Here is a 72,089-nt window from a genome sequence, read left to right as displayed (position 1 = left end):
ATTCCAGGGAAGATTAAATAAGATGAACATATATAAAAAGCTTAACACAGTGCTGAGCCCATCGTAATCACTCCAAACTAGCAGATTTTAAAGTCTCTATCTAACATGAACATGAGGCTGGCTGCAGAAAGCTTGTCCCTTTAAAAGGAAATAAGGGGCCCAGAATGTGTGTCACTCCCTGGAGTGTGATGACTCAGCTTCTAGAATTCTGGAGGCCACCCCTTGGGAAAATGACAAGGATGCATCTTTGTCTCTCTCTATGTTATTAGTTCCTTAGCTTTAAGACTCTTCCCTCAGATCACTTCCTATTCCCTTTATTACAACAGTAACAAAGGCTGGTAAAGACCCCCAAATAGGTGGGCTGCAAAGTAGTGGTCTGGCAGATGCCTTTGCTTCCTAAGGGAACAGAGGATGTAGGGAATAAAGCATCATAAGGGGTGTGGGGTGTGTGTGCGTGTGTGTGCATGTGTGTGTGTGTGTGTGTGTGTGTGTGTGTGTGTGTGTGTGAGACCAGGCTCCTGTGAATGTACTTAAAGACCAAGTGGAGAGAGCACACAGCATCTCAGCTGACATTTGCAAACACAGCTAAATTGAGAGGTGTCATCCTCTCTAGCAAGGTCAGAAGACTCATGCCTGCTAACCCGGAGAGGTGGGAATTGCAAGCAGCAAACAAAATCACACTGCCACTTGGAAACCTGCCAACTGCTGCAATCAGGGTAAAAATAATTGGAAAAGTAAAGCCAAGTGTGAATCAGATGCCGCGGCACCGAGTAGAGGTACGGGGCTCTGTTGTCTACCCACCTCTCCCTGCTGAGCCCCCTCCTGTGCTGACTTCTAGGACTTGGTTTCTGCCCAGTACTCTTCTGGTTGCCGGCCATCCCTGTCCCCTTCCCTGGCTGCTCGTTCCCTTCCCATGCCCTCGGGCTTGGCGCTTGGCATCCTGCTTCTCCCCGCTAATGTATTCCCTGGAGGAGTCATCCTTTCTTGTGATTCATCCTCACCCCACCACAACCTCACTGCAGCTAACCACCAAGCTAGAACCTCTAGCCTAGAGCCCTCACTGCCCCAAGCATGGCTCACAGGCCACTTTCTCTTGGATATTCCTGAGTAAGCCACTGACTCACTGGTTTAATCCATCGACGAATAATTAGTGAGTACGTGCTACATGCCAGGCACTGAAGTAGGTGATAGGGATAGAGAAGTGAAACTCACACTCTATTGGATGTAAAGAAAGAAAAATTTAAAGATATTTTTAACAATTAGAAATTGTGAAAAGATGTTATAAAAAATATAACATGGTCTGGGACTTCCCTGGTGGTCCAGTGATAAAGAATCTGCCTTCCAACGCAGGGGGCACTGTTTCAATCCCTGGTCAGGGAACTAAGATCCCACATGCCGCCGGGCAACTAAGCCCGCACGCCACAACTACTGAGCCCGCACGCCACAACTACTGAGCCCACGCACCACAGCTAGAGAGAAGCCTGTGCTCCACAACAAAGAGCCCTCACACCGCAACGAATATTCCGCGTATCACAACAAAGATTCCGCGTGTCGCAACTAAGACCCAACACAGCCAAAAATAAATAAATAAAATTAACATTAGAAAGAATACTATAACATGGCCTAACATGGACAAAATTGAGGTTTGAGGGAGGGGAAAAAAATCTACTTTTTATAAAGTAAGACCACTCTGAGCTGATAGTGTTGAAGCTAACACCTAAGGCAGATGCCTTTGCTTCCTAAGGGAACAGAGGATGTGGGGAATAAAGCAGGAGCTGGCTGTGCAAAGAGTGGGGAGGGATCATTTCAGAAAGATGAAATAGCCTGAGAAAGGCTCTCAACAATTTCTTTACAAAATAATGGAATTTGTGTGGGACATGAAATGGAGGGTTTCCAATCTGCTGACTACCAAGCAGAAGTTAAAGGCTGACAGACAGTAGCACCATGATAAAAGATATGCGTCAGCCGGACATCCAAATAATTACCTAAATTGTCCCAACCCTGACATTTATCACCAGCCCTCCCCTTGGAGGTATGTAAGTAGGAAAATAATGAGAAGAAAGTTATTTTGTAATTACCCAGCATGAATTATGACTCCGAGAGGCTATTTCCCGGGGGTGCTTTGGTGTAATTTAGTTCAGCATTATCAGAGTTCAATTTAGTATGACATCATTGGTGCAGAGAAGCTCTGGAACCAGACTCAAAAGAACAGGAGTTTCATCCTGACATTCCTAGTCGAGTGACTATACATCCTAACCCTGTTAAGACTCGATTGCCTTCTCTGTGATATGGGAATAATCATTCCTGTTTTACCTACCTCCCAGGAGAGGTGGAAGAATCAAATAAGACAATGGATATAGAAACGCTTTGCAAACTGTAGAGCACTGTTCATGGGAGGGGTCATTCTTCATGTCCTTCACTGAGGTTGAAAGACCCCTTTTGGTTGCATCTGACCAAAGAAAACCTAACTTAAACTGGTTTAAGGAAGAAAAAATTTACTGGCCACAATAATGAAAAAATCTAGGATTAACTAACTTTAGGTATAGTTTGATCCAGGGGCTCAAATGATACCATCTATACCCAGCTCTCTCTCCATCTCAACTCATCTCTTCTTCATACTGGCTATCTTCTTAGCTCTTCATGGTGGCTGACAATTGCTCTAGACGTATACCCTCCCAGGTTCAAATCCAGTAGGAAAGAGAGAATGTCTCTCTCTCTCTCTCTCAACAATTCAAGGAAAGTTATGAACCTCACTGGCCCTAATGGGATTATAGGACCATCCTGGCACTGACCACTGTGTCCCAGGAGTTAGGGCCTCCATGAACCATGTCTGAGTCACATGCTCAGCTCTCAAGCAAGAAGCATGTGGACCAAAAGTGGAGAAAGGAAGGATTCCTAGAAAAACCAAGAAAAGATGAGAGGAAGTTGAATAGCAAAACAGCAGCAGAGAACATCTCTCTACCCCCTGAATCCTAAATCCCTCCACACGATGCTCCCAGGTCAGTCTTCGGTGTCTCAGGACCAGCGGTAACTAAAGACTCAGGTGATTACAGAACTTGAGCATGGAACTCAACCCTGCTTAAGAATCAAGTTCTGCAGTGTAGCCATTATTTTCATTCAGCTGCCTTCTTTTCATTCAATCCAAAGTCACAATCATTCCTTCTACGAATGGTTACGTTATGCTATAATTTGATTTTTTTTTTTTTTTTTTTTTTGCCTCTCCTAATTTCTTGATTCCCTCCTCCGGAAATCCTATCAGCTTGTTGATGTTACTTCCTGCATCTCTCCTCTGCCTCTTCAATTTACTTTCTATTTCTTTGTAATTTTTGCTCAACGCTCTGGAATATGTTTTTAACTTTGTTTGTTGAAGTGTGGTTGATTTTACAGTGTTGTGTTGATTTCTGTGTGGGAGGGTAATTCAGTTGTACATGTATACACATTTCTTTTCATGGTCTGGAATATTGACTCAGTTTTATCCTATGGATCATACATCTGTTCTTTAACTGTCTTCTTTCTGTAATGACACTTTACGAACGATCTAGTAACTAGCATTCACTGTTCCATTGTTTGAACAACAATATGTCACTTTTCTCTGGAACACCCTTGCGAGTCTCCCTGAAGATACTAACTAGATTTTTAGAGGATTTTCTTTATTTCTTCTCTTTTACCTGTTTCATATGTTTTTAGTTGTTCTTTGCCATCTTGAGAATGACTTGGGTATATTTGTATTCTGCTTACTTGTTTTCCTACTAGCTGGTTTTCTTTGTTCAACAGTTTCTATTACTGAATAAAAGACTGGGTTCCTTTAAAAAAAAAAAGAATCAAGTCCTACAGAAACTCAGAGCGCACAGCTTTCTCTCAAGTCCCCAGAGTCCAGCCTGCTCTGGAGCGTCTCGTGTTTCCTTTCAGAGCCAGTCTGCTACCTTCCACTCCAGGCTGTCCTTCCAGGCAGCAGCTGACACCTGCAAGGACCTGCGTTGTCAGTTTCATCCACTTCTCCTACAAGTACGGATTCCATCCGTTAATCAACAATATCGATTCCATGTCTTTTTTGGCCCTGGCTTCTTCTCTCCTGCCCCACACTTTTTTTTTTTTCTTTTTTTTTTTTTTTGCAGGCATCTGGGCATATAAAAGATGTAATGGAGCACAAACACATGATAACTGCTTGGGGGTTTGGAGGGGGGTGATTGTTGGGTGTGTGGCAGGGGAGGGCAGGTCATGGGGAAAGTTTCACAGGGGAGAATGGAGCTGAGGCTTAAGCAATGATTAAGAATTTGCTAGAACAAGAGGAGAGAAGATCATTCCAAGCATGAATCTTGGGATCCAAAGCTATTTTGCTCTCTCTTTACAAAAAAAGAAAACTCTTTTCTCAACCCAGAAGTTGCAAACCAGTGGCCCGCAGATAGATCAGGCTGACAGATGTGTTCAGTTTGGCCCATACAGCATTTTGTAGAATTTAGATTAGTTGCCAACATTTAAAAATGGTGACATTTTACATAAGGATCTGGGTTTCCAGCTGCTCTTGAAAACTCAGCAGTTCTGGCAGCCCCAGAGCTGAGTCCCCATTGGGGCAGCAGGTGACTAAGTTGAGTGGCACCTGTCCTCTCGAGACAGAGCAGGGGCCACGTGACCTGCTACCCTCCTAGCCCTCCTGTGTCCTTCCTGGCCCTGTTGCCATTTGGGTTTGTGAGCCTGTCTCAACCCAAACAACTAACCATTGACTCTTCAGACCATCTCCCATTATTATTATCATTATATTATATTATATCATATCATATTCAACCATCTAATCTGTTTACATTACTCCCCTACTTAAAAGTCTCCATGGATTCTCCAAATCAACAGAACAAAGTCTAAATACCCAATGCAGACTGGGCTGACCTCGACCACCCGCCTCTACCTTGTCCACCAATTTCCAAGCCCCAAACCGTCCACTCTGAGTTTTTACCATTTCCTAACCCCATCCTTTCCCATGACTGCATACTCTTCACACATGCAGTCCCTCCACTGGCCAGACTCCCCTCTGCCTTCAGTGTCCAGCCGAGGGGTCCCCTTCTCTCTGTAGACCACCCTGACTTTTCTAGGTAAGACTATCTCTCCCTCCTTGGGGATTCCTTGACGGCACCGTGTTCCTACGTCGGTTCCAGCACCTGCCATGTTTCTAATTATCTGTTTACAAGGCTGCCTCCTCCACACCCACCCAGACTGAGATCCTTGAAAGCAGAGACCATGTCTGATTCATCTCTGTAGATTCAGCGCCTTTCTGTAGACCTTGGCAGATATCAGATACTCAATAAATTCTTGTTAAATGAATGAACAAAGGAACAAACACACCGGGGACAAATTGGCATGTGTTCATGGAATGTCACACCTCGGCAATTGTAATGAAAGGAACCCTTTCCATTGAAGCTTTTCTGTCTACCCTCTCACAAGGAACTCCCTTCTCTGGATCCCAGTAGAAACAGTAGTTTATGATAGATCTTAGGTAAGTTATTAGAGGAAGCTAGGAGGAAGGTCGGATCCCTCGGGTGTTGACAGACATAGAATTACAGAGCCAGAGAAGGCCTCGGCACTTGTCTCTGACTCTCTAGCCCCTGGCAGCTACATGCACCAGAGCTCTTGGAGTAGTGGCTCAGGCCCCAACACCAACTCTCATCCTGGCAGACAGTAACTCCACAGCTGAGACACCCCAGAGAAAAGGTCTAGGATAAGTTATTACTTTCTCATTCAGTTCCAGCCGCGCTTGGTCTACTTGCTCTTCCTTGAATACACCAAGCACCCTCCTGCCTCAGGACCTTTGCACTTTCTATTCCTTCTGCCTGGGATTCTCTTCTCCAGCGTGTTTACAGGGCCTACTCCCTTACTGTTTTCAGATATAAGAGCACGTTTAATCTTATTACAAAAGCCTTCCCTGATCAAAAGTGTAAAACCGTAAAGCTGGCCCCCATGCCTTGTCACTCCCGACCCTCTACTCTGCTTTAAGGGAGAACTGTAGGAACCAGGGCACTAGGGACTAGAGAGAGCCAGGACCTAATGTCATCAAGACCCTCTCCTCTCTCCTCTTCATCTCTTATGTTTGTTTGTTCTGCTCGGCTCCATTCTTTTCTTTCTCTGCAGGAAGCAGCAGTCATGAGTCACATCCTTCAAGCTCATAACTGAAAAGAGAAGGGATCTTTCCCACTCATCCTGGTGAGAATAATCTCCAAGAAATACCCTGATTGGCCTGGTTTGGGTCACATACCCATCCCTAAGCCATTACCACTGCAAAAGGATGTGGGTTTTTGTGGGTCGGGTGTGGGTCTTGACCCAGGATTGGCTCTGGTTTGGTTCATCCCCCAACCTGTCACTATGACCAGAGGAAGAAAAGCTCAGGCCTGGGTCACACGCAGACTTGGAGCCAGGAGTGGAGTGAATGCCAACTGAACCATGTGGTTAAGGATGGGTGAGTGGAAAATCAAGGTGTAATCACTCCAAAGACAGAGGAGACAGACGGACACTGGACAGACGGGTGTACCAAACACGGGATTATGGCTGCATGGTCCCCAAAGCACTTGCTCTCATCCTTTATTTACTCCTCTAAACCTTCACACCAGTTCTGTGCAAACAAACACCCAGGTATTATTACCCCTGAAGTAATATTCAAAACACTGAACAACCAATGATGTGGGGACTGGCCAAGCAGAAGGGATCTGTCTTGGTCATTTGGAGAGAGGGCGGGGGTCTCCGCACTACCCTGGGGAAGTGGGGACTGATACCATAGACCACGTGACTTAGAAACAACAGGAATTATTTCTCACAGCTCTGGAGGCTGCAAGTCCAAGACCAGGGTGCCAGCATGATCAGCTACAGGTGAGAGCCCTCTTCTGGGTTGTGGACTGCTGACTTTTCATTGTATCCTCCCAAGGCAGAAAGAAAGCTAGCCGGCTCTCGGACCTCTTCTTATAAGGACACAAATACCATTCCTGAGCGTTCCACCTTCATGAGCAATTACCTCCCAAAGCCCCACCTCCAAATACCATCACATTGGGGGTTAGGATTTCAACATGTTAGTTAGGGGGGCTTAGACACAGACATGCAGTCCATAACAGGACCCCAGCTATGCACCACTAGGATGGCCACCCTGGTGAACAGCTGTGAAACAATAGCCTGATTTTACCCTCATACTGAAAGCAAGAGAGATGTTTAGGTTTGTGCCCAGACACATGGCAAATTGGTGGCAAGAAGACAAGACCCCTGGAACCGACTCTAGGCCTCTTTCCACCGTCCTAAACTACCCCTCTGTCCTCAACCATCAGGAGGTGAAATGAGGCAGGACGGAGGGAACCAGAAAAGAGTTGCTATTATGATCCCAGCCACTTGGAGGAAGCCAGCATGCCACAGCGCACAGGGAGGGCTGTTTAGTGGGTGCCACGAAAGCCTGGAAAGCAGCGCCTGCCAGACAGCAAGGGTGGGGAGAAGCCGATGGGATGGGAGCTGGCAGCCAGGATGGCAGATGCCAGGAGGGCTGCAGCTATTCTGGGACTCAAGCTGTAGCTGCTCCTTCACCCAGGCCCTGCCAGCCCCCCTGTCCCCAGGGGAGTGGGGAGACCCCCACGCTCTCTCCAGCTCCTTATAGATATAGGGTCTGAGGCCTGAGACTTCAGAGCCAGGAAGCCGAACCAAAAGGAATCAACCCCTCACGAAACAAGCATGACTCAGCGTCACCTCACATCATGGCAAATGCTTAGTCATGGTCCTTATTAGAACTCTAAATTAACCCAGTCTACTCAGAACTCATCTGATCCAAACGCCCCATGTTGTTAGGAGAAGAAACTGAAGCCCAGGGAGAGAATATGATTTGCCCCAAATTTGCAGAAAAGCTGGCCGTTGCCCGATGTCTCAACTTAGGACTCCTTCACCTGGGTTGCCCGAGATCGGGAGATCATCCAATTCTCATTCTTGGGGTCAAACTCCTTCCACTTCATGGGGCCAGTTGAGCTTGACCTTAATGCTCCCTCATTCCTCCAGTAAGGGCCGCACCATAGCTGCAGGCGTGAATTCCTGCTACATCCCTCTTCCACGTCCTCAGGTGCTGTATTGAGGACCACGTGATGCAGACTTGGGCCCCCCTCCTCTCTTCTGGACTCAGAGCCTGAGCCAGTCCTCAACATCTAGCCCCAGATCTTCACAGCGATGTGGTCCCTCTCAGCTCTCCGAACCAAAGGCACCACCGGGCAGAAACACCTTAGCCCCAAATATCTCTCCTGGAAAGAGAAAAACGGAAGAGCAGGTAAGAAGGCAATTCCTACTTTTCTGCTCCTAACAGATCCCCAGCCTTCTTTCCACTGTCTCCACCTTCTCAGCCTGGGTGGGCAGCCAAGTGTGTGTCGCACAGCTCCGTCATGCCCTCTGTGTACAGATTCGTGGTCAGGGGCACAGGTTCTGGATATACTAGATACACCAGAGTTAGAATCCAGCTCTGCCATCGACTAGATATGTGACCTGGGCAGTTTACTTCACCTGCCTGTTTTCTCATCTGAAAAATGGGGCTATGGTGATATCAACCTTTAAGGGTTGGGAGGTTTTAATGACTTAAAGGATTTGGCTCTGTGCCTGAGATAAAGTCAGCTGTCAGTGTTTTTTAGCGGTGGGATGACATCAATGTCTGCACAACCTGGGGTGAAGGGGGACTGTCACTGCGGCCACCACTGCTTTCCCTGCTCCTCTAAGCCCATCTCCAAGCCCTGCTTCTGCCAGGAGGCTTTCTCTGATTACTCTCATCTCTCCATCAATTTCTCTTCAAAACCATCCAGCTTAGTGATGAATTAAATGTCATGTCTAATTATTCTGGGTTGGTGTTAGTCTTGTCTCTTCAGCTAAAACCCTAAATTCCCATCAGGCAAGACCAATGGTTTTTCTTCTCTCCCTGCCAGTGCAAAGCCCAGGACCAGGCACGTAGGAGTGCTGGAAAAGTTAGCAATTAGGTGAGTAAACAGCTGCTTGGTTGCTTTCATGGGAATGGAGTAAAGCCATCTGTATGGGTTCATCTCTTGCTCCTGTGATCTGTAAGGGTTTAACACCCCAGGCACATTCCCGAGGTCCTGGGGCAAGACCTAGAAATCTGTCAAGCAGGAGATCCAGCATGTCTCATCCATGACCGGAAGAAGGGGAAATTAACATCACATGCATAAAGCGCTCAGTAGCTTATGAAATGCTCTTAGCAACTCATTGAGTGAAGAAACGCCCTTCTCCATTTCTACAGAGGGGCACCAAGGCTCCCAGGGGTTGGGAGACCAACCCTCCCTCACTACTGCTAAGGAGCAGTCCGGGGATTTTGGCCCAGTTCTTCTGGCCCTAGATCTTGAACTTTGCCCTCTCTACCATCTGCCACAGGGAGAAGTCACACAGCATCACGTCTACTTGACCACAAGTGGACTCCACGATCCCTTCCCCTTAACCAAGCAGGAGCCGCCAATGGCTACTTTGTTCCGTGTGCGTTTCTCTAAGGCCAGCTCCACTGGTATATTTAAGAAAACCCAACATGGTATGAAAACCACATCCCTGTGACAGGCCCGGGGACACTGTTACTGCCCAATCTCTCCCAGTCCCAGGCTTCTCATCTCCTCCAGGAACAGGCCTGGAGCAGACCCAGGAGAGAGGAGATATGCCTGGAAGGCTGTTCCCCCTCACAGCTACTCACCAAAAAAATGAGCCTCTGTTCCACTTCATAGATGTTACCCCGTGTGGTAACCAGGACAGTCATCATCGCCTGCTCACAGAGAGGGAGGTTCAAAAAGTCAGAGTGGGGCTTCCCTGGTGGCACAGTGGTTGAGAGTCCGCCTGCCGATGCAGGGGACACGGGTTCGGGCCCCGGTCCGGGAAGATCCCACATGCCGCGGAGCGGCTGGGCCCGTGAGCCATGGCCGCTGAGCCTGTGCATCTGGAGCCCGTGCTCTGCAACGGGAGAGGCCACAGCAGTGAGAGGCCCGCGTACCGCAAAAAAAAAAAAAAAAAAAAGTCAGTGTGGGCTTGGGCTTTGGAAAGAGAATGACCAGGCCAAGTTCTTTCTCTGCCATTTACAAGCTCTGGGACTTCGGGCAGTTCCTTCATTTCTTTGCTCCTTAACTCCCCTCTGTGTAGAAGAGGGGGCTGTCATACTTCTGTTTCAGGTTATCTCGGGGATTTTAAAAGGTAGCATTTGGAAAGCACTGAACACGAAATGAGTGTTTAATGAGTGATGGGCATCAGCTCTTCCACACCAACCATGTTACCTTCAGCAAGTTACCTAATGTATCTGGACATCAGGGTTTTTTAATCTGTAAAACTGTGATTTGAAAAAAAAAAAGAAAGTAAAGAAAGAAAAGGAAAGGAAACACCTCCCTCATAAGACTTCCAGAAGAACAAGGTAAGACCATGCATGTAAAGCTCTTAACCAAGTGCCTGGGACAAAGTAAGTGGTCAATAAATTTCAGTTATGCATTGCCGTACCCTGGGGCAGAGAACTGGAGAGTAACAAAGCTACGACCAAGGTTTCCTGGCTGTCGCCCAGCATCCCCTGGGCTGGGGTGAAAATGGTGATGAAAAAAAGGAATCAGCAATGGTGGCTTCACTGACGTGGGCAAGAATAAATTTTTCCAAATATGGCAGCTTTTTCTATGCCTGAAACAAGAGATAGATGGTGCACCTTTACCCAGGCGGACAGGTAAGACAGAACGAGAAGGCATAGGTCACAAAGGTGGGCATGACCTCACTGCAGTGCCAGGGTGTTTCCAGGCGAAACTTCTCTTGGCAAGACTTACCGAGAATCATCCTATAACTAGGTCTTACTTCCCAGAGCCTGGGAAGAACACCAGCAGCTTTTCCCAATCCCTGCCTATCATCTCTTTTTCCTTCAACACTGCGGCTCTCCTTTTCCAGAGAATCCAGGGCAGGATCTGGGCTCCCTCCCACCATCCTCTTCCCAGAATTCTCAAGGGTGCCTGGGAGAAGGCATCTGCCCTGAATGAATGGATCAGAGAGATAATTCAGAGTCAGCAGCTGGTTAATAGGAGCTGCTCCATTGTCTGGCTGTAGAGTCCAGCCCGCTAAGCGCATCTGGACAATATCAGAATCACAAAGGCAAGAGTTCTTGGAAGGGCTCAGCCCCAGCAGACACTCACAAAGGAAGGAATATGTAGGGAACCAGACAGGCAGGGGTGATGCTCTTCAAAGTCAATGAGTTTATATTAACCATGTTTTTTTTTTTACGTTTCTCTACACAGCTAGAGAAGAGAGATGGGTAGGCTATCAACCCAGAATCAAAGGAAATGTCTAAGTAGAACATTTTCTATAGGTAATGACCAGAATAGTGCCATCACGTGCTATATCAAGTAAGTCGCAAATGACTAGATGCTTTGATCAGTTATTACTGCAGAGTTGTTTTCACATGCCCACTGTTACATCTCACTGCCCTCCTGACTCATTCAGAGGACTCAGGAGAAATAATGGCTTTCTTATTGTTGCCTCTCAGTTCATTAAAATCTGTATTTCATAGCATGAAGCTAGTTATCTCACCTGAGAGACGCAAAGACTATAAAAGCATCTAAGGAATAAAACGACACCAAATGTTAACACTAAATAGCTTGCAGGAGCACAAAAAGATTATCTAATAAAGCCGATGTCTATCACTCAAAACCAAATAACCGGCGTCAATGAGCTTATAAAGAATGCCACCTCCCAGGGCACAGAAGGGGAGCCTGAACAAATCTGCTAGCTAATGCATAGGGGTCTCCCCCACCACCCACATTAGGATAAAGCCCTGCTTTTACCTCCATGGACCATCCTGTATCCTCCCTTTGAAGCACTTTGCATCTTTACAGTTATTTAAGATCCTTTTTTCCCTACATCTCCCCACCTCCCCAAACAGGGACCTCACCCGTTTTCCTGACTGCTGTCTTCCAGTGCTTAGCATGGTGCCTGGTGCATAGGAGGGGCTCCGTAAATATTTGATGGCCAACTTATGAGAAGATCTCTCTTCCTGAATCCCCTTAGAGAGGACTATAGGTTCATGGCCACCTGCTTCCACAATCTCTTCCTCAGAGGCTACGTAGATAGAGAGGCCAAACCGTCACCCTTCCCACCCATCAAGCCCAGGTTCTACCTCTTTTTAGGTCTGAATCTTACGCAAATTACCAACCGCTACCCCAGTACTCTGATTTGTTTTCTTTCACAGCACTTATCATCACCTGCCCTATTTTGTTTGGGTGTGTGTTCATTGTCTCCTCCAACCAGAAAGTGAACACCAAGGGATCAAGGACTTTGCTTCATTCACTGCTAAACAGGGACAGTCAATATATGTACAGTGAACATATGTACCAACACCATGGTCACTGACCAGTCAGAATGGATGTTGGCCCCATGGGCTGTACAGGTGCACATCGCCTGTGTATCAAACCTGGCTGTACTCTAGTTCCTAGAACAGGGTCTGGAATGTAGTAGGTGCTCAATAAATATGTGTTAAATAAATTAATGGATTGCAGTCACCCTGTCTGTAAAATTGGATATTTTAGCTACCCGACATATATGGGTTCCTTTCTGCCCCCGTGCCAGTCAGCTCTGGCCAACTAAGGAAGAAGCCAGTCCCTTTCCTCTGGTCCCCAGCCTCTCTCCCACCATAGCACATGTGACCTCTCTCAACAAGATCTCAGAGTGACAATGTCTGCTGTTTCCTCCTCCTACTCTGCTGGAAATTGTGTGTAAAGTCCAATCTGTTATTTCCACCCTATACATCCATTTCTCTCTCTTCTATCAGCCTCCCTTGGCATTACTGCCAGTGGTGAAGAGTCGTATTCGTAGATAGACATTCACGCTCCAAGGATTCATGAGGTTATTATGTACTAGACACTAGAGGAAAAAATATAAACAAAGCTCTGCCCCTGCCCACAGGTTGCTTATAGTCTAACAATGGAGACAGAGAGGTAAAAGTACAATTACATTGAGAACTCCTGAGAGAAGAGAGTTTAACAAGGCAGAGATTGCGATTCCTAACAAACTTTAATAAAATTAACTTTTCAGAGAAACACACTTGATAAGCACTTAGAGGCTTATGTTTTGTATCAGCGGGAGCAATTCTGAGCCTCATAGCTGCTTGGGACTTGCAGGACAGTGGCAATGACTCCAGGAAGGATCTGGCCAACAGAATACTGGATGATAAAAAGGAACTGCCCTCCACCCACCCCTCATTCCCCATCTGTCCTTGCCTCTTCTCTGCCTTTCCCTCCCCTCAAGGTGGGGGCAGGGGAAGGGAGGCGGGGCAGAGAACAGGAGCCAACTGCCGATCATACTATATATGAACGCACCGTATCCTGAGGCATGCAGGTGTGAGATTTTGCGACTTATGTTTCCATAGTATGCATATCCACCCTCTCTGTCCCCTGTGCCCCCCCCCCACACGCATCCATGCACACATCTGAGCACACGCACACACACACACACCTACCTCTGAAATAGCCAGGAACAATGCAGGATGTTAACATCCAACTCCAAAGGGATGGCATGGAGGATCACCAAGGCAGGGGCAGGAGGCAAACATCAAAAGAGCTCAAGCACTGGTCCAGAGGTCCAGAAACCAAGAAACAGAAAGTGTGAGCAGTTCACAAGTTAAAAGGATGGGCTGGGGTTGTTGCCTAAGAACCAGTGCTATGGTTTGAGGTGTGGTTCCATGGTCACCTCCACCACCCCATCCCCAAATAACAATAGTAGTAATAATAATAATAGTAGTTAAGGTTTGTTGATAGCTGACTGTGTGTCAGGTACTGTGAACCATTTTATGTAGGTCATTTAGTTCTTATAATAATACTGAGTCTGGTTTATTATTATTATTACTCCACAGCCCTTGCTGTAACCACTAGGTTACATAGACTCCCGCCATGTAATATTGCCTCCCAGGTTGAATAAAGAGATTTGAAAGAGTGAGGAAGGCATTCAATCCACTTTTATATAATGGTGCTAATAGTAGCGGTAATGGCTAATTCATGGAGCTTTTAGAAAGGAGCAGGAACTGTGCCAGGTTCTACACGTATTGCCTCTTTCAAATCTCCTGGTGGCCTCTTTCAAATCTTTAGGTACAAACTAAACTCATACCCATTTTAGAGATGAGGAAACTGAGTACTAGGAGGATGAGTAACCAGCCTAAGGACACACAGCTAATGAATGGTGGAGTCACTATGAGTTAACTGTTGCTCTGCTCTATTCAGTTAACATGATTCTACTTGCTTTCCAGGTAGCAGTATTACCCATCAGCGTACTACAATTGGTGATGTTCTCCGTGGGTTTTCTTTTACATTAATATGGTGTTCGCTTAGCACCCTCTGTTGCTGGGCATTCCTATTATTTCCATTTTCTCCTTATCATAAATATTCCTGCTATGAATATTTTTGCATGAACTAATTTCTTACTATTTGTCAGATCAAAGAGACCAGCAATTTTCTAAGCAGGCCCGAGCCAATGCCCAGTGCCTGTAGGAAGTGTTCACATATCTGGCTCCCCCATACTCAGCTCATGGAATTTTGCAAATGCATTTATTGTTACTCATGGAACGTATTATCACAAAATGGGGATTATTTTCATGCATTTAACTGCTAGTGAAACGGTGCCTTTTTCCACATAATGTTTGTATTAGTCTTCTGTGCTGCAGAACAGATTACCACAATCTTAGTGGCTTGAAAGGACACTCATGTATCAGAAGTCCTGGCACAGTGTCAATGCTCTCTCTACCCGGGGTATTTCACGAGGCTGAAGTCAAGATGTTGGCCAGCTGAGTCGTCATCTGAAGCTGCAGGTCATCTTCTAAACTCATTGGCAGAATTCAGGTCCTTGCCGTTGTAGAACTGAGGTTCCCATTTTCTTGCTGGCTGTTGGCCAGGGGTCGATCTCAGCAACCGGAGGGCTCTTAGGTCCTTGCCGTGAGCCCCCTCCCCCATTTTTAGAGCTAGCAATGGCGAATATCCCTCAAATACCCACTCAGGAAGGGCCCGAGCCCTTTCAAGGGTTCATCTGATTAGGAAACACCAATCTGGATAATTTCCCTTTTGATTAACACAAAACCAACTGACTATCCCATCATAGTCACAGATTCTGCTGAAACTCAAGGGAAGGGGGTGACATGAGGTTATATACCTGAGGGGTGGGAGTCTTGAGGGCTGTATTACTTACCTATGGCTGCTGTAACAAATTACCATTATGCTTAGTAGCTTAAAACAACATACATTTATACTATCTTTCTGGTCTGGAGGTCACAAGCCTAAAACGGGTCACCAGGACCATCATCTTTTTTTTTTTTTTTTTTTTTTTTCCGCGGTACGCGGGCCTCTCACTGTGGCCTCTCCCGTTGCGGAGCACAAGCTCCGGACGCGCAGGCTCAGCGGCCATGGCTCACGGTCCTAGCTACTCCACGGCATGTGGGATCTTCCCAGACCGGGGCACGAACCCGCGTTCCCTGCATCGGCAGGCGGACTCTCAACCACTGCGCCACCAGGGAAGCCCCATCATCTTCTTTATTAATATCATCTGTGCTTTCCTGCCCATTTTTTTTTTTTTCTCCCAGATAGCTTTCACTACCAGTTCATCAGATTCTGCTAACTACTTCATTAAATTATTATAATGTAGAAAGCAGAAGAGTCACCTTTATTATCGTTAAGCTTTCTCAGCAACTGGAGAGATTAGCTTTCTATTTCTTCCTGTAACTTCATTCTACTAAGGTTTCATAATTTTCCCTGAACAAATTTCTAATGTGGTAGATTAAATTTATTCTCAAGTATTTAAAGGTTTTCTATCATTATTACAACGAATTTAACATGTATGTCAAGAAATCATAACAGGAATGAAAATAATTGTTCAGTTCACTTGTATCTACAACTGTTAGATTAATTTCTGTGTGTTTTCCCAGTAGAGTAAATCCTTGACATTCATGATTGAACAGTCATGGTTTCAATAACTTGCAAGAGACCCTGAGAGGCCATGATGTGTAATAATTTATCATTTTACTGGGGTTCAAAATGGAATCACTCCTGCTGCAAGGTTGCTGTGTAGGAGAAAGTCATTTTGCTAAGGGGAGTAGCCAGCCACCCAGCATAAGAGCAACACTGGGTATTATACACCCTCCGCCCTCCCCCAGCCCTTTCCCTTGATGAGTCACCACGAATGTTTGCACATTAAAGCCTCTGAGAAATTGTGCAATAAATGAATTTGTCTCATTTTGTTTAATTAGTGTTTCTCAAACTTATTTGAGAACAAACATTTTTCTCATGGTGCACAGTGTACCATGAGACACCAGTTTAGGAAATAATGGTTTAATACTTAACCTAGAGAATGATTATGGGTAAACAATCATTTAAAAGATAATTACCCCCGTTTGACTTCACTTTGACACAAGACATATGCTATGATGTTTTTGACTTGGAGTTTTCCCAATGGTTTTGAGACTTACCTTGCAGAAGAATACCTTCAAATCATTGGCAGATGTGATACTTTCCTTTCTTCATTTCCCATTTTTGTGCCATTTGTTTTCCTTGCTGCGTAACCATTTTAGCAATTTTATAGTCTGCCGTTTTATTTTACTTTATTTGTTCATTAAACAAACACATCTGTAGTGCTTGCTGTATACTGTTCTAAGTGCTCTATTAATAACAATTCATGTAACCTAAAACAACCCCATGAATCAGGTGCCATTCTAATTATTCCCATTTTACAGCTCAGAAAACTGGTTTCAAACGGTGACAAGGCATTCTTGCCTAGATCCTAGTTTTTAAGGAAACCATCACAAATATTTTCCTTCAGTCATAGTATTGGCTCTAATTATAAACATATTATGTAAAAGAAGAAAACATTCTTTTTTATTTGTTTTTAATGTGCCTTTAATCAACATTAAATATTGAAAGGTACCGATTACCTTTCTTAGCTTCCATTGAGATAATTACGTTTCCTACCATTTTTCTGTCAATGATAATAAGGTATTATGCTACCTTTGTTTTACTTGTTTATAACAGGTCATTTGTTTCAATGTGTTGCTGTGTTTTGCGGGTTAAGATTAAGATTTTATTTCTAAGCTCAGAAATGAATTGAATGACAATTCCCTTCTTTAGGGATGGAGGGTGATGCAAATCGTATTTTCCTCAGAGAACTCAATGTGTCAATATCAATGCAGTGGCTACCCTGCTACTCTGCACTGGACACTGTAGAACGTGGAAGATTCCAGATGGGCTTAATATGAGTAAGAGCAGTGGAAAGGGATGTGGACCTTCTACGGCCACACAGGAAAAAGGATCATGTTCGAGAAGACAGTGATTTTGAGAACTTTGTAAATGCCCCAAATCTGTACAACTGGACACGTGTTTTCTATTATTCCATTGCGGTTTCCCCCAAAGACCTAAGATATTACTGAAATAGAAGTGGCCCCAGATCAACTGAGTGAACACGTTAGCTCTGTATTTATTTATTTATGAGTTCGCCCTTATAAGGGCAGACCCTACATCCATCTTATGGGTGGCTATCTGCCCACCATGTACCCAAGTGCCTGGCATATGGTGAGTGCTCAATAATTAATGATTAAAAGAAGAAATGATGGGGCTTCCCTGGTGGCGCAGTGGTTGAGAATCCGCCTGCCAGTGCAGGGGACACGGGTTCGAGCCCTGGTCCGGGAGGATCCCACATGCTGCGGAGCAGCTGGGCCTGTGTGCCACAACTACTGAGCCCGCGCACCACAACTACCGAAGCCCACACGCTCCGGGGCCCGTGCTCCGCAACAAGAGAGGTCGCCGCAATGAGAGGCCCACGCACCACAACGAAGAGTGGCCCCCACTCGAAGAGTGGCCCCAGCTCGCTGCAACTAGAGAGAGCCTATGCGCAGCAACGAAGACCCAAAGCAGCCAAAAATAAAAAAAAATAATAATAATAAATAAATAAAAGAAGAAATGAACCAGCTCTGTGACCAAACCAACTAGTCAAGCTGGTTTTTGAAATGCAGGGCAGCTAGAGACTGGTTCCATGGGTCACCAAGAAAAGAGGTTTTGCAAAGACTTCACCCTCATCTGAAGTCAGTCTGGGGCGGGAGGGAGCAGGAAGCCTGGAGAGTTGGAAACAGGGCAGCAGAGTCCCTGGGCCTGGAGAAAGAGTCAGAACCACAAGGTTTTTCTGGCAACTTTCACTCCCTGAGAGACACATCTGTCTCTACAGCCCCAGGTACCCCACCTGGAACGGGCAGTCAGCACTTTGCATCCCAAAAGCTCTCAGAGCTCATGGGGTCAGGACTTAAGGACAGTTAAGGAACCCAGAAAAGTTCTCACCTCCTATAATTATCCCTGACAAGCCCTGAGCCAGTCTCGTCACCTGGTACCTAGTGACCAAAATACATTCAGACCCAGGGAAACAGATGCTGTATATGGACTGAATAGACAGACCCCATCAAGTGAGCAAACTTGTCTCATGCACTTCTCTCTTTTCTTTCCATCTTCATTCATATCTTTATTGCCTCCCCACTCGGTTCCTTTCTCCATTCCAAGCCCTCCCTCCTATCCCATTTGGGTCTGATGCCCTTAAGTCTCCCTTCCTCCATCTCAGAGGCCAGATTCATGCTTCTGCCCCTGTTCCAGTCTCTCCCTCTGGGCCCTGTTGCCCTCTCTCCCTGCCTGCTCCTCTGCCCCTGCCCCTGTCCTGGCCTGTCTACCCGCCTCGCCCCTTCTTCCCCTTTGTCCCATCACTAGGATCCTGTGGGTGTGGATTCTGTGACTGCTTCGTTCTCTTCTCTGTCATCTTGGTGGGGTCCATAGCCAGCTCTCCTGTTGCTCAGAGATGTGGAGGCAGTTGCTAAGAGACAGTGAAACGTCAGTACCTGGCCCTCGAGGAAAGAAAGGGAGCGAAAAAGGGAGAGAGGAGGGGAGAGAGGGAGGGAAGGGGGAGGGAGGGGAGGACCTGGCAGAAGCCACATACCCCAGCAGCCTCAGCACTAGCTGAGTTTCGGGAAGAAGCATTCGGATTCTGTGAACTTTCTTCTAAGCATCCTCTCTCTGATTCCCCTTTTGAGTAAAAGAAAGGAAACGGCACGGGGACCACAGGACGGGAAACCACAGAGGATGCTGCCCAGGGATCCCGGAGCCATGGAGGAGAGGCCGGGGGAGGGGACAAGCCTGTGAGGCAATCTCTTCTCCTGGAGCAGCGAGCGAGCGGGGATTCCAGGATGAGGGAGGGAGCCCCGTGTCTGCCGCAGATTGATGGCTGTGTCCTTGGAACAGAGTAAGTGGGCTCCTGTGGGAGTGCAGGGGGAGACCTTGGGGCTGAGAAAAAGGAGTCTGGTTAAGGGGAGCTGGGGTGATTTCCCAGTGGGGGGGATTGAGGCTGGAAGCGGTGAGAAGAGAGGCAGTGCCGGACGAGGGGGTGAGGGGAGGACAAGTGAGGACAGCAAGTGGGTGCGAGAGAAATGAGGGGCCACGGCGGATGCGGGGTGGGTAGTGAGCTGAGACACTGGGTGTGTCATCACGCTCAACCTCTCTGCCTGACCCAGTGTGGGTGTGGGCTCCCACTGCGGGGCAGAGGGGAGAGTGGAGTGTTTGTGGAAAAGGATGCTGGGATTAGGGGTACGCACCGGGGGTGAAAGATGGTGGGGGCAGACTGGGAAGGAGGCTCTGCAGGTATGCGTATGCAGAAGGAAGCGGGAGAGAAAACTGGGGAGGTGTGATGGCCGGGCAAAATATGGGGGAGTCACAGGAGAAGAACAATGCTCGTGTGTGTGTGTGTGTGTGTGTGTGTGTGTGTGTGTGTGTGTGTGTGTGGCGGGGGGGGGAGATGGGAGTGCTGAGTGTGGAAAGGGGGTGTGCAAACGGCCAGTGTGTGTATGCATTTTTTCTTAGAGAGTTATTCGAAGGTGGGGTGTTGGGTGCTGATGTGGGTGGGGCTAGGAGAAGAAGCCGATGCACCTAGCCCAGGACAGACACCTAGGAGAAGGATGGCTGCAGGTCGGGGGACGGAAGGTTAGTGGGTGACAACAATATGAGAGTGGGGTCTGTCCCCACACTTGAGAGACAGTAAGCAGAGAACTTTGTGGTTGGTGGCCAAGAAGGCAGCCAGGGAAGGCAGCCAGGAACCTAGGAGGACAGCAGGGAGGACACGCACTGGTTCGCTCTGCCTGAGTGCTTTCTTGTTGACAGAGGGAATTCGGCTTCCGCCCACTGAACACGGAGCCCGGCTTGGGAAGTCCATCCCCTGAGCTCTCCTAGCCGACCCTCATCCTGCACCTCCGGGACACATGGCTCTTTCCAGCCGCAGTGGCCGACCGTGGGGCTCCTCCCTTCCCTGGGGATTTCAGTAGACACTGAGGCTGAGTACCGAGGCTTTCAGAGGCCCATGGAGACCCCCTCCCCTCCGGGTTCCCTTCCCCAAACGCCCACTCCAGGACCCTCTTGGACTCGAGCCCACTGGGCCATCAGTAGAAATGGCCTCTGAGACCTTGAATGCGGGAGGTTCAAAAGCAGCCCTGGCCTCCTAATGGGTCCCAGACTTGGGACAGGGCTTGGGGGTTTGCAGACATGCCAGGACCTTTAAAAGGCACCTTCCCTGTCCTCCAGTCCCCCTCCCACCTCTCAGACATAGTCCAGAGAGGAGCACCCAGAAGTCATGGGTGAGAGGGACATAAAAGACCTGCAGGGACCCTTCCCCGACCTGCTGGCAGCTGGTCCAGCCCCATCCTTGGGTCATTCCTTTCTCAAGCTTTGATCATCTTTTCAGACCCTGGGGGACTTCAGCTGGGTGTACGGCCCCCTAGGCTCCAAAGGGGACTTCCTGTGGCGCTCACGCAGGGAGCCCTCTGGTGCTTAGAGGCTCCTGGGAAAGGCTGGAGCCATGATACCACGTGCCGCCAAGCCCACCTGCCAGGGCTCTGGCCCCTGATGCAGCTGCCTTTCTGAGCCACTGACTCTTGATTCCATGGACACAGCCCCAGCCCCGATGGGCTCCCTTCAGCACTGCTCTTGCCAGCAGCCTAAGATGGGTGACACCTGGTCCCAGCTGCCCTGGCCTGGGCCCCCCCGCCCGGCCATGCTGCTGGTCTCCCTCATCTTGGCCGCAGGGGTGATGCCCTCGGATGCCGGCACCAGCTGCCCGGTCCTTTGCACGTGCCATAACCAGGTGGTGGATTGCAGCAGCCAGCGGCTCTTCTCCGTGCCCCCGGACCTGCCGAGGGACACTCGCAACCTCAGCCTGGCCCACAACCGCATCGCCGCCGTGCCGTCCGGCTACCTCACGTGCTACATAGAGCTCCGGGTGCTGGATCTGCGCAACAACTCCTTGGTCGAACTGCCCGCGGGCCTCTTCCTGCACGCCAAGCGCCTGGCACACCTAGACCTGAGCTACAACAACCTCAGCCACGTGCCGGCCGACATGTTCCAGGCCGCCCACGGCCTCGTGCACATCGACCTGAGCCACAACCCGGGGCTGCGGAGGGTGCACCCGCGGGCCTTCCAGGGCCTGGCGCAGCTCCGGGACCTGGACCTCAGCTACGGGGGCCTGGCCTTCCTCAGCCTCGAGGCTCTCGAGGGCCTGCCGGGGCTGGTGACCCTGCAGATCGGCGGCAACCCCTGGGTATGCGGCTGCACCATGGAGCCCCTGCTGAAGTGGCTGCGGAACCGCATCCAGCGCTGCACGGCGGGTAAGGGAGGGAGCCCGGCCCCGCGGACAGCAAAGGCTCCGCGGGAGAGGGAGGGACTTAGAGACCCTGCGCACCTGCTGAGGGCCGACCCGGGCTCGCCTCCTCGTGCACCGGTCTTGCACTGCCCAAGTCTTTGCCGAGTTCTTGCTGTGCGTGCCCGGTGCAGGGGACCCGGCATTAATGAAACTGACGCCACCCTCGCCCCTGTGGCCCTGATGACCTAATGAGGCAGACAGAGAGCAAACAAGTAAGAACAGCTCATTAATAATAGACAGTGTTTATTGAGCGTCCACCGTGACCTTCCAACTTGGCAGGTGTTATCTCATTGGACCCCACTCTTATTATCCCCATTTTACAGGTGAAGACACTGAGGTTTAGAACAATGAAAAGACTTGGCCAGAGTCACTCATTTAGAAAGTGGCAGAGCTGTGGATAAAACCCAGGTTTATTTGACTTCTAAGCTCTGTTCTGCTCTACCAGATTGCTTTTTAAGTGTGCTAAGTACTAGAAGAAATAGAAATGGTTCACCCCATTTATTGTAGTACTTACTATCTGCCAGGCCCTATTCTAAATATATTACATGTTTTAGCTCATCTCATCCTCACAAGAACCCTGGTGAGACACCACACACACACACACACACACACACAGAGGAGGAAATCAAGGCACAGAGAGGCTCAGTAACTTGCCCAACGTCCTACAGCCGTTAAGGGTTGGAGTCAGGATTCGAACCCTGGCAGCCTGGCTGCCCTCTGGCTGTATCCCGATGAGTCAGGTTCTAGGCTACCAGGATTGGGCAGGGCTTGAGTTCTGGGCTGGCCAAAGGGCCTTGGCAGAATTCTGCAAGGTTTGGGCATGGAGTGTGGATCTGAGAAGAGAAACTCTTATGTGGCTATTTAACGAGCCAGCCTCTACTGGGAATGGACTGGGGACTGAAGGAGCCTGAACCCCACAGGCTCAATGGGCCTGCAGGCAGGCAGTGTCGAGCTGTGGTCCCCAGCCACCAGCTCTCCTGTGTGGCAGCACCGAACCTCTGCAGTAGGGCTGGCCGGGGGGGCGCCACCCGGGGGCTTTCCCAGAGCCTGAGCTCAGAGCGAGTTCAGAAGCAGCGGTGCTGGATGAGGTGGGAGGGAGAGGAGGACTGAGTGGGGAGCCCAGGATCAAAATAGTTTGCGGGGGGCTGTGGGTCACGATTCCAGTGTTCCCACAGAACTGCGGGAGGAAGATCTCTGGGACCAAAATAGCTGGGGACCGAGATGGGCTGAGGGGAGGGCACACGAGGGGAAGCCTGGCTGCCTGGATCGATCTCCCCACTAGCCTAACCTCTGCAGGCTGCACCTCGTCCCCTCTCTCTTGTGCACTAAGGACAGAAAGGGCCCGCAGGGTTCCTCCACACACAGGGGCTTCTCCTCTTCTGGGATCTCGGAGGTCCCTGCTGCCCTTCGGAAGAAGCCCAGGCTCCCAGTGAGCAGGAGAGGGGTCCAAGATCCCATCAGCGAAGTCTCATGTCCGTACAGATGAGGGACCCAAGTTCCAGAGAGGGAAAGTGACTGGCCACAGGCCACAGCCAGAGATGCAGCTTCTCTGTTCCTCCATAGAACACACTTTGCACGATGACACACTCTCCAGGATATTTCATCTTGGAGGCAAAGAACTTGCCAGTCTAGGTAGGACTAGGTGACACTCTTCCCTTTGTCTTTTTCTGCTTCTTCCTCCCTTTTTCTTCATGGGATTCCCATTACTATCCCTATCTTTTGGACAAATCCCAACACAGAGAAACATAGGGAGATCTTGGGATATAAATCAACTTCGAGACTGGTCCCTTGACTTACCAGAGGGCTTCGTCAGCCCCCGGGCTCCCATCCTGCCCTCCTGCAGGCTCTGTCAATTGCCCTCAGGGTCCCCACATCCCCCAGCCTCGCAATGCATCACCACCACCTCATTCATTCACTCAATAGACTTTGGGATTCAGCATCTTCTGGTTCTGGATGTTCAACTCCAGGTGCCATCTCGTCCTGGCTGGAGTCTGGGGTCCTATGCATACAGCCTACAGAGACCCTTCAGCCTGGGCTTTGGGGAAGGTTGCAGCCTTCCTCTGAACCTGACTGTCCATTTCTAAGGAGAATCAGGCTCATCCGTTTCTCAAAAGAGTCAATCCAAGTCCATCATTTTATTCTTCTCCCTCAAAGACGGCAGAATGAAGAAACACCATTTATGCACCACATAATTTAAAAAGCTCCTTCACATTGACTTTCTTAGACGATTGAGACTAAATTATCCCCTTCTTACATTTCCCATTTCTTCATAAGAACCAGAAAAGCAAGAAAGACTTGCCCAAGGAGAGAGTTGGATTAATATTTACCCACTGAACGAAGGAGTGGCCGGCTGTTGGAAAGCCAGTGCTGGCACTGCGAGGCAGAACTGCTCTCTGCCTGCCGCTCTCCCTTCCAAGGCAGAGAAAGATGCAGCCATTGACGGCCACCACGCATTTGTACCAGTGACCCTGGAAGGGTGAGCTGGGGCCATCAGTGATGGAGAGAACAGCAATCCCACGGAAGGAGAAGCCCCTCCTATAGAAGTCTGTGTGCAGAATATGACCCCACTGACCTGTCCAGAAAGACCAACCTAGGACGACAATAAAAACATGCACCTATGTAGTACTTACTGTGTACCAAGAATATATCATTTCTGTAAGTTAATTCGTAGAATCCTCACTACAATCCCATGACATAGTTACTTTTATTATCCTTATTTTATAGATAAAGAAACCACAACACAGAGATGTTAAATAACTTAGGCATAATCATACAGCTAGGGAGGGATAGAGAGGGGATTTGAACCCAGGCCAATAGCTCCAGAGCCCAAACTCTTAACCCTACACACTCTGTGTATCTGGAAAAGCCATATGGGGTAGTAGAAAGACCCAATGCTTTGGAGTTGGACAGAGTCATTCATTCACATATTCAATTAACAGAGGTTAATTGAGCATTTAATGGGCAGGCCTCTGTTCTAATGCTAAGGATACTACAGGAAGAACTTATATTCAAAAGGAGAAAACAGATAATAAACAAACTGTGAGACAGTGATAATTACAATGGGGAAAAAAATAAGCAAAGTACGTAAGAGAGAGAAGGCCCAGAGAAAAGTGAAGTGGGGTTGCTGTTTTATATAGAATCCGAAAGGAAGGCCTCACTGAGAAGTTGATATTCAAGCAAAGTCCCAGAGGCGGTGAGGGCCTGAGCTGTGCAGAGATCCAGGGGAGAAGCACCCTCACGAGGGGACAAATGCAAAGGCTCCCCCTCCCCACACTGAAAGGGGACATGCTCGGGGTGATGGAAGAATGACCAGGAGGTGTGCGTGGATGGATCCGAGCAAACCAGGAAGAGAGTGGAAGGGATGGGGAGGTTCTTCTGGGAAGGAGAAGAAGCCTGGGGAAGGTTTCAAGCACAGAGTGACATGGCAGGACCTCAGGTTTAAAAGGATCACTCAGCCAGCTGTGTCGAGGTGGATTAAGGGCAGAAGCCTAGAAACCAGTTGGGAGGCTATTGTAAGAGATTACAATGATGATGAAATCCCACAGAAGTCCCAGATCTGCCGTTAGCAGGGGCTACGGGACTTTAGGCAAGTTACTAAAGTCTCCGAGCAGTGATCTCCACCTCTATAAAAACATATATAGGGCTTCCCTGGTGGCGCAGCGGTTGAGAGTCCGCCTGCCGATGCAGGGGACACGGGTTCGTGCCCCGGTCCGGGAAGATCCCACGTGCCGCGGAGCGGCTGGGCCCGTGAGCCATGGCCGCTGAGCCTGCGCGTCCGGAGCCTGTGCTCCTCAACGAGAGAGGCCACAACAGTGAGAGGCCGGTGTATCACAAAAAAAAAAAAAAAAAAAAAACCATATATAAGGCTCAAGAGGGAGGGGATAAGAGGACATATGTACGCATATGGCTAATTTGCTTTGTTGTGCAACAGAAACTAACACACTATTGTGAAGCAATTATACTCCAATAAAGATCTATTAAAAAAATTAAATAAAAAAAAAAACTTGCTGTGAGGGTTGTTGAGGGCACTAAAGAAGGTGAGTGAAACTTTTGGCACATGGAAGAAACTTCATAAAAACCCAGCTTCTCCTGGGAGGGGCAGGGGCTCCCTCTTCCTGCTCTCCCCTAAGCCACTCACCCTCCCTGGCTTCTGTGTTGCAGATTCTCAGCTGGCTGAGTGCCGGGGCCCCCCAGAAGTCGAGGGCGCCCCACTCTTCTCCCTGACCGAGGAGAGCTTCAAGGCCTGCCACTTGACCCTGACCCTGGATGATTACCTCTTCATCGCCTTCGTGGGTTTCGTGGTCTCCATCGCATCCGTGGCCACCAACTTCCTCCTGGGCATCACGGCCAACTGCTGCCACCGCTGGAGCAAGGCCAGCGACGAGGAGGAGATTTGACCCGGGTACCTCCACGCCGCTGACCACCGGGCACCCTCCCTGGCTGCCCACTCTGGCTCTGCCCCGGCCAGAGTGGGCAGCCAGGTCATGGCTCAAGCAAGGTCAGGAAACTACCTTCGTGTGAGCTTCTACGGTGGGCCAGACACTGTGCTAGGAACTGGGACCGACCTACACCTTGCCCCTCAAGGCACTTACCTCTGATAGAGGAGAGAGAGTCGAAAACTCTTCCCTTTAAGACCTTTTATCAGCACACTGAGTACATAGTTATGGAAGCCCAGAGGAGGGGTCATCAACTGTGTCTAGAAAAGTCCAAGAGAATTATAAGAATGGAGGTGATTTTTCATGACCCAGGTGAACTGGGTCATCAAAAAATTGTCTGCTCTGTCCATAGACAAAGAAGGACAGACAGAAGCCAATGACAGAGGCCAGAGTATGCCTGGTGTGTTGAGAACAGTGAACGATACCTGTGACTTCAATGTACAGAGCGGAAGTGACACAGGACCAAAACTTTCCCCCTGACACCCAATCTGTCAGCTCTCGGCGTTGCCCATCACTGCCTCTGAGGGCGAGAACACCTCCATGCCAGCCCCCTGAGCCTCCTCCTACCAGCAGCTGCCAGGTGAGACCACCTCCTGTTGACTGCCCTCCCCCCATCCTATGCGGCCAATTGTAGCATGCTGGCGAGGTCCAGGTAGCAAACTGAGGATGGACACCTTCAGTGCTCTTCTCCTACCCCTGTCTCTTGGCTCTCACTCGAGCGTGGGCTTCAGAAGAGGGAAGCAGGAGTCCTGGCACCCTGGGACTCCTAATCTTGTGACTGTTCTTGCCACGGTGCTCATGCCAAGGGACCTCGACAGGGCAGCGCACCATGGGCTGCAGCCCTGTAGCATGATACCCAGGACGGAAGGAGGAGAAGGCCGCCACAGTCATAACCATCAGAGGATTTGCTCCCCCTTCTAAGCAACTCACCCACTTCAGCATAAGGGTGAGAGAGCTGTTAATTACCCAGCACTTGCTGGTGTCAGGCACTGTGATAAGCTCTCTCCAGAGACAATTCCCTTTAATGCACACAACAACCTCTTGAGGTGAGCATTGCTGTCCCCATTTTACAGATGAAGAAATTAAGGCTCAGAGAGGTTAAGTCACATGCTACTTAACGAGTAAAATAAAATCTGTGCTCTTCCTACTACCCCATTCAAGTTGGGGAACATCACAGTTCCCTCTAAAGCTATCTAAGTTCAAATTCCAACTTGATGAAGCTCCCAAAAAGGACCAGGCATTCTCCTGGGCACTGTTAAATCTGCTGAGTCATTGATTTCAATTCTCCCAGCAACACTGCCTAGCGAGTTTTATGATTCCCATTTTACAGATGAATTCATTGTAGAGAGCTGAGTATCTTACCCAACATTATCTGGATAAACTCTAGAAGGAAGGTGATAGGCAGCTCCATTCAGGGAACCATGTCTAAGCAGTCAAAAATCAAGTAATTTCATGTGCGAAGCACAATTATCGTCATCGTCATTGTCATCATCTTCATTGTCAGTTTCATCATCTTCATCATTATCTTCCCTGTATTTGTTCAGTGCTGGACAGTTTGTGCAGGTACTTTGGCGTCATTCTCCTTGACTTTGCACGACCCTGTGTGGGAGACAAGCCCGACATCATTACTCTTATTCTACAGATGGAGCAATAGACATTCAAAACTGGGTGTGACCTGCTTACACAGCAGGGTTGTGACTCAACTCCATCTCGTTTCTCTTTCCAGTGCTTTCCCAGGTGCTTGAGGAAGAAACTGCCTGGGAGGGCTGGGTAGTGGGTCCCTAGGATTCACAGCCATGAAGGTCCTAGTAGATCAGCTAAATAAAGGGCAGTAAAATCAGGTGCCCTGCAGATTTAGATGTGCTCAGGGCACATCAGCCCCTGAAACAGAGAAGCAGCACAGATAACATCTGAATAGGAGACACCTGCCTTGCAACGTGTAAATAACACATCAAGACCGGTGGCCACGGTGGTAGTCATGCAAGAAATAAGACCTCTGGAAAACAGGAGAGGAAGCTGCATTCCTACTTGAGCCCTGCTGTGCAGTTTTGCAAGAGATACAAAGGAAGCAGGAAAGCAGTGGGATGAGAGCCTCTGCAGGATAGGGGAAGACTTTAAGACCCAGTCCGATATGTTGGCAAGGCTGTGGCCAAAATGAGAATTAAAACGAGGACGTTCTACCTTGCCTTCAGCTCCAGCAAGCTTGCATCACCCATCCTCCTGGCACATCATCTTCCAAGAAGTCTTCCCCTATTCATGCTTCCCTGAGCTAGTCAACCAAAAGAGTGCCCGAAACTTTGCCAGACCTGGGGTACTTGAATCTTGTCTCCTCTGCATCTCACTTACAACACCTGGGTCAGAACCCCGCTCCCGTGAGAATGGGAGCAGAACTGTGCCCACTGTCTTCTTCAACTGTGTCCAAGGACGAGCGGACCAGGGCCGCTCTCTCCACAAGTCAAGCTGACAGCCTAAAGTATTTGAGGAAGAACTTTTAGAAATAATAGTCCTGACACAAACAGTTAAACCTCTCACAGAGGGACACCATATACATCTATCATAATCTCTTAGAGACTCTGGTTTGCTGAAATATAGTTAACATATTTTAAGACATGTGATTTTTTTTGCATAGAACTAGACCAAACAAGCTAGCCCTTGAGATCAAATGTCCATTCTAATAATACTGTTTAGTTCCCATTAATGGCAAACCTTTCTGAGTAGGATACAGGCTTTTAAAGAACAGATGCTTCTCCAGCTACTAGAAGGTCCCCAGTTAACTAACCCACAATGTAGAAAGCATTTAACTTCCCTACCGCCAAGGAATTTGTGCTTCTTCCCTGCCTGCCACCACCACCATCTCGTGCAGGCTATCAGAAGCAAACTTCTAGTGGTATGCTTCTAGGGATAATCTAGCAGTCCTGGTTGGAACTCTTCCCACAACCCTACTGACTGAGAACCCATGATGTTGCCCCTACAAGGCTTCATTAGGTTTTCTCCAGACTGGTTAACACGTAAGCCTGGAGGTATCTCTGAGTCCATGTGTCTGTTCATGAGGTTCTGTGGATGTTGGGTATCTACTGATATGAGGCCAATCTCTCTGGAGCCTGAGTTCAGTTCTCTGACATGGTCTACCCAGCTGTCTGTTTACTGTATCGCTTACTACACTAAAATGGAATCCCATTAGGGTTGGGGTAGGAATAGCTGCTCAGAAAATATATGAGAGACAAGTATGTAGCTGAGGCAGCCAAATGACAGCCTGATTGCTTCTCTACCCCTCAGAGATCTGTCCTCATCACAGAAGATTTTTTCATGCCGGGCCTGAGGATAGCAAAGTTTAGGTAACCAACAGGGCTATGATGGTCAAGGTCTGGACCAAGAAAATTGTTCTTTAGAAAAGACCCCACATCTGTACACACCACTCTGGACAAGTTGCCTCTGGTCACCCTATGACAAACCCTCATCTGTATCTCCATTCCTGCAGGGATTCCCAGGAAACCCCGCAGAAATAGATCCCCTGAGTTGCTATAGAGTTTACTGGCTCCTTTCAAGGAACTTGGTGTACGGAATTTGAACAGAACAAGACAGCTACTTCTCCATCAGGGAAGACCTAGAACCCCCATGTTCCCTAGAGATGTCTTTGTTTGTATCACTCTGACATCCTTTCCAGCTCCAGAAGAGTAAAAAGAGACACCTTTGTCCATGCCTCAAAAGAACATCTTCCCAAAGCTAGAGAAATTCATCTGCTCTCCCCACTCCAGAAGCAGGCAAAAGGGAAGTGAAGGAGGAAGTTGCAAGGTCCTTTGCAAATCCCCGTCGTGTTTGCCACAGCACTGGGTGGAGAGTTCTGGATGCAGAGAGCTCTCGACTGTGGAGTGCTGTTGTCTGGGGGCGGGAGGGTTAGGGCAGGGAGGGGAAAGGGAAGATGCCAACCTTTGTATGGAGATGATTTTATAACCATGCACTTTTGTAACTGTGAAGAATTTTTCATAAATGTACATTAATAAAAAAGAGTGTACAGTTTAACAAATCTTCTAAAGAGTTGTGAAGAGGAGGAAGGGGGAGGGAGGCAGAAAAAGAAAGAGAGAGAGAAAGGAGCTAGGCGGAATCAAGAGAATGTGCGCCAAAATATACACACAAAGGGCCTATGGGGAGGGTGTAGATGGGAATAATTAGGAGGTGTGCCAGCCATGGAAGGGCATGTGTGGGAGTAGAAGGAACATCACAGAAGCCTATTTCTACCAGGCAAAAAAGAATACACTTGCGTCTGTAGGCACACACCCCTCTGTGTAGGCATATTTTGGTGTCTGAAATTACACAAAGAGGAGAGCATATGTCTTATACATGTTGGTGTTTGCAGCTTGGGTCATCTGTAAAACATGCCAAGGCAAGTGGGTGTGCCTGTCTAGTTAGCATCACTAAGGAGTGTGTGCTAGGGAGATGGTCCATGCCAGCCGCGTGGGCATAAGGACACTAGATCAGGCATACAGGTAAACCAGGCATCTAAATGCATGGTGTAGGATGGATGAGGTCATCACTGGTGTAGGTTCAGTCTCTGTTCTCATAGGTTAATTTTTAAAAAGGAAGGGATTCTAAACTTCCTGAGTCTTGCAAGGGTTGCCTACACATCATTAGAAATGAGATGGTTGGACAGTGTACCTTGGGAACAGAGGCAGAAAAAGAAGGAGCAAAATCTACTTCTATGTGTATGTTGGCAGCCATGGTTATCCTGGTACTCTAAAGAGGAAGTGGCTCTAAGCAGGAAGTGGTCCCTTCCACCAATGCATATTTTAACCTCCCTCTATTCCTCCTGCTCCAACTGCCACAGAGTACAAATACTGCACTCACAGAGTAAAGCCACTAAAGGGAATGCACACACTGACTCAGAACACTCAGATAGAAAGACAAAGAATGTGCACAACCATAACCAGGGTTTTCTGGAGTCGTTTGGAGAGGGGCAAAAACTTTCTCTTAAAATTAAGGACTTAAGAGAGCCTATACTGAACAAGTGAAACATCAAAAATAAGGGTCATGAAATGAGCAGATATCTCACGGAAGTCCAGACCTTGTCTGTCTCATTCAGTGCTATCTATCCCTAGTGCCATGCCTATACCTAGCAACTTATGATGATGATGATAGTGAGAAGCATTTATGGAGCAGGTCATATGACCAGATACTGTGCTGAGCACAACGCATGAATTAATTTACTTAATTCTCACGACAACCCAAGACAGGTACTCATTAGACCCATTTCCAGATGAGGGAACAGAGGCTCAGACAGGTCACACAGCCAGTAAGTAGTAGTTCTGGATTTAGACACTCAATAATACCTGGGGACTACCTGACTTCAGGGGACAAGAACAATATGAGACATTAAGAAAATCCAGTCTCAATCGGAAGTCAGCCTTGAGTCACAAAGACCCTCTATAATTACTTGGTGAAAAAAAAAATTGGAAGGGGATAGGTAAAAACAATACATATCCTGTGTGTTTCATTCTGTATAACTTTGATTACTACATTAATCAAGGTAGGCTAATTGTGATAACAGGTGATACCCAAATCTCAATGGAATAAAGCCATGTTTACTGGGTTATTTAACACAATAAAGGCTTATTTCCTGCTCATGTCACATGCCAATGCATGTCAAAGGCTCTGCCCCACATGGTTATTCAGGGACCCTTGATGCCTGCCATCCATGAGGCCACAGAGCCCTCCACTGCATTCTCTGCAGTGTGGAGAATCTCAAGGGAGCTTTGGTGGGGGGCAAAGCTGGAGGTATTGTACATAAATTCCAGCCATATTTCACTGGCCAGAACTCAGTGCCTTGGCTCCATTTAATTTCAAGGGACTAGACTACTATGTACCTTGAAAGCAAAGGAAACAGGGTTTCGTAAACCCCACCAAGTCTCTAACACCATCTACTCCACTCATCAGCAAATATCATTTCAGTCTTCCTCCCGCATTTATCTTATCCTGTCACCACATCCAACTCAAAGCTCAAGATCGCCAATGATGCAGTATTTTCTCCATTAGGTCTCCTTGTGGTCCAGTGACCTATGAACTAAAAAGGAAATTCATCATTCATCCACTGTACACATACCCAGTACACAGTAGTGGCACAGGGACAGAGTAACAGCAAATTAAAACCCTTGTTTGGAAAGAAAGGGTGAAAATGAAAACACAGCAGTCGTGGTCCATAGCAATTCTGAAATCCTGATGGAAGAGCATTATGAAGGCGTCAGATCAAGTTCCTTTATTAGACCCTGACTCTGCTTTCTGGTAAGAACTCTTTTGTGGGTCGTTCTCTACTCTGACTCTTCCTTCTTGGAGGATCTCCCTTTTCCATTATTCATCCTGGCCATATCTAAAGTGGGTATTGGGGACCATGTACCCTTTGGAGGTTGTCCATCTTCTACAATCAGCCTCCTGCTGGTGCAAGTATGCTGACCTGAAATTTGTTTTGGGTCTCAATAGTCAATAGCTTTTCGAATCCAGGTTCATGGTTTCTTAGCAATTCACCTCCCTTAAAAACTTGATAAGACTTTTGTTCTATTTGTTTCCACTAAGTTCCATGTTTCAGTACAAACACAAAGTTCTTTCCTAAAAAGTGTTTTCAAGCCTACCTTGATTCCTTGCTTTCTCTTCCCAGGTGCCTTCTTTCTCAATGGCAACCTTGCAATTATCTGAAACAATAGATGGGAAGTCACATTCTTATTCTTATTTGTTTCCACTTGGCTAAGTTGCTTTCACTGAACATTTTTAATGGGCCTTTTTGCTCAAAGCCCTTTTCTGTTTTATCTCTTGTGATGTAGGTCTAAAAACAGTCTGATTTTCCAATTTTTAATGCTCAAAATTTTTTTTTACTTCCTCTCTGCTCCTTTTTGTTTCTACTTTCAATCTGCTCTAAAACTATTTAAAATATTAGAAAATGAATTTGGATCAATTTGGGCTGAGACCAAAAATGTTTGAAGCACATAAACAGTAATCAACATGAACTTTGTAAAGGAAATGAACCTCCTTGTGGAAAATGATCTTTGGGATGAAAGGTAAAGAAACAGAAAAAAAAATACTACCAAGTTAAGAGTTAGTGCATGGCATTCAGATTTCACCATTCAGATGCAGCTTAAACCTACTGCAGGGATAGGTTTTCCATTGGAGGGATAAGAGAGATTGATGGGGAAGAGTCAGTGCCCATAGGTGGTGACTGAGAGGCTATTTGAGGAGAAAATTTTGGCTCTATTGTGTCACTGGTCCTTATCCCCAGCTCACTCACCACGGAGAGCAGAGATGATAGAAGGAGAAAAACACCACTAAGAGAGGGTTATGATAAAAAGAATACTATAGTGTTCCCCCCAGCTTTACACTTAGCTCATGTAATCATTTGGGAGTACATTGCATGAAGCTCTAGAAAATATATAATAATGTAGCTGATTGTTCACAAAACTGAGGATGCTCCTCCTATAGCTGAGCCAGTATTCAAAAGAGATCTCTATGCAAGTAAGTTAAAAGCTAAAGCTATGGGAATGGCTCATACGGGAAGTTAGAGTCCCATATAAAGGAGCAGTTTATGGCTTCACTCATTCAAAATTCCATGTGGTAGGCATGTTTCAGATGCTGGGTTATGACAGTGAGAAGATAAAGTCTCTGCCCCTCGGTGCCTATTTTCTATTTAGGAGTGGGAATTGGTGGGGGTGGGGGATGGAGGTTAGATCAGATAATAAACAGTAGAAAAATTCCAGATAGTGATAAGTGCTGCAAAGAAAACACAGCAGGAAGAGGGCTGGGGGGATGAGGTTGAAGAAGTATGCCCACATCCAGCAGGTCCTTGTGGGCCCTGGTTGGACTTCACATTAAGTTCAAGTGCCCTGGGAGACCACTGGAGGGTTTTGAGCAGGGGAATGACATAATTTGATGACATTTTTCAAAGCTCAGGTCAAACGCTGTATGGAACCTGTTCCAAAGGTGGGAAAGGGTGCAGGCTGGGACACCAGCGAGGGGTCTTCTGCATAATCCAGTTGGAAGATGTGTGAAAAGGCTACCAGTGTTGGTGGTGGGTAAGGAGACAAACTGAGGTTATATTTTAGAGGCAGAGCCAATGGGACTTGCTGATGTATTAGATACGGTGAGAGAGAACAAAAGAGGCATCAAGGATAACTCTTTTCTTTTTTAACTTCAGCTGTATGTATGCTCAACCAGACCCAAGTAGCAGAAAGGCTATCTTCATTCTATGAAAAAAAAAAAATCCCAACAGACAGCCAACAATCCGTAAGTGACAAGAGGGAGAGAGGAAGCAGATCTACAAACAGATGCATAATGTCAGGAAACAGCTCAAACCTGAAGACCAAGAGACAGGGGTAGAGAACTCTGGACATACGGTGCTGGTTTAAATATGCTGTATCACTCTGAGCGTCAGGTACTGAAGCCTAAATAACCAGCAGCACCTTCAGAGTACAGATTTGTAGGTTTGTATCCACTGACATGCTAGAGGCAGAGCATCGATCCAAAATGATTTTCTAGAAGGAAAGTATGACTCCCTCAGCTGTAGACAAAGAAGCAAATCCAGGAAACAAATTATATTTGAGATGAGCCCAAATATATTCGAAATGGGACTATTACATGAAGTCATATTTTTTTTTAAATGGGAACGAACAGCTTGTACTGATTTTAACCAAAGAGTGAAAGACGATGGTGACAAGCTGGGCCTCTCAGGATGATGTTACACTGTGAACGTTCACAACCACTGCCGACTTTGTACGTTTATATTGTACCACACGCTGCACCAAGTGCTTTACCTGCCCTATTTCGTTGGCATCTGCCTGAAAGACGCTACTCTCGAGAAATGCAGAGCATAACGAAGAGCATGGACCTGCGGACCTGGGTTCAAATCCCAGTGCTGCCGCTTACCAGCCATGTGAACTTGGGCAGGTGACAGCCTCTCTTTGTGTCTGAATTTCCCTGTTGATTTGAAAGGACAATGGTAGACACTTGATAGGGTCTCTGAGAAGATTAAAGGAGATCGAGTATGTAAAGTGCTGAGAACGGTGCCTGGCACACAGTGATATGCAGTTCGTGATAATGACAATGAACCACTAGCTTCCCGCTCTTACAGGGAAAGACCTAGACGCCAAGAGATGTTTAAGTCACTTATCTAACATCACACAGTCGAAATGGGACAAAGCCAGGGTTTTAATCCACATCTGTCCTCCAGACTCAGTGTGCTACACTGCTATCCTATACCAGATAGGTCACGTTGGCCAGCTGCGACAGTCTGTCTCCAAACACGGGACCCAGTGAATCATGCCTTGGTGTGGTCCGCCCCACCCTGAATCTGTGCTGGCCCTGCAACTCAATTTAACCAGAGGAAGGTAGTGGAACTGAGCTGTGCCGGTTCCGGACCTAATCCTTACGAGGGCCTGGCAGCTTCTGCTTTTGTGGTCTTGGGAGCCTTGAGCTCCCACGGATTGTCTGATCCATGGAGACAGACGAAGAGTTCACGTGGAGAGACCACGTGGAGAGAAAGAGGCTCCGCCATTCCAGTGTGCCAGCGGAGCCCAGCTTTCCAGCCAACCGCTCCAGGCACCAGGCACATTAGGGCATCTCTCTGAACATTCCAGCTGCAGCCACCCTCTGACCACAGCCCCACGGGAGATCCCAAGCAGGACCAGCAAGAGAACTGTCCAATGAAGCCACAGTGGGGACAACCGTTAAATTAATTAAACAAGAAGGCCGTTACACTGAGCTGGCCAAGTAATTTTTTAAGCCTCTATGTTTGAGGCTATTTGTTATACAACAATACACAATTGAAACACTAGCCTATGAGGAAAAGACTTATTGAGGACAAAAATGTGTCAGCAATATAAGGCTGAAGCCGGAGCGATCATACCGTCCCAGGAGCAAGGTGCAGAGAAGGTAAGAGCCCATGCTCCGGGGTCTAACCAACCAAGTTCAAGTCCTGCTGTTGTCACTGCTAACCAGATAAGTTACTCAATATTGCCCCGACTCATTCCCTTCTCTGTATAGTGGGAATACTACCTATCTCATAGAGTTGTAGTGGTGATTCAATGATATAATCCCTACTAATGACACTAGAATAGTGTCTGACTTATAGTAAGAAATCAACAAACAATTAGCAACTGCTATTTTTATTAATAAAAATAGTATTCTAGATGCAATTAAATTGACCAATGCAAGGAACAGATGAATTCTCCAGTTATTGTTTCTAACTTCTCCAGGCATAACGCCACTGGAAATTTGCATCACTTTGCTTTGAGAAACGCCAGTGCACAATATTTTCAGAGTTTGACAAGGACAACAAAAATTAATAATGAAGAGAAGATTACCAGCCATCTCAAACTGGTCTTGAAGAGTATTGACATCCCAAGCAATTACTGCAAAATAAGATTTTTACAGAGAAACGTATAATGGCAACATGCTTTCCCCCAAAAGAAAAGTCATTTTACAATCCGGACACGAGGTAGTGTGTGACTCCTCCAAGCAAAGTTAAGAACCCCACCCCCTCCACAGTAGTGGAAGAATATTGAGCTTTTGGAAAGAATGCAGCAGCCTAAGGGGCACAGATGCAGCCATGGAGCCTATGACGTACCAGGAGGAGGGCGGCTGCGCTGCACAGTTGCTATTTGGATGAATAAGAAAAGGGAGAAACAAAGCCGTCCTCAGAAATAAAGGTGGCTTCTAAGGATTACTTTAAGCAAAATGTTTAATCAATAATTAAGCCCCTAGGGCTTCCCTGGCGGCGCAGTGGTTGAAAGTCCGCCTGCCGATGCAGGGGACGCGGGTTCGTGCCGGGGTCCGGGAAGATCCCACATGCCGCGGAGAGGCTGGGCCCGTGAGCCATGGCCGCTGAGCCTGCGCGTCCGGAGCCTGTGCTCCGCAACAGGAGACGCCATGGCGGTGAGAGGCCCGCGTACCGCAAAAAAAAAAAAAAAAAAAAAAAAAATAATAATAATAATAATAATAATAATAATAATAAAGCCCCTAAAGGAAGAACTAGACATTCCAACAGAGATCGGATTTCAGGGGACAAGAGCCACATGGAACACCCAGCAGACATCCAGGCTGCACAGGACAGACTCACCGGCCACAGACGTGAGAACTATTACCAGACCTTGGGTGAAGTGGAGTCAGGCACTGATACTTGAACCTGTTCTATGTCCTACGTCGCTTCGTCAGAGATGTTTAGTTGATAAGAAGTCGCTCCTTGTTTTGGTTTAGACCCTTTCCCTCTATCACTCGTGAGGTGTGGACTTATGGATCGCATGAACATTTTCTCACGACTAGAGTCTTGAGATTCTGCTGCCCGGAGCTGGTAAAACCAAGGATGCAGCCGCTCTCTGAACTCCTCCTTAAAGAATTGATTTATTTCCGGCTTCCCTGGTGGCGCAGTGGTTGAGAGTCCGCCTGCCGAAGCAGGGGGCATGGGTTCGTGCCCCGGTCCGGGAGGATCCCACATGCCGCGGAGCAGCTGGGCCCGTGGGCCATGGCCGCTGAGCCTGCGCGTCCGGAGCCTGTGCTCCGCAGTGGGAGAGGCCACAGCAGTGAGAGGCCCGCGTACCGCAAAAAAAAAAAGAAAAAAGAAAAAGAATTTATTTATTTCTGTCTGAAAGGGCTACGAGTTACTCAAGGAGGCTGGTAATTATAGAAGGCAGCTGTAGTGAAGTGGAGGAAACGCCAGGCTGGAATTCGTCTTATTCACTCAACAAACACTGGTGTGGGCGAGGCAATGTTACGTACAAGAAAGAATGACTGAAGACCAAAGAGACCGGGATCCCTACTTCAGATTTTATCCACCGTGCCTAGAGCAGGACCAGTGTATGGCCGCTTTCCAACAAATGTTTGTTAAACCAATTAATCCTGCCACTAACTCACAAATTTCCCTCTTACAATTCCCCCGAATAAGGGTTCAGACACCACCTCTTATTTTAAAAAAACAGTGAGAGACACACTTCCCCAACTCTAATGTGCATAACAATTCCCAGGGGGCCTTGCTAAGGCGCAGACGCTGTACCAGCAGGCCTGCATTTCCAGGAGCTGCATTTCTAACAAGCCTCCTGCACCACTGGTCCGTGGACCACACTTTGAGTAGCAAGGAGTGGAATGATCTCTCAGGGAGAGATTCTGGACATACCTGAGGGGTCCTCCAACTCTACATTTTTTTAAGGGTGGGAAACACTAGTGATTCTAACCGTGGAAGTAAGAGGAAGAGAAGCGAAGGGGGCCGGGCATGGTGCCGGGCTGCACCCAGGTTAGTGGAAGCTTCTCCCCAACGCCGGCAGGAAAGGCCCACTCTTTTGTCACGATGCACAAACAAAGCTTTTGGTGTCTGTAAAAAGAATCAGCCATGATTCTGCTGGCTCGGAAGGCTCTGTCTTTTAATGATTCTTCCTGTTTTTCTCAGCCTGATCCAAGAGAATGAGAAAACAGCCCTGGTGAAGGTCAGGCGAGGTCAGGGAGGTCCCTGGAGAGGACTGCTTTTGGCCCACACTTGGGGAGAGGAGGCAGATGGAGGCCCACCGCTCCCCCGCCCCCAGCTCTGCCTAGTTCTAGGCCTACTCCTTGGCTAATCCAGCCCAAAACCAGAGCGTTGGAGTGACGAGGGATCCAGGATGGGGAGCTCTGCACTAGTCAACTCCATTCAGTTCCACATTCATTACAACTGCTGTGTGTGCCAATGTGCCAGAGGACGCAGGATCAACAGAGTCAGGGCCTGCTAGCAGCTCATGTCTGTAAGGGGAGGAAGTCATGACAGGAAGGAAGACCACAATGCAGAAAGTAATCAAGGACACACCAAAGAGACCCACAGGTAGTAAAGAAATTTAGAGAGGCAAGGGGACATCTGAACCTTGAAAGTGGGTACGGGATCCTCAAATAAAGATGGAAATAAGAATATTCCAGGTCAGGGAAAAATAGGAGAGAAGGCACAGAGGGGAATTTTAATGCATGTTCAGCATGGAATCCAGTGTGACTAGAACTCGTAGGAAAACAGCCTGGTTAAGAGGGGCTGGGATGCCAAGGGAGGATTCTCATCATTAGGGCCTTAAGTCTCTCTTTCCCATTGTAGGGTCTGATAGAAGCCCCACATACACACACACTTACCTGGCCCACTTTTAGGATCATGCCTGCAAAAAATGATACCACAATTATCCCTGGTGATTTATTTGTCTAACAATCTTTAATTGAACCCCTAATATACGTGAAGCACTGTCCCGGGGACTAGGACTACCACAGAGGAATAAACCAGACACGTTCCTGAGTGCTAGACAGACAATAGGTAACACGTGGTAGTAGAAAGAACACAGGACCTGAAATCAGAGATGCCTTGGGTGCAAATCCTAGCTGTGCATTGTACATGAAAGATTTCACATCTCTGGGCCTTGGTTTCCACCTCCCTGCAGGGGATAATTATACCTATCACACAGGATTGTTGTAGAAATGAACCTATGAGGAAAGAACTTCATTCTGTGTTGGGTACAATGTAGACACTCGTTATCGGTTTGTTCTGTATTCAGCCATAAAGAAAGGAGTCTGAGAGAACTAATCTCCAGGGTCCCTTTCAGCTCTCACATTCTGCTTTGGCAGTTCGAAGACTCTGCAGCCCCTGTAACTGTGTCCACCACCAGGGACCTGGAACGTCCCAGCTAGTGGGCTTCTCCCCAGCCCTGGGCAAAAAGTTTCCCCCAGGGCGGCCTGAGATGAAGACAGTGGATCAGGCAGACATGAATCAGGCTGCCCCCCTGGCTGGACCAGGCGCCAGCGGGCCAGGCAGTGTTCTGGTTGCTCAGCTGCCCAGATCGGCTTCCTCACCACTCCACCGACCCGTTGCCATGGCAGTGAACCCCAAGAGAGAGCTAGGAGTGGCCAGAGCTAACGAGGAAGGCTCTGTTCTTCTATCTGCCTCAATCTTGGCTGATTTCAGGGCCCCAGACTGAGAATCACAGAGAGAATTTAAATTGACTGCGCGTTTTTTTCAACACTAGACAATATGTTAAGTGCTTTCCATCAGTTATTTCATACACGTGATGACACTGAAATAGGATTTCTCATCCCCGCTTAGCCAAACAGGAAACTGGGGTTCAGAGAGGTGAGTACCAATGTCACCCAGGTAGTCAGTGAAGCCAGGACATTTGGGGCCCCCAATCCCACCCCCCCCCCAGGGTTGTATGATTCCAGAGACTCTGCACTTTTCCACACGCCACAGGCTTCCCAAAAGCCAGTGCCATTGTCCCCCTTGCCTGAACATTCCTGGAGCTCAGGGGGGCAGCTGCAGAGGATGGAGACCCTGAGTCCTTCTGGGACCCCAAAGATTCCTCTGAGACAAAGCCAGGTCACTCTGACACAGCACTACTCAGGCAGTTGCCTGAAAATATTTTCAGGAATTTCCTAATGCAATCCCAATTTCAAATATTCGCCTGCTTTTCTCAAAAAAAGAAAAGAGGGCTTCCCTGGTGGCGCAGTGGTTGAGAGTCCGCCTGCCGATGCAGGGGACACGGGTTCGTGCCCCGGTCCGGGAAGATCCCACATGCTGCGGAGAGGCTGGGCCCGTGAGCCATGGCTGCTGAGCCTGCGTGTCCGGAGCCTGTGCTCTGCAACGGGAGAGGCCACAACAGTGACAGGCCCGCGTACCGCAAAAAAAAAAGAAAAGAAAAGAACCAACATTTTAGCATCCACACGAACACATCTCCAGAATGACCTCCTACATCTGGACACAGCACAGTACTGGATAACATCTGTCAGACCCTGTCCCAACATTCGATTCTGAACACCAAGGTCCTTGTATTTAGGCACAGACTGGCACCGTCTGGTTTTAGCTGTAGGGCTGTGTCCGACTGGAGGGGCACATCTGGGGCACCCAGGGAAATCAGCCTTCTCCCTAAGCTCAGATGCTGGGAAACTCACCAAAAGAACAGGGTTGGCTTCCTTCCCTGCCACCCACCCCCTCCAGAGTGGCTGCTGACCTACTGAGTCCAAGCACTGGGAACCCATGACGTGGGAAAATCGGCTGGCCTCGGTGGCCCCAGACATCTGGATCCCCTAAGCCCAGGCAGACAGCGGAGACAAGCCAGTGGCGCAAGGGGACATGGAAAAGCGGTTGGAGGAACTTCTGCCAAGTTCTCTGCCTCCTGAACAAACACTTGTCCTGCTATCTAGGGGTCAGCCGAGCCATGTTTATGTATGCCTAGACCACGCCATTCATTAATTAATTAACTCCCTGAGTGGCCTTTGGCCCCTAAAGCCTTCCCTCCTTGGGGCTTCGGTTTCCTTATCTAGCAAATCTAAGAATCAGATGATTTCTAAGGCTGCTTCTTGCTCTGGCGCTTTCTGATGCTAGGATTCGACCATAAAAGAACAGGAGGAACAGTGCTGGCTCCAGTGCTGGCTCTGCCTGACTGGTGCGGGCAAGTCCCTCCCTGTCTCCCAGCCTTAGGCTCCTTGTGTTGTCACGCCCTCTGCATCAGCACCTGCGTGCACTCCAGCACACTCCAGAGCTGACCGTCGCCACCACCACGGCCCGTCAAGCTGTCCTCATCTCCCGCAAAAGCCTCTGAGCGTTGGCGTCTAGCAACAGCCATCGTCTGCTTCTCCACCCATTCTCCTCCAGGCATCCAGGGTGATGTTTCTTGGGAATTCCCTGGCGGGCCAGTGGTTAGGACTCCACGCTCTCACTACTGAGGGCCCAGGTTCAATCCCTGGTCGGGAAGCTAAGATCCCATGAGCTGCACGGTGTGGCAAGAAAAAAAAAAAGAGAGAGAGACAGGGTGATGTTTCTTTTCAAAACACAAAGCCAATCCTACTAGCATCCTGCTAATGTGGTTCCCCATTGCTTTTATGGTGAAGAACAAAAGCCTCCGTGCAGCCTGCAGGACGTGCAGGGCTAACCCCAGCCAACCCTTCAGCACCCGGTCCCATCAGCCCCAACACCTTCCCTCAGGGCACCAGTCACCTGGCCTCCTTTTACCTTAATGGGCAAAGCTCCCTAGCCCCAGAGGCTTTGTTCACGCGAGTCCTTTGTCTAGAATCTGATCTGCTCCCTCTCTATCTCACCCCATTCTTCAGCTAGCAAATTTCTTCTCTTCCTTTAGGCCTCACCTCCAGCATCCCCGCTCAGGACTCCACCCAGGCATATACCTGGAGAAAATCATAATTCAAAAAGATACATGCACCCCAATGTTCATTGTAGCATTATTTACAATAGCCAGGACATGCAAGCAACCTAAATGCCCATCAACATAAGAATGCATGAAGAAGATGTGGTGCATATATACAGTGGACTCTTAGCCATAAAAAGGAACGAAATTGTGCCATTTGCAGAAACGTGGACGGCCGTAGAGACTGTCATACAGAGTGAAGTAAGTCAGAAAGAGAAAGACAAATATCATATAATATCACTTATACATGGAGTCTAGAAAAATGATACAAATGAACTTATTTGCATAGCAGAAATAGAGACACAGACATAGAGAACAAACATATGGATACCAAGGGGGGAAGGGGAGTGGGATGAATTGGGACATGGGGACTGACATATATACACTAATATGTATAAAATGGACAACTAATAAGAGCCTGCTGTATACAAAAATAAAATTAAATTAAAAAAAATTAATTTAAAAAATAAAAAAAGAAGTCTGCCCAGAAACTTGCCAGGCTAGCTCAGAGTCCCTGCTTAGACCCTCCCAGGAGACCACACCCTTTCCTACACAGCTTTCCTATCAGTTTCCAAGTATGTGTTCTTTGACAACATTATTTGTTTTCTCTCACTCTTACTCCCCCGTAGTTTACACTCAATACATATTCCCAAGGTGGGCAGATGGAGCTGGGAGTCCTGTCCTTAGGAAGACCCTGCGATGGAAGGGAGGGAGGGGGGTGTCATCTCTTCCAGAGAACCCTGGCAGAGACCAAGGCTGTGTCAGCTCTGATCTAAGTCTTTGAGGCTCCCAAGGAGACATCCTGCTGACTGCTGGAAAACTTTGCCCAAGGCAAGCTTGTGACTTAAACTCGAATGTGGGCTGTGCTGAGAGTTCATCCCAGAGACCTCTGTTGCTGGCTGCCCTCCCAGCCGTGGGTCTCTCCAGAGCACCAGTCAGACGCGGGGAGGGAGCTGGAGTTTTATGTTGCAAAGGTAAGATGACTGGATAGATTCCTTGTTCTCTGGAAATGTCTAAAGTACTTCCCCCCCCACCCCGCCTCCTTCCACCAACTGACCCACACTGATCATTCAAATGTGAAGGTAGCCTTCCTGCACCTCCCTGGCTGGATGAAGGACCCTTTGTCTGCTCCTGTATACCACCCACCCCAACAGTCATCCCTTTGGCATTGTACTCGGTACCCTGCTCTGAAAGTATGTGTCTCCACACCAGGCTGGAAGCTGCCTGAAAGAAGTGACCTAGTCTTTTTCACGTTACAACACCAGCACCCAGTGCCCAGAACGCTGATACTACTTGGAAATCTGTTGGTGTATAGATGAGGAAACTAAGTCCCTGAGAGGAAGACTGAAGTCTCAGCAAGGCCACGTGACATGTCACTCACTGGCATACGACCCAGGTCTCCTACTCCAAGATGCCACCATCTTTTCCCATTGCCTCCCTGCCTTCGAAGGAATGGGCCCAGTTCATGGTTCTAGGGACAGGGCCTTCAAAGACTCAGGCTGGGAGTGCCCTAAAGGCAGGACCCCTGGGGTCCCCCATAGGCTGTCGTGTCCGCCACCCACCAGCTGGAGAGGCGGACCCCACTCAGGACTGAGATTCATAGAGAATCCAACCTCATTTCCAGCAATCCATGGGTACAAGGTAGCAATCCCTCCCTCCTCTGCAGGCAGAAAATCCAGTTTCCAGGACACAGAGTCCATGGTTCTCCCTCCATCCCCTATCCTGGAGCAGTTGCTTTCTAAGAATCAGCGGGCATTTACCAAGCATGTTGTCTCACTCCGCCATGCACCCCCCAGACCGTAAGCTTCTTGAGGGCAGGGAAACTTACATTACGTTTGGATCACAGAATATATTATCTGAAAGGGGTTTGCAGATTCACCTGGTTCCACCTTTTTTTTTTTTTTTTTTAATATTTGAGAAATGGGATCCAGAGGGGGTAAAGTGACTCTCTCTGGTCACAGGGTCTGGGGTCTGAGCTCTGCCCCTCTGTGGCCCACACAGATCTCTCTACCCCACCGCACTGGACTCCAGCTCTGACAAGCAGCTTCCTTGGAGCTCCTCCAGACTTGAGCGCAGAGCCAGTCCCTGTGAAGGTTTGGTCGTTGATGGGAGGGGACACAGCAAGATTCAAACCACAAATCTGATCGCGTCACTTCCCTGCTTAAAAGGCTTTGGTGGTTTCCTGCTACCCTTCAGATGAAGTTCATCCTTCTTGATGTGACCCACACCCCCAGGCCCCTGCTTTCTCTCCAGCCACAAACCTCTGGTTTGCTGAGCTGCTGTCCATCCCAGCTGAGCTCTCCTCAGCTCCCCTCACACACTCAGGGCTGTTCCCATCTCTTTGCCCGGCCAACTCCTGCTGGCCCTTCAGCTGCCTGCCCATCTTCCTCCACCATGAAGCCTTCCCTGGGGCTCTCCCACCCCCATCCGACCCCCAGGCACCCTGGACTCATGGAATCCCATTCAGCTCACTGTACTTGCCCATCATCTCTGCACTCCATCCAATTACAAACTCCCCAGGGGCTGAGACAGTATCTGTCTCCACCCTCATTTTATTTCCACAGGCAAGCTCTGTCCTCAGCACACAGAAAACCTGCAACAAATCCTCGTGTTTTGATTGGCAAGTGGGGACCACTCCTCTTCACCCGACCTGCTCCTTGACTCAGTGGAACCATGAGAGGCTAGTGAGCAGGGCAGCTGCAGCTGAGGCAGTGGTTGGACGGGAGCCGCTCACAGGGAAAGTGCCAACAATCTACCCCCCTGGAGCGCCCATTTAAGACCGCTGCTATTCCAGTCTCCGTATCAGTCCAGGATGCATGTGGAAGGGGAAGTCTTCATCTCCCTCTGATCCCCGGCTGCTACTTCCTGAGCTTCCTTAGGGCTCAGGGACAGACGGGCAGACCGGTGGGCAGTGGGGCTGCCACACGCCCCCACCCCTGGCACACATCCTGTCACTGCCTCTTCTGGCAGGATGTTATTGCAGAGTGCTGGGCTGTTATTGTCAGGAGATGGGCTTTCCTGAGCTCATTAAAGGGCCTCAGTCTTTTCCCCAGGACAAACCTCCCTTTTCCTGTGTCCCCCATTAAGGCAGAGGGAAAGGGGCCCTGAGGCAACTCCACGTGGAGTGTGACAGCTCCCCCTCCCTCCTTCTGCTTCTCTGCTTGGCTGGCTGAATACTAAGAACCTAGATGGCCGTGGTTCCCATCTGAATGCCTTTGTGCACCAGGCAGTGCTTGGCACTGACAGCCATTGTCTAATTCAACCCTCACAATAATCATGTAAGATAGATATTATTATTACCCTACACTTTACAGTAGAGAAAGCTGGGGCTCAGAGACGTCAAATGATGTGCCCAAAGTCACACAGCAAGAAGGAAGCAGCACAGGGATTCAAATCCAGGGCTACCTGACTGCACCACCCATCCTCTGGCACCATCCCCTTGCTGCCACCTAGCCCATGAGCAAGTTTTCAGTCTGTGTAAGTGAAGAGCTGCAGAGAACGAAGGGGGAAAGACCTTCCCAGGAACCAGCAATTCCCTTTCCCTCGAGGGAATCTACAGGTCGCAGGATCTTCCCTCATCCCTGGGAAAGAACTAGAATCAATATGCAATAATGCAATAACTCCCATCTTGTTAACCAAATTCAAGCTCTTCCACTTTCCCTCAGAGGAGAAAGGCTCCTCCTCATTCATGAATGAGGCAGAAGAAGGATAAGGGTGATCAAAACCTGTAAGTGATGAGTGTAATGTCTCTTGAGTGACTGTGTTGGAAAGAGCAGCAATGTGGCGGCCAAGAGACCATGGCTTCGTCTGTGTCTTACTAATTCTACTACTAACCATACTAAGCAGGTGATCCTGGTGTATCACACCTTCCAGGGGCCTCATTCTCCTGAGCTGGGAATTAGGATAACTCCTCCCACCACACAGGATGTACCATAAGAATCCAATGATTCCATGTGCGTGAAAGTACCAGATAAAGTAAAACACAAAACTCTGTTTCCATTATACGGATGTTTTTTCTTTCTTTTTTCTGTCTGGGTGACAACCTAGAGTAACAGCTTTGGGTCCTAAAACTGGGTTCAAATCTCAGTTCTGCTGCTTACTAGCTATGTGACCACAGATGAGTGTTTTAACATCTCTAAACCTCTGTTTCCTGGTAGGAAAAAGGAGAACAATAATACCTGCCTCATGGGTTTGCAGAAAGGACTCAACACATGGACATCTAGGGACTTTCCTGGTGGTCCAGGGGTTAAGAATGCGCTTCCACTGCAGGGGGCACGGGTTCGATCCCTGGTCAGGGAACTAAGATCCCACGTGCTGCATGGCAAGACCAAAAATTAAAAAAAAAAAAAAAATCTCTAAAGCACTGAGCACAGCGCCTGGAGTTCAAGCTCTCAGCAAACGGCAGCTGCTACTTTATGACAAATGATTATTATTTCTGTTACCGTTTCGATTATTTTACTGAAGTTGCATTGGCAGTCCTGAAGAACAGAGGACGGACGGGGAGTAAGGAGGCAGCCAGGGTCCACCCAGTCAACAGCAAGGAGCCTTCCTGAGTCCCCACACCCAGTGTCCAGAGCCACACAGCATGAAGGAACAGAACCGACACCCTCCCTACCATGGGACAAACCGGACAGATAAACAGAGACAGACAGGGAGGGAATGAGAGAAGCACAGAAGATCCTCTTGGAATAAAGATGTGATGAAAAGAACAAGCCTGCCTGAAACGCCATCCTCTCTGTCACCAGAGCTTCATCTATTGGACACTAATCCGATGGCGGTGGTACCACACAGAGTCCTTTGCCTGCAGGACCGCACTGAGTCACCAGCACATGCCTAAGAGGGAGGGACTGCTATGATTCCCAGCTTACAAGAAGGAAGTTGACTTTGACAGGTTTAGTGACTTGTCCAAGGTCACATAGTTAGCAGCATGATTTAAACCCCCAATGACTCCAGAGCCCAAGTTGCTTTAACACTCAGACGGGGTCTAGAGGCTGGTTTGTGCCACTATTTCCTGGCGGAGTGACTTAGGAAAGGACGTTACCTTTCCTGAATTTCTGTCTTCCTCACCTGTGATACAGGCATAAAGTCCATCTTGCCGGACTGTTGCGGCTCTGAGGCCCTATGGCCAAAGCCCCAGCACGATGCCAGACCTGGCAGGTGCCTGCTGAGTGATTTTCTTCCTGTCTCTACTCATCAACTTTTCCCAAACCTACTTGACCATAAGAATTACCTGACATGCTGAAACAAAGCACAGATCCCTGAGACCTGCCCTAGACCTGCTGAATCTGAACCCAGAGACAAGTTTCCTCGGAACCTGTATTAAAAAAAAAAAAGGAATTCCCTGGTGGTCCAGTGGTTAGGACTCCGTGCTTTCACTGCCGAGGGCCCAAGTTCAATCCCTGGGGACGGGGGGAATTAAGGTCCTGCAAGCTGGGCAGCACAGCCAAAATAAAAAAAATTTTAATAAAAGTAAATAATTAAATTTAAAAAGTCAGTGTTATGGTATAAAAATTGGTAAGGGGATTGTTTTTTTTAAAAAAAAAAACCAACTTCCACATGATTTTTTTTTATGCATAATAGTACCTCTTAATCCCCACCCCTATGTTGCCCCCTTCCCCCATCCCTCTCCCCACTGGTAAGCACTAGTTTGTTTTTTGTTTTCTTTTTTTTTTAATTTAATTTTATTTATTTTTTTATACATCAGGTTCTTATTAGTCATCAATTTTATACCCATCAGTGTATACATGTCAATCCCAATCACTCAATTCAGCACAACACCATCCCCACCCCCCTGCGGTTTTCCCCCCTTGGTTCCCATATTTTTGTTCTCTACATCGGTGTCTCAACTTCTGTCCTGCAAACCGGTTCATCGGTACCATTTTTCTAGGTTCCACATACATGTGTTAATATACGATATTTGTTTTTTTCTTTCTGACTTACTTCACTCTGTATGACAGTCTCTAGATCCATCCACATCTCAAAAAATAATGCAATTTCATTCCTTTTTATGACCGAGTAATATTCCATTGTATATATGTACCACATCTTCTTTATCCATTCGTCTGTCAATGGGCATTTAGGTTGCTTTCATGACCTGCCTATTGTAAGTAGTACTGCAATGAACATTGGGGTGCATGTGTCATTTTTTTTTTTTTTTTTTTTTGGTGGTACGCGGGCCTCTCACTGTTGTGGCCTCTCCTGTTGCGGAGCACAGGCTCCGGACGCGCAGGCTCAGCGGCCATGGCTCACGGGCCCAGCCGCTCCGCGGCATGTGGGATCTTCCCGGTCCGGGGCACGAACCCGTGTCCCCTGCATCGGCAGGCGGACTCTCAACCACTGCGCCACCAGGGAAGCCCGCATGTGTCATTTTGAATTATGGTTTTCTCTGGTTATATGCCGAGGAGTGGGATTGCTGGATCATATGGTAATTCTATTTTTACTTTTTTAAGGAACCTCCATACTGTTCTCCATAGTGACTGTATCAATTTACATTCCCACCAACAGTGCAAGAGGGCTCCCTTTTCTCCACACCCTCTCCAGCATTTGCTGTTTGTAGATTTTCTGATGATGCCCCTTCTAACTGGTGTGAGGTGGTACCTCATTGTAGTTTTGATTTGCATTTCTCTAATATTTAGTGATGTTGAGCAGCTTTTCATTTGTTTCTTGGCCATCTGTATGTCTTCTTTGGAGAAATGTCTATTTAGGTCTTCTGCCCAGTTTTGGATTGGGCTGTTTGTTTCTTTAATATTGAGCTGCATGAGCTGTTTATATATTTTGGAGATTAATCCTTTGTCTGTTGATTCGTTTGCAAATATTTTCTCCCATTCTGAGGGTTGTCTTTTCGTCTTGTTTATGGTTTCCTTTGCTGTACAAAAGCTTTGAAGTTTCATTAGGTCCCATTTGTTTATTTTTGGTTTTATTTCCATTACTCTAGTAGGTAGATCAAAAAAGATCTTGCTGTGATTTATGTCAGAGTGTTCTTCCTATGTTTTCCTCTAAGAGTTTTGTAGTGTCCGGTCTTACATTTAGGTCTCTAATCCATTTTGAGTTTATTTTTGTGTATGGTGTTAAGGAGTGTTCTAATTTCATTCTTTTACATGTAGCTGTCCAGTTTACCCAGCACCACTTATTGAAGAGGCTGTCTTTTCTCCATTGTATATCCTTGCCTCCTTTGTCATAGATTAGTTGACCATAAATGCGAGGGTTTATCTCTGGGCTTTCTATCTTGTTCCATTGATCTATTTCTGTTTTTGTGCCCATACCACATTGTCTTGATTACTGTAGCTTTGTAGTATAGTCTGAAGTCAGGGAGTCTGATTCCTCCAGCTCTGTTTTTTTCCCTCAAGACTGCTTCAGCTATTCGGGGTCTTTTTTGTCTCCATACAAATGTTAAGATTTTTTGTTCTAGTTCTGTAAAAAATGCCATTGGTAATTTGATAGGGATTGCATTGAATTTGTAGATTGCTTTGGGTAGTATAGTCATTTTAACAATGTTGATTCTTCCAATCCAAGAACATGGTATATCTCTCCAACTATTGGTATCATCTTTAATTTCTTTCATCAGTGTCTTATAGTTTTCTGCATACAGGTCTTTTGTCTCCCTAGGTAGGTTTATTCCTAGGTATTTTATTCTTTTTGTTGCAATGGTAAATGGGAGTGTTTCTTTAATTTCTCTTTCAGATTTTTCATCATTAGTGTATAGGAATGCAAGAGATTTCTGTGCATTAATTTTGTATCCTACAACTTTACCAAGTTCATTGATTAGATCTAGTAGTTTTCCGGTGGCATTTTTAGGATTCTCTATGTATAGTATTATGTCACCTGCAAACAGTGACAGTTTTACTTCTTCTTTTCCAAGTTGGATTCCTTTTATTTCTTTTTCTTCTCTGATTGCCGTGGCTAGGACTTCCAAAACTATGTTGAATAATGGTGGTGAGAGTGGACATCCTTGTCTTGTTCCTGATCTTAGAGGAAATGCTTTCAGTTTTTCACCATTGAGAATGATGTTTGCTGTGGGTTTGTCGTGTATGGCCTTTATTATGTTGAGGTAGGTTCCCTCTATGCCCACTTTCTGGAGAGTTTTTATCATAAATCGGTGTTGAATTTTGTCAAAAGCTTTTTCTGCATCTATTGAGATGATCATATGGTTTTTATTCTTCAATTTGTTAATATGGTTTATCACATTGATTGATTTGCGTATATTGAAGAATCCTTGCATCACTGGGATAAATCTCACTTGATCATGGTGTATGATCCTTTTAATGTGTTGCTGGATTCTGTTTGCTAGTATTTTGTTGAGGATTTTTGCATCTATATTCATCAGTGATATTGGTCTGTAATTTTCTTTTTTTGTAGTATCTTTGTCTGGTTTTGGTATCAGGGTGATGGTGGCCTCATAGAATGAGTTCGGGAGTGTTCCTTCCTCTGCAAGTATTTGGAAGAGTTTGAGAATGATGGGTGTTAGTGCTTCTCTAAATGTTTGATAGAATTCACTTGTGAAGCCATCTGGTCCTGGACTTCTGTTTGTTGGAAGATTTTTAATCACAGTTTCAATTTCAGTGCTTGTGATTGGTCTGTTCATATTTTCTATTTCCTCCTGGTTCAGTCTTGGAAGGTTATACCTTTCTAAGAATGTGTACATTTCTTCCAGGTTGTCCATTTTATTGGCATAGAGTTGCTTGTAGTAGTCTCTTAGGATGCTTTGTATTTCTGTGGTGTCCGTTGTAACTTCTCCTTTTTCATTTCTAATTTTATTGATTTGAGTCCTCTCCCTCTTTTTCTTGATGAGTCTGGCTAATGGTTTATCAATTTTGTTTATCTTCTCAAAGAACCAGCTTTTAGTTTTATTGATCTTTGCTATTGTTTTCTTTGTTTCTATTTCATTTATTTCTGAACTGATCTTTATGATTTCTTTCCTTCCACTAACTTTGGGTTTTGTTTGTTCTTCTTTCTCTAGTTCCTTTAGGTGTAAAGTTAGATTGTTTATTTGAGATTTTTCTTGTTTCTTGAGGTAGGCTTGTATAGCTTTAAAATTCTCTCTTAGAACTGCTTTTGCTGCATCCCATAGGTTTTGGATCATCATGTTTTCATTGTCATTTGTCTCTAGGTATTTTTTGACTTCCTCTTTGATTTCTTCAGTGATCTCTTGGTTATTTAGTAATGTATTGTTTAGCCTCCATGTGTTTGTGTTTTTTACGTTTTTTTCCCTGTAATTCATTTCTAATCTCATAGCGTTGTGGTCAGAAAAGATGCTTGATATAATTTAAAATTTCTTAAATTTACTGAGGCTTGATTTGTGACCCAAGATGTGATCTACCCTGGAGAACGTTCCGTGCGCACTTGAGAAGAAAGTGTAATCTGCTGGTTTGGGATGGAATGTCCTATAAATATCAACTAAATCTATCTGGTCTACTGTGTCATTTAAAGCTTCTGTTTCCTTATTTATTTTCATTTTGGATGATCCGTCCATTGGTGTAAGTGAGGTGTTAAAGTCCGCCACTATTATTGTGTTACTGTATATTTCCTCTTTTATAGCTGTTAGCAGTTGCCTTATGTATTGAGGTGTTCCTATGTTGGCTGCATATATATTTATAATTGTTTTATCTTCTTCTTGTATTGATCCCTTAATCATTATGTAGTGTCCTTCCTTGTCTCTTGTAACATTCTTTATTTTAAAGCCTATTTTATCTGATATGAGTATTGCTACTCCAGCTTTCTTTTGATTTCCATTTGCATGGAATATCTTTTTCCATGCCCTCACTTTCAGTCTGTATGTGTCCCTAGGTCTGAAGTGGGTCTCCTGTAGACAGCATATATATGGGTCTTGTTTTTGTATCCATTCAGCAAGCCTGTGTCTTTTGGTTGGAGCATTTAATTTATTCACGTTTAAGGTAATGATCGATATGTATGCTCCTATGACCATTTTCTTAATTGTTTTGGGTTTGTTTTTGTAGGTCCTTTTCTTCTTTTATGTTTCCCACTTAGAGAAGTTCCTTTACCATTTGTTGCAGAGCTGGTTTGGTGGTGCTGAATTCTCTTAGCTTTTGCTTGTCTGTAAAGCTTGATTTCTCCTTCGAATCTGAATGAGATCCTTGCCGAGTAGAGTAATCTTGGTTGTAGTTCTTCCCTTTCATCACTTTAAGTATATCATGCCACTCCCTTCTGGCTTGTAGAGTTTCTGCTGAGAAATCAGCTGTTAACCTTATGGGAGTTCCCTTGTATGTTATTTGACGTTTTTCCCTTGCTGCTTTCAATAATTTGTCTTTGTCTTTAATTTTTGCCAATTTGATTACTATGTGTCTCAGCATGTTTCTCCTTGGATTTTTCCTGTATGGGACTCTCTGCGCTTCCTGGACTTGGGTGGCTACTTCCTTTCCCATGTTAGGGAAGTTTTCAACTATAATCTCTTCAAATATTTTCTCTGGTCCTTTCTCTCTCTCTTCTCCTTCTGGGACCCCTATAATGCGAATGTTCGTGTGTTTAATGTTGTCCCAGAGGTCCCTTAGGCTGTCTTCATTTCTTTTCATTCTTCTTTCTTTATTCTGTTCCACAGCAGTGAATTCCACCATTCTGTCTTCCAGGTCACTTATCCGTTCTTCTGCCTCAGTTATTCTGCTATTGATTCCTTCTAGTGTAGTTTTCATTTCAGTCTGTTTGTTTGTTCTTTAATTCTTCTAGGTCTTTGTTAAACATTTCTTGCATCTTCTCCATCTTTGCCTCCATTTTTTTCCTGAGGTCCTGGATCATCTTCACTATCATTATTCTGACTTCTTTTTCTGGAAGGTTGCCTATCTCCACTTTATTTAGCTGTTTTTATGGGGTTTTATCTTGTTCCTTCATTTGGTACATAGCCCTCTGCCTTTTCATCTTGTCTATCTTTCTGTGATTGTGGTTTTTGTTCCACAGGCTGCAGGATTGTAGTTCTTTTTGCTTCTGCTCTCCACATGATTCTTATAACAAGGTACATTTAGGAGTTGGTGGACCAGTCCTGTCTGCACATTAGAATCACTTGGAGAATTTTTGAAAAAAATCTCAATGCCAAACCCCATTCTAGACCGATTGACTCTCAGTCTTGGGGGTGAGCCCCAGCCAGGCACCAGGACTTTTCATAAGCTCCCAGGTGATTCCAAGGGGCAGCCAGAATGGAGAACCCCGGCTCTAAGCCAGGGCTGTTCAAAAGAACTTTCTGGAATATTGGAAGGGTTCTCTCTCTGCACTGTCCAATTGATAAGTCCTTACCACATGTGACAATTAAGAACTTGAAATATGGCTAGTGGAGCTGAAGAACAAAACTATTAATTTTGTTTAATTTTAAATGATATCCATTTAAATTTGAATAGCCACACATGGCTAGTGGCCACCTTATTACACATGCAGCTTTAGACCTGGGTGTGCACACCTCCCCCTCTGAGTAACAGGCAGGAGCTGAGGAATGAAAATAAGAAGGGTCCTCCCCACTTCCTAAAAGGAGCAGGGGTCCTCTCTGAGACATTTCCTTGGAAATCAAAATGTTTTCATGGGATCCAAGACAATAATTGGTCCCAGGGGTCTGTTCCGTAGGGTAAATTTCCCACCTGGCCCCTTTCTTGCCTCCACTGGAGAAGGAAAACAGCCATCTCCAGGCTTCCAAGGAGAGCCTTGAAGTCGCAGGAAAAGCCAGGGGGTGGGCTGAGGAGGTTAGCTTCTATTTTAAAGATGTTTTCCTCTTTGGAGTATGCTCCATCCTCCAACGGTGCAGACAGGGCAAAGGCTATGACTGACATTGTGTTACTGAACATTAAACAGCCTCTGAGGTCACCTGGCAGCTGGTGGGCACGTCCTGACAGCCGGTTCTTAATCAGACTCACCCCTGCCCCTGGGAAGCTTGAGGCCCTGGTGGGGAGGAGGCCAGCTGTAGGCAATCACCAGGTGATTTTCCCATCCCCCTCCATACTCCTTGCCCCTCGTGTCACCCCACCCCCGTGCCCTGCTGTGATGGATGTTTGCCCGTTAAGTGGACACACAGACAGGCAGGCAACACAGACCACCGGGCAACAATACAGGAAGCTCTGTTGGGTTTCTTCTCCCCTGCTATGAGCTCACTCCTGGATGAAAAGCTGTGATTTCCAACCAAATGTTTTCTTACAGTCACCACACCTATTGGTTTTCTCTCCTCTGGGAACATTCAGCAGGTCTTGTAAGGGGTCATCTTACTCCAGCTCCATTAGGGCAATGGGACCTCAAGACCTCAGTCCAGGGTCGGGGAGGGAATATGGAACTGTGGAGGAAGGGCTGGGTCTGGGCAAGTCAGTTCACCCTTAAAATGGGGATATTAACTTCCACTTCTCAAGGCGGTTGGAAAAACAAAGCCAGGTGATGATTTGTAAACAAAAATCACCAGCAGACAGCAAGTACCCAAGTATTTTTAGCCTGGGCTTCCCTAACCCCTATTCCTTAGGATTTCATTTTCCCTTATTTGTTTGTTCGTTTGTTTGGCCACACCGCATGGTTTGCGGGATCTTAGTTCCCCAGGCAGGGATTGAAACCGGGCCTGGGCAATGAAAAGGCCAACTCCTAACCACTGGACTGCCAGGGAATTCCCAGGATTTCTTAATCTTCACCTTACCCTTTCCCTAAATTTCCTCTTAATAATTGCAGTGCCCTAGGCTGTGACCTCTGACCCCTGCAGATGTGTTACCCTAGGATAATTCCCCGAATAACCTGACAATACCCAAGTCCCAGTGGGCCACGCACTGTGGGATTCCCTGCCAGGACTCAGCCAACCCTCCCAGAACTATTTTCTCTTCAAATTTTTAGCTCAGCTTAAACATTTGCTATGTTTCCCCAGTATTGAGCATTTGTGCACGGGATGGGGCAAGGAGTCAGCCACCAAATCAGCGAGACACACATCGCCAAGGCATCCTCCAAGCACCGTCCTGACCAACAGCTCTTACACTCGTCCAAACAACCCTATGAAGAGAACATGGAAATTGTTATTATAACTCCTATTTTCCAGATGAGGAAACTGAGGTACAGAGAGTTGAAATGTCTTTCACAAGTTCACAAACAGTAGCTGCAGACCCAAGCCTCAAACTTAGATTGGTTTTTACTTCAAACAATACTTTGCATGCAACGCACACAAGACAAGAACTAAAATATTGATTAGTACTATTGTTATCCAAATTCCATGCCTCTCCAGCAGCGAGGAAAGAGCTGTGTTTTAAAAACAAACAGGCGATGATTAAGTACAGACACCGATGTCCAAAGAAACCAGCTATTAATATGCACTTGCAAGCCGAGGAGGTATACTTGTGTTTAAGGACCTCGGTAATGAGCATGGGCTGTGGAAGCTTCTTAGAGAAGGCAGGACTTGAGTTGAGCATGGAAGAAGGGATGGGCCTTGCATGGGGAGAGGGGAGAATCAGGGCTTTCCAGCCAGGGAGCTCCACCAGCACAAAGGCTCTGGGTACTGGAATAAGCATGCATGTTTTGTCGATTCAACAGCTGAGCTCAGGGGCCAAGCACTGGAGATGCAGAAATACGTAAGACAAGGTCGTGGCCCTAAAGGAATTTACAGTAGCAAGGCCAACACGTGCTCTTTGGGCCTGTGAGGGAGAAAATCAAGGCAAGGAGACAGCTCTGGTGGAGTTAGAGAGTGAACAAGCCTTGAATGGCGGTCCAGGGAGTCTAGGGTTTATCCCGCGGGCAGTGGGGTGGGAGAGGGCTCCTCCTGCAACCCCTTTATCCCAGCGTCTGAATCATGCTCAGGCCCCAGGACACAGCTCACAGGCCCTTTCGGCTTTCTCCCCCAGGCTCCGAGGCTCCGAGGCTCCGTGAAAGCCACAAGACAAAGACAATAAATCTCCCTAGTGACACCCCACCCCTGCACCCCTCCCCCAGCTTTTGTCCCTCCCCTTTGTCTGGAGAGGAAGCCTCCCACCCCACCAGGGGCCAGGCTCTCACCATCCTGCATCCCCTGACCCTCCTCCCTCCAACCCCCCTTCCAGTGAGCTTTATGGTTTCCATGGAAACCAGAGAGCCCTAGCAGCCAGGGGTCCCTCACCGAAACACTGTTTGTGCCGCCATTTGGGGTGGAGGAGACGGGAGACGGTGTGAAAGTGAGAAAATAGCTTACAAATGCCTTCCCCGCCTGCAGCCATGCAATCGCTCTGGGCTGGGAGGAAGGAGGAACTGCGCTTTCTGATTTCAACTTCAAAGGGGCTTTGCTGGGTTAAGTCCAAGCCTGGCCTGGCAGCCCTAAAGCAACACACACACACATTCACACACACACATAAACACCTCACACACACATACACACTCACACATACACTCACACACTCATACATACATACATTCACACAAACACACAATATACAAACACTCAACTACTCGTACATACACACACTCACCAGCCCCACCTTCCCAGGAGGGGTGGGCTCAGTCCACTAAGAAACAAGCCTCCCATAAGATGACCCTGCACTTAGAACAACTGTCTGTTCCCAGCATGGAAAAACCCTCTGGTGACCTCCCAGAGCTGCAACGCCCTCAGGATGCCCCAGCCCCCAGCATCTTGTCCCTCAAGCCCCCTGGCCTTAGGACTCAACAGATTGGAAACTTGCCTCTCGGCCTTTTTAAAGACCTGGTGACAGCAGAGTTACAGATGCTGCCGGTTGGAAGGCCAGCCCCTCTGCAGGCTTTCCCACAGGACCCCTGCAGAAGCCATCAATCCTGCTCAAAAGGACCAAAGACAGTGGCCCAGCAATACATGAGAACAGAAGAGAAACACTTCGTTTCCCACTTTGCTAGGTCCCTGCTTGGAGATCCAGACCCTGGGAGTGTGCTCAGGTTGGTGAGGGGGTCCCCAAGTACTAGGAGTATTTCAAAAAGCAGCCAGTCGAATGGAAGCATGCAACCCCTCCCTGTGGAATGGATTACGACAGTCCAGATTGTTCTCGTCGGCCGTTACGAGGCAGTCCAGAATTCAGTAGGTAGTTCAGTTGTTTCAGATTGGTTTTGGTAAACGAGGTAATCTGGGGGTTGGTTCTCACTCAGCAGTCTTCTTGGGAGTCCAAATATTTCTGAGCACAAGGGGCTTGTTGGTGGATAAACGCCCAAGCCCCTTGAATGAAGCCTTACATTGGGCTCATCCAAAGACCTTGCTGAGTTCACTCCTTACCTCTAGCTTGCATTCGTTCTCTACCCTCCAGAGGAAAGACAAATGAGAGCCCTTCTTTTCCTCTGCCTAGGTCTCACCCCAGCATGCAGAGTGGAATGTAAATCTGGTCCTCCCTCCATCTAAATTGTTTGTCCAACACCTGGACAAACCATCGTGGATGATAGAAGAGGGTTCCAACAGATCCTCACCCGACTCTTCCATGTACACTGTTGTTCTCGGAAAGTTAGCTTAACTCTACACTTAATCTATAAAATGGACGTGATTAATGCAGCACCCGCCTCCAAGACAGTCGCAATGATTACGAGATAACAGATGCTAAAATGCCTGGCACGAGGGTCTCTCATATTCACTACCTCTCTTCAGTGAGATGGATAAATGTGAAATAATATTAACTGTGATCCCTCTAGCCATCCCTTTTATCTCAAGGAGGCAATAGATCTTATAGATGCACATTAATGCTTATCTCTCTACACCAGGCCCTCCTTACTTGTGAAACTTAACTTTGAACTAATCCGTTTTAAGTGCCTAATGTGTGATCTCTGCATCAAGACCTGAGCAAAGATGTAAAATAAAAAAAAATTTTCATCATCACTTAGATAAAAATAATTTACTAAGCAATTTGACCTCTACATACCAAGCGTGGCAGAAGACAAGGGCATGAGTAAAACACAGTCACTGCCAACCAGCAGTAGCATATTGTGGTGAAGAAAGTCCCAGCCCTGGATCCCACCCACCCAGGCTGAAATCCCAACTATCCCTTACTGGCTATCATTTCATGCTTGGCAGTTTACTTCCTCCTTCTGAGCCCAGTTTTCTCATCTGGAAAATGGGGCTGATCACAATAGCACCTCTACCTCCCAGGAGTCAATGAGGTAAAGCCCATGAAATGCTCCAGCTCAGGATATGTGTAGCTTAGGAAGTGTTCAATTAATTTTAGCTGCTGAAGCTGCTGCTATTATTAATATTATTATCATCATCATCATCAGTCCGTCCAATTCTGGAATAATTCAATCACAAAATAGCACAGGAGAGGGGTGAGGGGTGGTATAAGGATCCCAGGTGGCCCTGGGAACCCACTTCCCCTTTGGAGCCTTTGTTGTATAAAGCAACATGGAGAGATGAGACCCAAGGATGCTTTCTTGCTCAATGACTTCAAGAAGTACTCAAGGTCACACACAAACAAGAGAAACGACAAAAATCACCAAGGAGTCCCTTAAAGCTAACAGTTCTGTTGGGGTCCTCCCCTTCAGCTTGGTTCCCTGATGGCCAATTTGTTTTCCGGAAAAAGCTCTTTTTTTCATCTGATCGCTCCTCCCCGTGCTTTCCCCTCTCCCAGCCACCTTCCTCCTCCCGGGGAAGCAGAAGTCCTTGAGGGCCAGACAGAGGGCCAGAGGTCTCCACCGGCCTGGCCAGGAGCCACTGGGGCTGCTTCCTGCCAGGACGCTTCTGCGAGCTGCTTACCACCCCAGGGAAACCCAGATAAAGCACCTCCCCACCTGAGAGCATTTTGCCCTTTAAGGGAAGGCTGTGTTTGGAGCCCAGAACATATTTACAGCTTTCTGAAGATTTCATCTAACCTTTTACGGATACAGTAAGCATCAAAGAGGCCCACCCAGGCCCATCTGCTACTGCTTTCACAGGCAGACCTGGCCTGATCCTGAGTAATTACCAAGTCACTGAGCATTGCCTCTGGTAATCTTGCTTTCTTCTTTCTTCCCTTTTTCTACCTCCTTATCCCACCCAAGTCTTCTCTTCCACCGTCAAGCAGCCTTATGAAATAATCCCATCTGTCTTTTCAAAGATGAGACTGAGGGTAATTATTCAAAATAGCCACCTATATATGTGTACTGTGTGTGTGTGTATATATATATATAACTGAATCTCTTTCCTATATACCTGAAACTAACACAACATTGTAAATCAACTATATTTCAATAACATTTTTAAACGACCATCGAATGTGGCTTAACATATTTCCACCCCAAGAAAGAAAAGCTTAAAGAAGAGACCTGCTAAGCATTCATGTGCCCAGAATTGTGTTTTATTCTCACAACAGCCTGTCAGTAGGTACAGTAACCATCCCCACTTGATGGACAGCTGAGGCTCAGAAGAGATCGGTAACTTGCCCAAGGCCCTAGTGACTGGTGAGCACAGAGCTGATATTCTAACTCAGGGCTCCGGGTGTTGTCTGTGTGACACCACCCCACAGCAGACTGAACGGCGAAGGGATTTCCAGCATTGCCGAGAGAGTGACAGGATTTACAGGGAGACACCAAAGTTTGAGGCATCTATCATACCCTATAAGTCTCTCTCAAAACTTCCTTCTCTTGGGACCAGATCTGAGTCTGTCCACCACTGAGGTGGCAGGCAGGACATCCTCACTCTAGGACGCCCTTGATAACAACAGCTAATCACATTGCAGCTGCCTCACCCAGAAAGGACAAGGCACCTGAATTCCCAGAGACTTGGGGAATGAAAGGCAAGAGATTTTGAGATACTGGTAAAGTTCTGTCATTCTATTAGATAAATAGGTAGACAGAGATGGTAGAGTATGGGTATAAATATATACAGAGGGAAATAAAGACACAGAAACGTATACAGACATAGAGTTTCACATCACAAGTTTTCATGTCAGTTAAATAGATAACTAATAAGAACCTGCTGTCTAGCACAGGGAACTCTACTCAATAGTCTGTAATGACCTATATGGGAACAGACTCTAAAAAAGAGTGGATATGTGTATATGCATAACTGATTCACTTTGCCGTACAGCAGAAACTAACACAACATTGTAAATCAACTCTACTCCAATAAAAATTAATTTAAAAAAAAAATCCAGCAGGACTCAGGAGTGGGGCAGGGTGAAACCAGCACAGATTTTATAATTAGGCAAACCCGGCTTTGAATCCTGCATGGCCATATACTGGTTCCATGACCTTCCGCAAATTGCCTAATATCCCTGAGCTTCCGTTTCCTCTTCTGCAAAATGGAGATGATAATATATGTCTTCATAGACTTCCTAAAAGGATCTGGGATTATTTATGGAAGATACCGACATTGCATTGAGGTTGCTAAACAGTTAACAAATAGTATTATTCTACATATTCTTATTTGAAATGATAATGGCGTCGTGAAGCTCTCCAAGACATCCAGACGTACAGATCCCCAGGATGAAGGTGGGCCAAGAAACAGTCCACTCCTTCCATCCTTATCTCTCAAAGCAGAGATATGGAGACTCCAAAGTCCAGGGCAGTCCTAAATACAAGAGAGAGAGTTTCACCAGCCAAAGAGCGGCTGCTCTGGCCTTTCGGGAACAGTCCTCTGCCTTAAAGCTCCTCATGGACCACCCACACTTACAGGAGAATGTTCAGACCCCCGGCATGACTCAGCGACCCCTTCACTTCCCCTGCGGCCTCACCTCCAGCCAGTCTGATCTCCCACTCACATACCTCCAACCAGACGTTCAGCCCACCATCACCCAAACACAGTGTCCCAGGGTTCTGATCATGCTGTTTCCTGAAGCATCTTCCTTGCCTTCTGTCTGAAGAATCCCCTGTCATCATTAGGAGCCCAGCCCAAATCCATCAGGCAGAATTTTTTTTAATTAATTTTGATTGGAGTTTGGTTGATTTACAACGTTGCGTTAGTTTCTGTTGTACGGCAATGTGATTCAGTCATACATATATCCACTCGTTTAGATTCTTTTCCCATATAGGCCATTATAGAGTATTGAGTAGAGTTCCCTGTGCTAGACAGCAGATCCTTACTAGTTATCTATTTTATATATAGTAGTGTGTCTATGTCAATCCCAATCTCCCAATTTATCCCTCCCCGCACTTTCCCCCTTGGTAACCATGTTTGTTTTCTACACCTGTGACCCTATTTCTATTTTGTAAATAAGTTCATTTGTATCATATTTTTAGATTCCACATATAAGTGATATCATATGATATTTGTCTCTGTCTGACTTACTTCATTCAGTATGACAATCTCTAGGTCCATCCATGTGGCTGCAAATGGCATTATTTCATTCTTTTTATGGCTGAGTAATATTCCAGTGTATACATGCACCCCTATGTTCATTGCAGCACTATTTACAATAGCCAGTACATGGAAGCCACCTAAATGTCCATCGATGGAGGAATGGATAAAGACGTTATGGTACATATAGACATCAGGCAGAATTAACCACCACCTTCTGAAAGGAGAAAAAGAGGGTGTGGAGGTATTAGAGGAAACAACACTTGCTAAGTACCAACTGTGGGCCAGGCATTGGCTACTCCACAAACTTTATACTACTCACTCCTTCAAATAACCATAGGAGCTAAGTCTTACTATCCCCACTTTGCAGATGAGAAAACTAGTTCATGTGGTCCCACATTGGAAAGACCCCAAGGTCCTTCTCCTCAACTCCCTGAGCCACGTGGACACACAGTAAAGCGTAGGCCTGTCTGTCTCTGACACTAGACTGTGTTTCCTGCAAAGAGTCCATGTCTTACTCATCTCTGAGACCTCCCAGTCTCCTCAGCCCAAGCTTAAGGCCCAGTATCTGGCACCTAGTAAGCCCTCAATAAATGCTTGTCATAGAAATCCTTCTCCGCACACACAGGGAGCTGCTGGGTTATCTTTCTGCTTATTACAGATACTAGAGAGAAGGGACACTGGGTCACTGAGGAATAGCATTTCCAGGTAGAATGTCCCAGGTTTCTCTGTGGACACAGGTGTGTCAGCAGGCGGATTTGACCTTGGCAACCACCCATTTGCAGGAGCTTGAAAAAACAACTTCCTGTTTCTCTTTTAACGGCATTCATTTTAAAGGAAATTCCAAAATTTTAGTACAAACAGTCTAGCAGTAGTACTGTGATCTCTGAGCTCATGATCACACTCTGTGAAGATGGGCCATTGGACCAGGAAGGACAATGGCCCTGTCGCCTGTGTACACCTAGGGGGCAGCTTTCCCAAATTCAAGGCAGAAAGGTCCAAGAAACCTGCAGCCTGGGAGGCAACCTTTTCCACAACCACGGCATTCACCATTTTTTGGAACAAACTCCCCATGTTTGGGGATCTTCCCACCAGCTGAGCACCGTCTCCCAAGTTAGAAGCTGGAACGCACTTTCCCTGGCCTCCTTTGCAGCTAGTGTCAGCACGTGGGAGAATTCATTTTGAAAGAGAGCAAGCTGAGGACCCAGGAGCTGCATGGAGTCTGTTTTCTGGCTGAGGGGGAAGAATGGCAGAAAATCACCAAAGTCTCAGAGTCAGCTGTGGTCCAGCCCCAGGCAGAACTTCATGGTACCAGCAGTGAGGTCCCTGCTAGAACCGGATATCAGAGTCAGCTGTGGTCCGGCCCCAGGCAGAACTTCATGGTACCAGCAGTGAGGTCCCTGCTAGAACCGGATAATTCAAGGATGGCTCCTTCCCAGAGCCAAATTTCCAGAGATTCTGTGAGCTACCTCATGTTCTTTACTAAATTCATTTTATGCATAAATAGGTGGGGATCTTCTGTGGTTTACATCTAAGATGCCGGAAGGATGCAAACCTCAGGGATGCCAGCCATGCGAAACAAAACCCATTAGGACTGAACACAGACTGAGCCCCTCACCTCCATGGAGAGCCCGTGGACCTGAAACATGCAAAATAAATATGTGTTGCAATAAAATGTAGAGAAGCCACGTTTCCAGGCTGCCTCTTGGGCTCTCAGACCCAACACCAGAGAAAGAGAAGGGCAGGTCCCACGTATTACATAGGATTCTACAGTGCAGCCGGACTCAGAAGCTGGCTCTGAAGATCCTTTCTCTGAAGGAGTGTCCAGAAATCATTGAACAATGGCAGCATCACTAGAAAGAAGTCTGTCACCTCCCACAGAAGCGACTTTGAGGGACAATATGTTTCTGAATTTGCAATTTTGGAGCATTTGCTCAAATATCACCCTCCGCCACAGGGTATGGCAGAAAGTGAGAATCAGAACAGAGTTTCCTTCCAATTCTGCCACCAAACGCCCCTTGCTCATTTCCCTTCCCTGGGTCTCATTTTCCCTTGTCTGTGAAATCAGAGGGTTGATCTTTGCTCCCCATTGCCCCTTTCAGGGAACACTGACCCTGCAAAAAGCTGCTTCTTTGGATGCCTAGGCCATTGAACCAGGGCTACAGGCATGGCTGTACAGCTTGTGCAAGTAACACGTGTCCTGCCAAGGATGCCCACCTGAAGGGTGAGTAAAACCCAGCCACACTCCCCAAGCTGTACATCTGGGGACGGGGCTGCTTCCCCTGGAAGAGGGACATTTTTCCTTAATTTGCACAAAAGCATTGTATGGGCCCTACTTCCGGTTATTTCATCCCCATGCCCTGCTCACTGGGGGCATCCTACCCACGTAGTCATCACCCGCCCTTCACTGCAGACTTAGCTCCTGGTTATAAGTGGATGCACTGCCCTCTTCCAACATGAGCCTCAGAATTTCGGTACCGACATATGGACCTCATCCAGCAGCTTGGCCTCTCCATTCCTTGATGTCCTGCATGCCAACAATCTTTTCTCCTCTCTCCTCAGCCACCCACACAGCAGTCACACCATAGACCATGGCATTCCCAGAAATCTCTGTTTCGAAATCCCGCTCTCTGACCTCTACTTCCCATCCTTCCAGCGCACTTGCTGCAATACCTCCCCACACTTCCATATTTCGTCTCTTATCCTGACCACTAACTCAGTGACCCAACCACATGTCCACCAGCCAGCAGCCACCTCTGGTCTTTGCTTCCTTCCTTACATAAATTAAACACCACAGTCCTTCTTTTTTAATGACGCCCCTGCAGGTAGCCCCACCCCACCCCCAGATCGCTCTCCTCTGTCACAGCCACCTTGCAAAACTCCAACACCTGCCGAACACCTTCTCTGCTCCTATAACCGCAGCAGCTAAACGCTGCCAGAGAAAATCATGCAAAGTGACTTCACTTTAAGTTCGTGGACATAAATCTCACAGCGGAGAATCAGCACTGTGTGCTTCCCTGGGAAAGGTGCTTTTTCATTGTCCAAGATAGTACTTTATGCCCTCAAAATTTTATATGCCCCTTTGCTCAGCTGATGTCCTCACCCTACAATTCACTTAGAAACTAAGAGTCACAAAACCAGGATGCCCTCATCTTCCCACCACCCAAGTCTAGCAACTTGTCTGCTTCTTAGCTCATTCCCCACTTCTTCCTTCCTAATGCACTGAGTAATGTTCTCTCTTCTTACCAGGCTGATCCTTCCCCACGTGTTCCAACTCGAATCCTCTCTGAACCTCTCAAAGGCTTTTCTCCTCCAACCATCCCATCTCTGTGGACGCATCATTCACTCGTAGTCTTGGTCTTCCTCAGACCATTCCTGGCACACAAAGGTGCTCCTCAACCTTTGATTGTTAAAAGGCTTTCTTGGGAATTCCCTGGTGGTCCAGTGGTTAGGACTCTGCACTCTCACTGCCTAGGGCCCAGGTTCAGTCCCTGGTCGGGGAGCTAAAATCCTACAAGCTGCATGGCACGGGCAAAAAATAAAATTAAATTTGTTAAAAAAAAAAAAGAGGTTTTCTCTCCATCCCACATCCTTCTCTAGCTATTGCCCTTTTCTCTGCTCACTTTCCCAACAAAACTTTTGAAAAGAGTTGTTTCTGTGAGCATTCTCCCATGCCCCGCCTCACATCCACCCTTCAACTCTCTGTCTTCTACCAACATGATCCACTGTGACTGGTCCATGTTACTGACCTCCGTGTCACTAAATCCAGTGGGCAATTTTCCAGTCTCTTCCCTGATCACTCACAGCTCCAGCTTTGCCATGCTCAGATTTTTATCACCAGTCCAGACTGCTCTTCAGAGCTCCAGACTTGCGTGTCAAACTGCCTCCTTGATGTCTTCACTTGGATGTCTTACTGACATCTCAGGCATGATATGGTGAAAAGAGAACTCTCCTCCCTCTCTCTCTCTCCACCCTCCCCCACACCCACCCCACCATCACCCCACCCACTCTCCCATCCAGGCCATTAGAAGTCCTGTTCATTCTACATCCAATATCTGCCTCACTTGTCATCCTCTGTGGATGTCACCCTTAGGCAACCCACCATCAACTCGCATCTTAGCCTCTGAAGCAGTCTAGTAACTGGTCTCTCTGCTTTTTCTCCTGCTCCCTTTCAGTTTATTCTCTACACAGAAGCCTGAGGGATCATTCTAAATACACATTGGATCGTATCAGTCTTCTGATGGCTTCTCATTGCCCTTAAAGTCGCACTCGCTGTGGCCTTCGAAGTCCTACATCACCTGGCCCCTGTTTGTCTCTCTAACTTTGTCTCATGCCACCCTTTCCCTGACTTCCTGCCCACTCGCCTTCCAGATGCCCTGACAATAGCTCTGAGCCCACTGAGATCTTCCCTGCTTTGAAGTCTCTGCATTTGCTCTTCCCTGCATCTGGAACTCTCTCAACCAGCCCTTTGCATGGTGAGCTCACTGTCATCTATCAGGTGCCAGCTGAAAGGTCACCTTCCAATAAGACTTTCACTGAACACCTTGTCTGAAGTTGTCCTCCATATTATTTTCTATCTGAAATGTTACTTGCTTCGCAGCATTTTCTGTTTGTTTATGTACCTGTTGACTATCTACCCCCACAAAAATGATAATTTCCGTTAAAAAAGGACCATGTCTATCTCATCCTCCACTATAATCCCAGTGCCTAGCCAAGTGATTGGCATACAGTAAATGTGTAATAAATATTTGTTGAATGAATGAATGCGTGAATGAATCATCATGATTTGTCTTTAGTCTAATCTTTCACCCTTTATCTCATACTCTTTTGTATGTGTCCCCTACATACAAGCCAGTCAGAACTGTTCCTCAAACTTCTCATGCCCTTCCCTGACCTTTTGCCTTTGCTCACACTGTCCCCTCCATCTGGATACCCTCCTATCACCCCCATTCCACATTCAAGTTCTCAAAATCCTAGTCAACATTCAAGGCCCATCTTCAGCTCGAATGCCTGAAATTCCATCCTTAGCAATTCTTAGAATCCTAGCGGGTCAGTTCTTAGAGATGGTAGCTCAAAATTGTATTTGCTGGTTCAGCTGCCCATAGCACTGCACTGAGGAGGATTCTGGGGTCTAGAGCCATAATCAAGCAGAGAAAATTGCCATCCATGACAATGGGGAGGGGATGGCTGCCCTGATGTCACAGGTGGGGAAATTGACGCTCAGGCTGGTGGGGTGACTTTCCAGGAGACACACCTAGGTGGAGGCAGTGCTGAGAACAGAACTTGTGTCTCTGGACCATCAGTGTGGAATTATATCAGGCTGCCTTGTCTACACCCCCAGGCAGAGGGGCTGAGGTTCGCACAGACTTGAAAGACTATTGAGATTGTGAATTTTTAACCTTTCTTTTCCAGCGAGACTCTGACCAGATTAATTTTATATGCAAACTTCTGTCAGAAGTCTCTACTTTTATTTTTTTGTTACCACCAAGATAAAAATATTTTAAACAAAAATATTTTAAACACAACAAGAAGAATTACCAACAACCACAGTCCTGAAGCGAAGTACTCCTTTCTTCCTTATGCTGTCTTTTTAAGTGCAAAGATCTTCCAAGCTCTCTGTACTGGAAAGTTCATCAAGTTGCTTTTCTTTGTAATAAAAAAGGTGAACAGGGAAAATGGGAGAAAATTAAAACCTATTTGCCATAGACTAAAGATGTCCCCCCAAAATTCATATGTTGGAATCTAATCCCCAATGTGATAGTGTTTAGAGGTAGGGCCTTTGGGCTGATTAGAGCATGAGGATGGATCCCTCATGAATGGGATTAGCACCCTTATAAAGGAGACACAGAGTTTACTTGCCCTCCCACCATATGAGGTTATGGTGAGAAGACAGCTGTCAATGAGAAGCATCTGGAAGCTGTGAGAAGTGGGTCCTCACCAGACATTGAAACTTCCAGGGCCACGATTTTGGACTTCCCAGCTTCCAGAACTGTGAGAAATAAATGTTTGTTATTTATAAGCCGCCCAGATTAAGATATTTTTGTTATACCAGCCCTAATGGACTAAAACACTATGGCTTATCTCTTATATGCCAGAGACCAGGCAAGGCCCTTGCAAACATTAGCTCATTAGAACCTTCAAAACAGTCCTGTGGGGTAACTACTTTATTATTCCATTTTACAGATGAGAAAACAGTCCATTGGTAAGTATCAGGCCCCAGAACTTTGCTCCCCTGAGTGTGTTCCTTGGACTAACAGCATGCACCATTGCCTGAGGTCTTTTAGAAACAAGATTTTGAGACACACCCTAGACCTACTGAGTCAGAGTCTGTATTTTAACAACACCCCCCAGTGACTCTTCTGCACCCTAAATCTTAAGAAGCCCTGGTCTTGATGACACAAACAAACAAGAAAAGAACTAGGATTCAGACAAGACCTGTCTAACTGTGCTCTTGACAGCATGGCAGCAGAGATTCTGACCGCAGTCCAGCTGGTGCACATGTGCTAAGTAGAATCACTGGTACCTCTTCCTGCCCCACACAGAGACCCCGACTCACTGTCTGCCTTGGCTGGGCTGAGCTTGGGGGAGGGTAGCTGCAGGCTGGACTTGCTAGTGCAAAAAAAGTGGACAGAAGAAACACAAATGACATGGTTATGAAGAAAACAGGTTGGTTAAGTCCTCACTGACACAGTTGGACATATCAATACTACATTCGATTGCCTGTCTCCTCTGACATTCATCTGTCAATGGACACTTAGGTTGCTTCCATATCTTGGCTATCATAAATAACGCTGTTATCAACATTGGGGTGCGTGTATCTTTTTGAATTAGTGTTTTTCTTTTTAATATATACCTAGGAGTGGAATTGCTAGGTCATAGGGTAGTTCTATTTTTAGTTTTTTGAGAAACCTCCATACTGTTTTCCACAGTGGTGGTACCAATTTACATTCCCACCAACAGCCTACAAGTGTTCCCTTTTCTCCACATCCTCACCAACATTTGTTATTTGTTTTCTTTTTGATGATGGCCATTCTGACAGGTGTGAGGTGATATCTCATTGTGGTTTTGATGTGCATTTCCCTGATGATTAGCAATGTTGAGCATCTTTTCACGTGCCTGTTGGACATCTGCCTTTACTCTTTGGAGAAATAACTATTCAGTTCTTCTACCCATTTTTTAATTGGGTTGTCTTTTTTTTTTTTTGATGTCGAGTTGTATGAGCTGTTTATATATGTTGGATATTGACCCCTTATCAGTCATATCATTTGCAAACATCTTCTCTCATTCAGTAGATTGTCTTTTCATTTTGTCAATGGTTTCCTTTGTTGTGCAAAAGCTTTTAAGTTTAATTAGGTCCCATTTGTTTATTTTTACTTTTGTTTCCTCTGCTTTAGGAGCCAGATCCAAAAAAATATTGCTGCAACTTATGTAAAAGAGCATCCTGCCTATGTTTTCCTCTGGAAGTTTTGTAGTATCCGGTCTTACATTTAGGTCTTTAATCCATTTTGAGTTTATTTTTGTATATGGTGTTAGGGGATGTTCTAATTTCATTCTTTTACATGTAGTTGTTCAGTTTTCCCAGCACTACTTATTGAAGAGACTGTCTTTTCTCCACTGTATATTCTTTCCTCTTTTGTTGTAGATTAATTGACCATAAGAGTCTGGGTTTATTTCTGGACTCTCTATCCTGTTCCATTGATCTATGTGTCTGTTTTTTGTGCCAGTACCATACTGTTTTGATTACTGAATCTTTGTAGTATAGTCTGAAGTCAGGGAGCATGATTCCTCCAGCTATGTTCTTCTTTCTCAAGATTGGTTTGGCTATTTGGGGTTTTTTGTGTTTCCATATAAATTTTTTAATTATTTGTTCTAGTTCAGTGAAAAATGCCTTTGGTATTTTGATAGGGATTGCATTGAATCTGTAGGTTGCCTTGGGTAGTATGGTCATTTTAACAATATTAATTCTTCCAACCCCAAAACATAGTATACCTTTCCATCTGTTTGTGTCATCTTCAATTTCTTTCACCAGTATCTTGTAGTTTTCAGAGTACAGGTCTTTTACTTCCTTAGGTAGGTTTATTCCTAGGTAGTTTTTTTTTTTTTTTTTGATGTGATGATAAATGGGATTGTTTCCTTTGTTTCTCTTTCTGATAGTTCATTGTTAGTGTTTAGAAATGCAACAGATTTCTTTATATTAATTTTGTATCCTGCTACTTTACTGAATTCATTGATGAGCACTAGTGGTTTTCCAGTAGCATCTTTAGGATCTTCTATGTATAGTATCATGTCATCTGCAAACAGTGACAGTTTTACTTCTTCCTTTCCAATTTGCATTCCTTTTATTTCTTTTTCTTCTCTGACTGCTGTAGTTAGGACTTCCAAAACTATGTTGAATAAAAGTGGCCGAGTGGGCATCCTTGTCTTATTCCTGATCTTAGAGGAAATGCTTTCAGCTTTTCACCATTGAGAGTGTTAGTTGTGGGTTTTTCATATATGGGCTTTATTATATTGAGATATATTCTGTCTATGCCCACTTTCTGGAGAGTTTTTATCATAAATGGATGTTGAACTTTATCAAAAGCTTTTTCTGCATCTATTGAGATGATCATGTGGTTTTTATTCTTCAGTTTGTTAATGGTGTATCACATTGACTGATTTGCAGATACTGAAAAACCCTTGCATCCCCTGGATAAATCCCATTTGATCATGATATATGATCCTTTGGGTGTGTGTGTGTGTGCGTGTGTGTGTGTGTGTGTGATCCTTTTAATGTATTGTTGAATTCACTTTGTTAATATTTTTTTGAGGATTTTTGCATCTATGTTCATCAGTGATATTGGCCTGTAATTTTCTTTTTTTGTGATATCTTTATCTGGTTTGGGTATCAGGGTGATGCTGGTCTCATAGAATGAGTTCAGAAGTATTCCTTCCTCTGCAAGTTTTTGGAATAGTTTGAGAAGGATAGATGTTAACTCTTCTCTAAAGAGGGAAGTGAGTGGTGCATCCTTTTTCCAAAGGGCAAGGGTTGCCTCCATGCTCTCTCTTCAGTCCTGGCACCTGAGATAACAGTCCCCAAACTCTGGGTCACTGTTGTCCCTGCTGCTGAAGCCCTTTCTCTGCCAAAGAGACTAGACCCAGCCCCACATAGAGTGAAGGCTGGGTCTCTCTCTCTCTCTCTCTCGTCATCAGAGGCCACTTCATCCACATCATACAGGAAGACCTCTTGAATTTATGGACATATTCCAGACCCAGAAAAAGATTGCCAAATCTTCTTGGATGCCCTTAAACCCAGCCCAGATTTTCTCAGGGTCCGGAAGAGAAGTTTTCCCTGAGTATTTTTATAGAGGGGGAAGTCCAAGATTTTAGTTTCTATTCAATCAGTACACCCCCGCCATCATGAGAGTGGATGTCCAGACATAGGTTCCCAGAAACTGTTTGACTCAGTGCTGGCTCCAGTTGGCTCAACAATAACTTCCCCCGGAAGCCAGCCAGCGTTACACAGCACCATCCAGCCGAAGAGACTTGAAGACATAATTTCCAACACAAACACTGAAATGGGTCACTGCAAAGCTATAACTTGAGTAACTCAACTTACAAGAATATCAGAAGTGTCTCCCAGGACATGGTCCAAACAGTCCTGTATTCCGACTCTGTGGTTCCTAGGTAGCAGCTGTAAGAGGACCGGGATGGTTTGAGTCAGTGGTTAGTAATCATAGTATTCATCAATCCCAGTGCATCTCCTCTGGCACCGGTATTTAATTCATCTTTCTGGACTCTTTAAAAAGCAATCAGTTTGTTTGTTTTCAACAAAAATCAGTGTTTCTCACTTTCCTCCCGCACTTTCTTTATCCAGTTGTTTAATCATTTAAGCAAACACCCTTTGAGCACCCGCCACATTGCAGGCACTGGGAATACAAAGATGTGTAAACACAGCGCCTATGATGGGAAGATGTCCGTAGAGCAGAGGAGACAGGTAAGTACAGAGAGCTGTTACAGTGCAGCCAAGTCAGGGCTCTTCTAGAAGCAAGTTCCCGGTGCTCAAGGGGCATCAAGTGGAGGAGTAGGGGTCTGGCCGAGTAAGATAGTTCAAGCAGATTTGGGGAACCCACTTCTGATTATCCTCTGTCCATGTGAGAAGCCGCCTCAAGCAGGCAAGAGATGTGCCGCACAGCTAAATGATAAAGGACAGAGCAACACGGGGTAAGATGCCCTTGGACACAAATACGCTTTCTTTTTTAACATCTTTATTGCAGTATAATCGCTTTACAATGGTGTGTTAGTTTCTGCTTTAAACAAAGTGAATCAGTTATACATATACATATGTTCCCATATCTCTTCCCTCTTGCGTCTCCCTCCCTCCCACCCTCCCTATCCCACCCCTCCAGACGGTCACAAAGCACCGAGCTGATCTCCCTGTGCTATGCGGCTGTTTCCCACTAGCTATCTGTTTTACGTTTGGTAGTGTATATATGTCCATGCCTCTCTCTCGCTTTGTCACACCTTACTCTTCCCCTTCCCCATATCCTCAAGTCCATGCTCTAATAGGTCTGTGTCTTTATTTCCGTCTTACCCCTAGGTTCTTCATGACCTTTTTTTTTTCTTAGATTCCATATATATGTGTTAGCATACGGTATTTGTTTTTTTCTTTCTGACTTACTTCACTCTGTATGACAG

General features: G+C 46.7%; 1 protein-coding gene across 1 annotated transcript; it reads left to right on the top strand.

Moving 5' to 3' along the window:
- Nucleotides 1–20,976: 20,976 nt before the first annotated feature.
- On the top strand, nt 20,977–26,084 carry LRRC55 (leucine rich repeat containing 55; the record flags this gene model as incomplete). The annotated part of the gene is made up of 2 exons (XM_079929252.1): nt 20,977–21,652; nt 25,849–26,084. The coding sequence occupies exons 1-2, from the start codon at nt 20,992–20,994 to the stop codon at nt 26,082–26,084; spliced, it is 897 nt and encodes a 298-aa protein (XP_079785378.1). The 5' UTR covers nt 20,977–20,991.
- Nucleotides 26,085–72,089: the final 46,005 nt, after the last annotated feature.

Source organism: Stenella coeruleoalba (genome assembly GCF_951394435.1).
Source record: "Stenella coeruleoalba genome assembly, chromosome: 8".
Lineage (NCBI taxonomy): Eukaryota > Metazoa > Chordata > Mammalia > Artiodactyla > Delphinidae > Stenella > Stenella coeruleoalba.
The sequence above is the reverse complement of the archived record's forward strand: the minus strand, read 5'-3'. Positions and strand labels throughout refer to the sequence as shown.